The sequence below is a fragment of the Rhopalosiphum padi genome, chromosome 3 (genome assembly GCF_020882245.1).
Source record: "Rhopalosiphum padi isolate XX-2018 chromosome 3, ASM2088224v1, whole genome shotgun sequence".
Lineage (NCBI taxonomy): Eukaryota > Metazoa > Arthropoda > Insecta > Hemiptera > Aphididae > Rhopalosiphum > Rhopalosiphum padi.
In genome coordinates, this window is record NC_083599.1 from 62,070,367 (window position 1) to 62,142,455 (window position 72,089).

Here is a 72,089-nt window from a genome sequence, read left to right on the forward strand (position 1 = left end):
ATTAAATTTTTTATTTGCAGATGTACTTTTACGAAAATAAGTTACTATCGTTTTAACTTTATCCAGCAGTTCTGATTGTGAACGTAGTGCTGCTTGTACAATCAAATTCAATGTATGAGCAAAACAGCCAAAATGTTTGAGCTCCAACTTAGTTAATGCCAACTGTATGTTGATTCAATGTTAGGATGCACCCAAAGGCCACAATAGATAGCTACAATATCTTACTGAAACTATATTGTATGTATTTACAATTTTCACATAACTAAAATATTAATCTAAGTAAATAATAAATATATATTCTCTTCTCTTTTTTTATATAATATAATATAATATTATAATGTAATATTATGTATAAAACTGTATCTAAATAATACAATTTAATATGGTAATATAAAACAATAATATTAAATTGTTTTTGAAATAGCCAAAGTATAATTTTAATTATAAAAATATATATTTTATAAATAGTTAATAGCTGCTAATATGTGATAATAACGAATCAGTAATGGTATGTATAGAAAAATACAAAATAGCAATAGCTGCTATTTAAATAAATAGCATTTAACCATCAATAATTCGAATGATTCGAATCACTCAAGTGACCGAATCATCCTATCTCTAATTGGGGGCTTTGTTGTTGTTCCTGATTGGTTGCGGGTTTTCAGTATGATGAGTTAATAAATAAAGAATATTTCTCACTATTCTAGTGACAACTGCTAGTTGTGAAAGAAGTTTTAGTAAACTTAAACTAATAAAAAATTACTTAAGATCAACTATTGGACAAGAGAGACTAACGAGCATAGCAATTTTATCCATAGAATATGAATTTGCTGGACAAATTTCATATGACGAAATCATCGATTAATTCTCTAGCCTTAAAGCAAGAAAAGAAAATGTTTAAAGTTCGAAATTGACATTGTAATAATAACTGACAATTAAATAATGTTGTATTACCTAATTATATATATAAAGAATAAAATAAATGTTAAAAAATATCATTCCGTATTTTCGTCAATTTTTTAATCGCTAAAAAGGCGCATTTTCCTAGTTTGCCAGGGGCGCTAACGAGTCTTTCTACGCTATCGCTACTGGGATTTGCTTTTCGTTTGTGTCAAAGTAATAAAAACAACCCTGAATCTTTAAAGGATCCAGACATACATGATTTTCTTCACATGTTTTTAATTAAGTTTTTAGCACTTATTCATATTATGTTAACAACGTTTTATTTCATAAAAGAGAATTCACAGTCATCAAAATTGTATTGACTATATTCTGATTACATAGAGTTGTTGGAATTGCTTTGGCGCAAGTAAATAATTACCATCCATATACCGCATTGAAGCACCTGCTAAATGGTATAAAATTTTCTCAGTAGCAGTTGAGATGCTTCAGGTACATCGACATCAAAAAATAATTTCCGATACCTAGTGAGGGTGGCCAGTTGTACTCAATTCATCTGCAAACAAGATATACAGTTTATTGTTATAAAAAATAGCATTAGGTATCTGTATATATAATGTATATGTAATATATGTATATGTAATAAGTGGAATTCTAACGAGTACTAACATCTTGTAGAAGCTTTTTAAGTTCGTTGGCAACATTTCTAGTTTGATAATCATTGAATTTCTTATTTGCAGGTGTGCTTTTGCGAAAATATATCACAATTGTTTTAACTTTATCCAGCAGTTCTGATAGTGAAGCAGATCTGAATAATTACATTTAAGGTATATACAAAACAGCCAAAATATTTTAACTGCGATATAGTTAGAAGTCGAATGAATATTACTTGCGTTATCTAAAATGGCAATTATAATTTTATTCTCTAAATTCCAATCTATTAATAAGTGTAGTACTTACATTTCGTCAGTTACAAATATGTTTATTATATCCCATTTATTATTAAACAATTCATTCATTATCCAAATGAATTGTTTGTTCTCTACTTTGAACAACTGTGTCAACTTATACCATACCTAGTATGGTATATTTAAAGACACCAGTTGTTGTTTCATCATTAAAATTGCCTTATGTGAAATTGTTTTTCATCAAGTGCCAGACAGTAAGGATTTTTAGAATATTTACTTCTGTAATTGAGTATATCAAATGCATCATTCATTAAGAAACAAAATTCTGCTGTCATATCAATATTTTTAAAATCATCCTATATATTTGCAAAAGTTCAGACCATTTCTAACACTATTACTAAACAATTGTGTTACTAACTTAATATTCATTTTCTTATTGTAATAATAAATGTGTTTATTTATCAATTTGTTGTTGCTTTTAAGCCTTCATTCTTTTCTTTGAAGTACAACATTTTAATATGGTCCCAACTTATTCTCTTTCCTTCTTGATTAAATAAACACCCCATATCTTCCAAAGTGTTTCTAATCAACTTTATCATATGATTAATTGCCATATGGCAAGCATCATAAACAATATATGAGCCCATTATTATAAAGATTTTCAAAGCTAAAACTTAATTCATCATTTATATCAGATGAAGTACTAAAATTTAAACACATTTTACCATTACTGTATGATCCGTCAAAACAAATTGAATGGACTTAGGCACCCGTATCATAAATGAGAATTAAACACTGTTTTAATAAATTATTTCTTTCCGTTCTATTTAGCCCTGATACAAGAAAATAGCATATTGGCATTTTCCAGTGTCCATGAACTCCTACAGCCATAAAAACGAGTGCAATTTTTGAATGAACCGAGTTGTCGTTCTTTGTGCCAATATTAATACCCATATCAACAGAGCCATGCATTTTTATTCCATCCCATTCAATTTTTTCTCTTATGCCCATCCAGGGCCGTCCCGAACAAAGCACTTTGTTTAAAAATCCAGACAAGGTTTTTCGTGATGGTAGTGCAAATAAAGTTGATAAAAATCTATAGCCTTTTGGTGAAGTTTTATACAACGACAATGCTAAAACTTTTTCGTTTATGTCATATCTTCTACCTTTAGGTTTTCTTTTTTGGCATCTAACTTGCAATTCTAAAAATTTGATTGATGATGAAACATTTAAATATTTAGAAAAATGTTGAAAATTCCTTGTGTTAATTAAAATGAAATTATTAATAATAACAATAAAAAAAATAATAGGTAGATATTATAAACTACATCGCATATAGATAAAACAATATTATTGATTCATAAATAAAATTTGTTTCGTCAATTTATGATGGTTACTAATTTGGTTTAAAATATCAGTGGAATACATTTTACCATATGAATGTAATCTTATACTTAAATACTTTTTTACAAGTAATGCAATTAAAACCATTTTATGGGGTCTGTCTAATGTAAAAACATTATTACATTCCAAATATTTAAATATATTTTTATCAAGAGCAAATTTTTTATTAACAAAAGAATTTATTTTCAAGTTAAGGTTTGGTATATTTAGGGTTTGTAAATTATTAGTTAAAATTAAAAGAAATATTTCAGTTTGATACACAACTTTAAATGAACTTTCTGAGAGAGATATTAGACCACCATTATTTTTAAGATCTATAAATGATTATAGTTATGGTCACATGTAGGTTTTATAAGTGATTATACACAACTATTACAATCTAACTTCAAAATAATTTTTTTAATTGCATAGCCAGTAATATAATATATAATATTTTTTTTTGCAGTCTTCATAACTAGAATTTTTATTATTCAATAAATCACATGTATTTAAAATGTCCATTCTATCAACTTCGTTATCATCATCAGTTAAAGGTAGTATGGTATGTTTATTTTTATTCCATTTAAATGGGAAAATTGTGGACATTATGTCTTCGTCAAAAGTATTGCAGTTATTGTTAGTAGAACATGTAATAGCATTTTTTAATAATATTTGCTTTATTGCAGTTTTAAATTGTATCACATTGGGATTATTATTTGCACCATACCTTTGACGTATACGTTCATATAACAATTCAATATGATCTTGTGAAAAATAATAGGTTAAAATGTACTTAAAGTTTAAATTTTCTGTAAATATTTTTGTAGCTATTTCAAACATTGACTTAACACTAATTGCAAACCCTAAAAAAATGTTTTTTTGTTTGTAGTGAAAAGCAGTTTGTTTTTAAGCTTAAGATTTTATAAATAGTTAATAAAAGGAATCATTTTAGATTTTAAAAATGTTAAATTTTATTTAAAAATTGGACTTATAAACCTTTTGAAAATGGACTTCTGGAATCCATAAAATCAAAATATTGATCTATTGTTTGCCAAAAAACAATAGTTTCATCGCTATCCTTGAACTGTGTATAATTATTATCTTTTAAGTATTGAATTGCCTTAGCTGTTGATGAACTTAGAAGTTGGACTGCAAATTTCACTTTCATTTTATTACCTACTTTGCCAATTCAAATGTACACCAGTTATTTTATTAGAAAATTTTAAAGATAAATTTGACTGAATCTCGTGTAAATATTCAAAATAACACCATTTAATATGACCAGTATTCGTTTCTAAAACTAAAGAATTTTCTAATGTATTGCGTGCCAATTTAATCATATGGCATGCATCAGGTATAAAAAAAATTTGGAACCCATCAATAGTATGACTAAACCAATATTTGATATTATTAAATCCCTCACCAAAATCACATCCCAAAATGTTCAATGTTGAAAAATTTGTAAATGCCCCATCACAGGTGATATCTCTTACATTTAAACCTGATTAATGAGACAGTGTAAGTGCTGTCTTAATTAATTCTGCCTGTCGCACAGCACTATTTTTATTTTGTAAAAAATATCCGATTGGTAGTTTCCATTTACAATTTAAACTTACAAGCATAAAAACTTATGCTTCAGTGGCTGCTGTTTCACTACTTTCAACTGTAAGATTACCACCATAATCACAGTACCCTGTAAATTTATGTGCTTGTTTGTCCCAGATTACTTGTTTTTTTATGCACATTGCATCTAAAACAAGATTACATTCTTTGTTTTCTATATCTAGAATTTTTAAGAAAAGAAAAACTTCAGAGAAAAAACCAGGTTCTCCGTTTATATATGAAGTCCAAGATCTTATTACTGTTGGATGAGGAAGCTTAAATATTGTGTTAAAATAAATTGTGTTCAAAATAATATACATATTATTTAATATAATGAATTTCCAAAATGCATACTAACCGGCAGTACTTGTAAGCTTTTGGAGAGTAATAATTCAAGGTAAGTGCAAACTTTTTAAGCTCATCGCTGTATCTTTGACCTTTAGCATTTTTATTTTTGTTTTTTAAAGGGTCAGTGTACGCTTTATCTACACGGACACCCGGGTGCGAAATTTTAAAACATGTCATGGCGCATTTACCATCAGACAATCAAATATCAGATAGGGCATAGAACACTTCTTCCGAACATTGTTGCCAACATCAAAAAATAATACTTTAAAAAACAATAATGTTGTCATTAATTTATTATGGTGTGCACCAAACAGCTAAATATAACGTGAATAAAATGAATTTTATTATAGTTAATAACAAATTAATAATATCATTATATCAATCACTTAATATATATTATATAGGTACAAATTAAATTTGATGTCTCTAAATATGTACCTACACGGAACGTTTCCACGAATATCTTTAGCGTGGATTTATTTAATTAAATTCTATATAAATACGGGGTGCTATTTATAAACTATTATTTAATTATTCAATATCACGATTACACGATTGTGTAATAGGTACTAATTGGTATATTTTAAGTGCTATTCTACTGTTATTCATTATTATTTATTTGATTTTGGTCTTTACTCTTTAGTATTAGACATTGGTAGTTTAGTGTCAGTCCCATGCAAAATATATTTTATCATGGTCAGTCCGTAGTACTCTGTCAGTCATGGCTAAATAATATAGCAATTAAAGCATTTAAAATTAAGTAAAAACTATTATAATTTATAATAATATTCAAATAACATTTATTTAAGGGATTGAATTAACAAAATACTTTTACACATATTATTATAAAAATGTTAAAATAATATAAAGGTATATAAATAGTAAAATTAAAGCTAGTTATTAAATATTAATTACAGTCACAGTAATTTAATGCTATAGATTAAATTAGCACAAGTCAAAAAAATTACTTGCAAATTTTCGAGATTTTGAAATGGTTCGTAAAAAAGTTTAGGTTTAAACATTTAAAAATAAAATAATAAAATACAATAATTGTTAGATAAAAAAATATAATGGTATATAAATATTAAATTTAAGCTAGTGACCTAGTGTGTCAATACATGTAATTTAGCATATAAGTAAAAAGCTTAGTATAATATAATATGTCAAAAAATCAGTATAATAATATAATATGTAAAAAAATCAGTATAATAATATAATATGTAAAAAAAATCAGTATAATAATATAATATGTAAAAAATTTAGTTTAATAATATAAGTAATGTGTCAATACATTTTGTCAAAAATAAATAATATAATAGGTACTAATTATTTAGCACTATGTGTCGCTTCTAATCTTTTGTTCTAATCAACGCAATAAGATAAATTGTGTGGCATTTTTTGTGGTTTCAATTGAGTACTTTCAGGGTTAAATGGTTTTGGGGTATATGGCAGAACACTAGAATTAGGTTGGCTCCCATAGCTGTGTTCTGGAATGCGTTTCCACTTAGGAACCCTTCCTGCAGCTAAATTTTTTCTTCCTTTAATTTCAGTTGTACGTCTGGATCTAGCTGTAGGTTGTGTTCCAATGCGCTTGTTTCCAACCAATTTAAGTTTCTTGGAAGTTGGATCAAGACCAGAATATTTACCAAATGTCATCATAGCTGAAAGTAGACTAGCATGTGTCTTTACATTTTTCTTAAATGAATTACTCATTGCTTTAATTCGAGGTATAAAGTAAGTTTCATCTGATTTTAATACATCTCTCATTTTTTGTACCATCTCATCAAACATTTGTAGACCATTACTAGCAGTTTCACTTTCATTGTTTTCCATGTTGTCGTTTTCTTCCATTGTAACCTCATTGGCTATTGTATCTTGAACACAATTTATACTAATACAGTAAAACCTCGTTAAGACGCTCCCGTTTAATACGCCATCCCGCTTAACACGCGGATTTTTCCCGGTCCCAGGTAATTGTACACTTTTAACATTGAAAAAAACACGCTTAATATTTTGTTTTATTTCGTTTTCAGTATTTACTGATATAGATTGAGGTTGCTTTAGAATTGAACCATACCACCCATTTTCAATTTCTGAGCTTCCAGTGGCAATTATATGTAATGTTTTTCTGGTGTCTTCATTAGTAAGTAAACAAAGCGTAAGATCAACATTTAAGCTTGATGCAACAAATATCTGGTATTTGCAAGGTTTACCAGTACAACCTTCTGGACATGAACAAATTCCTAAATCCAGGTCTATATGGTAGAGTGTATTTTTATGATTATTTTTAACTACATATATTGATTCCATATCTTTAAATTCTAAATGTTCTTTTTGTGATTCAGTTAATAAAAAATTTTTTTTTAAATATTGTGCAGGGCGATTAGCTGCAATATCTAATAACTTAATTTCATAAAATGCATCAAGATCATTAACGACAAAAAAAAATAACTGTACAGGAGAATATGCCTTTGTTCTGTCAAGTATTGTATCTTTTACAATCTTAACTCCTGCTTCACAGATGTTATTTGTGTTTTGTCCACGTGTAATCAATGACTGTCTTAAGCAAAGTGCCCATTCATTACATCGCTGAAATAAACCTACTACATAACTCTCAAACCTAGAATATTGTTTTGTCAAGTCATCGTTCATAATTTCTTGGTAAAAAATTTCTAATTCTACAAAAGTTTTTGAATACAACATTTTTTTAATTTTTTTATAAAGAATTTGACGATGCTGTAATATTATACCATGATGAGAGTCCCATAAGTACCGCCAAGCTGCCTGTAATTAGAGACACATTTAGATTAATATTTTAGAATTAAAGTTCTTAGATCTTCAACTTTGAGAATGGTTGAAGCGAATGGTATGCATAAGAAAAAACTAAAAATAATAATTGTTATGTTATATTATATTTTATATCCCTACCTGTAATACATGAAATATGCACAATAGTAGAGTTGATCGAGGAAAAGCTTCACGTAGTGCATTTCTCTCTGTAGCTGAATCGTCGGACATAAAAATTTTTGGTCCATTTATTCCACGTCCACCTAATGCATGTTGTGGGAGCAACTTTTTCCATAATTCCAATCCTAATGAAATAATCCTTGATGATTCACTGGTCAATATTAATGTACAAATTAAAAGTCCACCAGCACAACTATTTGTATAAATTAGGAAAATTTTGCACCCATATCGATCAACATTTCCAGAAGCATCAATAAATAATATTTCTCCACTTTCATGTACACCGGAACTTATTCGTTTCATGAGTGGACTTGCAATAACAATAGCAAAGTTTCCATCCTCAAGGGTCTCCATCAGAGCACAAGTAGAACTACATTCATCATTATATTGATTTACTGTATTTCTCAGCCAGTCTATCATTGGTTCACCATGTGGTGTCTAGACACTACGTAATTTTAATATCGCCCATTACCGCCAACTTAAAACTCGACATTGCCTGAAAACCGCCATAATTATTAATTATGGCCCATAAGTGAATACGTTACTACGTAATTTTGATATATATTTGTAATACCTAAGTACTTTATTACTTTGCTAATTTGCTTTTGTGATTTGCTATTATAAGTACAAACTATAACTTACCTTTTACCTAACCACGTTATTTTTGTAAAGCACCTAAATTGTAAGTTGTAACACATTAAAAAATAAGGGAAGTATACAAATAATTCAAATACAAATAAATAACAAGAAACATTTCCAAACTGAAATTTTGTCTGCATACATTATAATAATGTAATTATGCTTGTTCAATATTTAATAACGCAATTACTTCATCTACTACAATGGTTTCTATATCTGTATTGTCTGTAAGTTTGTAATTAAATTTTTGTAACATCTAATCAGATGGTTCAAAATCTATACAATACATTTCCCGTTACTAAAATAAATAAAAGCATATTTATATGATTTAATAGTTTACAGAAAACATATTACGTAGGAATATAAAATACTCACATTTAAATAAGTCGAATTCTTAGTAAAGTTTCTAAGGTAGACATTTGCATTCGGTTTCTAGACTTTGTTTTTACAGAATTCATAATACTAAAAACTCGCATTTGCTAAAGTCAATGAAAGGCATCTTAAGACAAATTCAGATAATTCTTTGAATGCCTGTTTTCCACCACTTTCTTTAAAATGAAAAACTTTGACCCAAAATGTAGCCGTATCAATATTCTCGATCAAAATAGTACTATCTATTATATCATTATATTTAAAATTTGTCTACCTACGCCACTGAGTTTCCATAGCTTCAACATCAACATTATCCACTAAAGATTAATTAATTAGCATTAAAATACATATTAAATTATGTAAAAAATAGGTATTTATATTTACTTGATAATTCTAATGGTAAATTAGCAAATGTAGGTGGTATGATAGAAAATACTGATATAGCTTAAAATATCTAAGTTTTTGTGTGCGTTTTGCATTACCTATGGGGTAATCGCTTCAAAAGTTCTTGGCAAAGGCCCAATAAAAAATTTGTAGAATTACTTTTAACCACATTTAACAATTTTTTATCTGCAAGTGTCGAAAAAACATATTCAATATCTACTGCATCTATTGGTAAAAGAGCCAGTGAATTTTTCAAAGTGTTAGATACTTAATCGATATATTCTAAAATAAAACATTTGGATATTCATCATCACGTAAGAAATTGGACTTGATTAAACGCTTTGATATAGACATCATAACTATCATACATCATACTATTTAAGTTAAATCAGCATTCTCAGATAAGAATTTCAAATTTACATCATTAACTTCTCTTAGTACAGGTTTCAAAAATGTTAAATATAATAATTTAAAGTCATCCTTAAACATATTTGATAATATTTTGGCACTATGGCATTTTCTTTTAGTGATGCTATATTGAAACAAGTTTTAGTTCTAACCATTGATCTAAAATTACTTTGATACAGTTGTAAAAGGCTAACCTTGTAGCACATAGTTTTATAAGTTTAGTGTGTTTACTACCATCACACCAAATTTTTAGTACGATAGGGGCATAGGGTCGCTGGAATAATGGCTCTGCTCGTACAGGGGCGTCATTTGGAGGGGGCAGGTGTATGCATTTACCCGACCCTAGATTTTAATGTAGCCAAATAGGGACGGCTTTTCTTTAATCTTAATTCTACTGACTATTCTAGAATATACTATATAATATAGAAGTCTGTAGTATATCTTAATATAATTAATACGTATGTACGTATGTACTAAAGACCTGCAAGGACCGGGCCTTAAAAATAAAATCGGCTAAATCGGGTTTTTTTTTGTGAATTTTTTGGGCCATGTCGGTCCGGACTTAAATTAAGGTTGGACCACACAGGTCTTGATAAAACTGAATAACTTTTAACTCAACATTGTTATGATGTAAAGCTGGGAAGTTTGAGCAATTAAAATGGAGAAGTGACAGCTTAGATTAGTATGCAAAAAGGAACTCTGCAATACTGAATAATAATAAAAAAAAATTAACAAAACAATAGGATTAAGAGAGTGAAAAGTTATAAAAAATACGAAATAATGAATAGCATTACCACAATAATGCATCACTACACTGTAATTAACAATCTATAAGTTTCTATATTCTCGTTAAATTAAATTAATATGGTAAAACTTGAGATAATAATGAACTTTTCATTGAAAAATAATCTATAAAAGCTATAACTAGTTCAATACATATTTGGTTTAGCTCACCTATTCCTGGTTCATATTCTATGTTATTATGTTAATATCTGCTTATGACTATTTTGGTTCGTTGTCGTCAACCTAATTTCAAATATGTTTAATAATACTATAATATACTATACTGCGTTAATATATATTAATCAACGATACATTTTTATTCAATTAAATCATAGTTCTAACCTCTTCAGAATCACGGAACATACAATTATATAACAATTAAATATAATAGTACCTAAGAGAAATAAATTCAAAATTACATACACGATAGTTTACATATGGATGAATTTTTTTTTTTTTTTATTGATCTAAAAAAACATCGACAACAAAGGCCATTAGTTATAAACTTATAAACAAGTTATGATTTTAAACAGATTTAAGATGTATAATTAATTAGGTTACATATACAGTCTCCTCTTTCCGGTTGAGCTTTAGGTTTGTCCAGCGGAAGATATCGTTTAATTTGGTATTTTGTATGTTCCAAATTCGATTGATTTTAAATTATACAATAATTGTGTAGGTGATACGAGTAAAGACGATGAAACTCAAAATTTTTTCCTATGAAATGTTTTTAAATTGTCGATAATTTTAAAATGTAAACCGACAACTTTCTTCGAGTTCATATAATAATCATGTTTCAGTTGTTTCGCAGAAAACAGATTAATAATCACTAGTCTAGACAGATTAGTACAATCTTGGCTAGACGGATAACACCGATAATTAATTATACATTAGTTTCAAATTAAAACACAATTAACGATTTGTAAATCATCTAAATTCTTTAAAATCAAAACATAGTAAGTAGAAAATAAAAAATATAAATTGTTTAAAATTAATTTACCAATAGTTTAAATTTTGTAACTAATTTAATTAGGTATTTAAAATACACTAGTTAATATGATTGTAAGCAATTAATTTCATATTTTTTTTTTAATAATTATACTGGTTATAATTAATTTTATATATCTTAAACCAGTATTTTCATAACCACGGTGCTTGTAGCTTGCTATTGCTAAATCTCTACTAAATATATTAAAAGTAGCTAATTGTAGGTACTCAATATTTCAAATGTATACGTATGTCGTATACTATGATTATATTTTCTTTATTGTCTTAACAAAAAAAGCAATTTCCCAATGCATGAGTATCATCAATGGATTGAAATTGTGAACCAATTATTAATGAGTGTATGGTAACAAGTTTTAAATTTTTAAAAAAAAAAAGTCACTATTTTTCTTACTAATAAGTAATAAGTAATAACATATTAAGATGAAATATGTAGACATAAAAGGTATACAGTTATAACTTCTAACGCTTTTAAGTATTTAAAATATAATGTTTAAATTATTTATAATTTATAACTTATACATTTTTTCTAAGAAAAATATATCGTTATCATTATAACTCTTTTACAAGATCGGGTCCATGAAAAGCTTTTAGTATTTGTTTAATTTTAGCAGTAATATCACTAGGTACAAGGTCTTTTGCCAATAGGTTTGCTGTATGTGCATTACATGTCAAATGCCACAGTGTTGATAATCGTCCCATCTTAACCATATTTGCGGCATTATCCGTTATCACAGCATATATGTCAGTATTATGTTTTTCTTTAGCCAAATCAATACATGATTCAACTATTTTACATAGTTCAGTACTAGTCTCTCTAACACCAGTCATATCAAAAGATTCTAAAAACATTGCTTCACCAGATGATGAATGAAGCATCCAGGCAACATTTTTGGTATTTGCACTTTCATTTTTCCAACCATCTATTAAAAGTGCTGAATTTTTTTTGAAACTATTAGATTGACAAAATTTCATAAAAACATCATCCAAAAGTCTTCCAGATAAAACTTTTCGTGTTGGAACTTTATAGGCTGGTCTAAGATTTTGGCAAAAATTTTTAAAATGTAACGATTCAATAACCGAAAATAGAATGTTACAGCCGAAGAATAGTTTTGCTAGAGCTAAATTACATTTATCTATTTCAGATGGTGTAATTTTATCATAAAAAGATCTAACAGGGCCCTGTAGCATTGTTTTATCCTTTTTCATTTTTCTTTGAAGTTGAATTCAATGGATTTTTTTGAGGTTGTTGGTGTTGAATCACTTGAATCTGTTGATACTTTAATAGTGTTATCAATATCGTAATCATCAGAATATTTAGAATTATCATTAATATTTGCCTTATTTGGTGTACTACATGTAGCTGGAACAAATGTAAGTGTATCATTTTGTGCTGACAGGATAGAACCTATTTGGGATATGGTCAATGGTGTTTCTTTCAGTTTATTTTCATTTGGTGTATCTATTTGTTCACTATCACTTGAATCAGAAGTATTAATAAAAATTCTTTTCCTCTTACTTGCATTGTTACTAACCATCAAATTACTAATGGACTGTGGTGAACTTGACTTTGGTGGTATAGGTATAGATGTAAACAAACAAATGTTTCTGTGGGTTTTTAACGTATCAACACTTGTGTTCCTTAATGTCTTATGGCAAACCATACATAAAGCATTGTATTTATTATCTAAAACAACAATAAAGATACAATACAATTATTATTTTCATTGAATGATAAGTTTTAATATTAACTATTAAAGTATTAAGTATTGTAGAGTAATAACTTAGTTACCTATGAATTATGATTAATTAATATAATTATAATATTAAAATTGATATTAATTATGATATTTGACATAAGTTATTATTTATTTCAATTATTTTCTTACCTATTATTGGATCTTTGATACGATTAAAGCTCATATTCCAAACAGAATGTTTTGGTCGACCTCCAACTGACATGTTTTAAAATGTTAAATAATAAATATTATGCAATATTTAAATTTTAAATTTTAAATATTAAATATCTTAAATAGATATTTTTCATTTGATAAATGTAACAATAACTACTAAAGTAGTTAAGTATGCTACTATATCTTAGAAATCAAAAATTATAATTTAAAATGAATGTGATAAGTGTATGTATTATGTAATATGTATAACTGTATAAGTGATAACTGATAATAATTAATAAGCAATCAAATAACTGATTTATTGATATTAACAGTGTGACCAGATATCACAATAAAATTATATTTTTTAGTTATAATAATTGGATTTTAATGATTTTATATTTTATACATCGAATTATGTATAAAATATAGATGTATAATACGTAATGTATTATACGTATAATACATAGTATAATACACAAATTATACATTTATGTATAATACGTGCCAACCCTGGTATAAATAGTTTTCAAAATCTCAATCATATTAAAATTTCGAACAAATAATAAATCAACATGTTTCTGCAGAAACTTGACAATAATTTAAAAAGAAAAGCCGTCGATGATATGTTTACCAGGCCATCTAAAATTTTTCATTCTGAATTAAAAAATGCTCAGATGTAATTTACGTATTAATAAAAAATACTTAAGTAGACACACATACAAAAATATACCAGGCCGCAATTTATGTATGTGCGAAATATACCCGGGCCACCATTTACATAGAAAATTTAAAATTGAACTCAATTTACAGCGGCCACAGCCCACGAAACTATAAACCGAATAAATCCTTTGGATGCAAAGCCTTGATAAAATGTATTAAATTAGTTTTATATTTTTTAATCGTCAATCATGATTCCAAAGTGTTCCAATATGTACTTATAGTTATTTGTTTTATCTTAGGCGTGTTACTTTTTATATTATTATCTAGACTAGTACCAGCTTGCCAGACTGCGCTTCGTAAATAGTGAGTTAATGTTTACACATTATTATTTTATCATAGTTTTACATTTTGAATAATAATTTTTTTTTTTTTACTTTTTTGGACCAGAAGGGACGTAGTAGATTATTATATTTTTACCAGTCTTAATAACTGTGCAGTTGTTTATTATATTGTGAACTATTGGTAGACTAATAAGTAATAAGTAATAGGTCTAATATTTTTCACTACCTATATATTATTGTTATTAAATTGTTGGTCATACAGCTATTATGAATTGTTGAATTATATTTATTGGTTTAATTATTTTATTGGTAAAATAATTATTATTTCTGACGAGTCAAGAGAACTAATTATTATGTTCATTATATAAATCGATTGTGCCAAACAGGCTTTTTTTATTATAATTATAATTAAGCACAAATAAATATTTTGTAGAATACGCATTACGTAGGTAGTTTGACAGTATTTGTCCGACAATCATGATTTCTGCAATTCAAACTACTGCATACCCAATTATTTTTATGCGAATTAATCGTCTAGGTGTTAAGCGAATAAAGTGGTTGTTTTAAGAAGATGATAAAGTGATTTTACTGGTCTCATAGTATGTATACTTAAAACTAAGTTAAGAAAATAAGAACTTATGTTCAATTTGTTGAATATATTAAGATCTTTTAAAAAAAAAAAATTATCATTATTACTTCCCTAGTTATACCATTATAGTTCACTAGGTGGCAGTATAGGTAGTAATTAAGCGCCCCCCCCCCCCCATTCAATAGCTATCAAAACTGGCCACGATATAAAATTTAACACTGCTCATCTTTTTAAATTTGAAAATGAATTCAGTACCACACTGACAATCCATATGTACAATAGAGCTCTCCTAACCTTCACTTACAATAACGAAACAAACTATTTCAGGGCCTAAAACGGTAAGCAATAAAACTTTCAAAAAATAAACAGTATATTAAATCATGTTTTAAGTGTTTCATTGCATATATATTTACCAAATCACTAACAGATTATACATTTTAATATTTATTTATTTAATTAAATTTTATTTAAATAATTACCTATTTTATTTCGTATAGTTAAAAACATTGAATGTTTGTTTTTAGAATTAAAAAAACAATTTTGCATTTTTAATGTGTTATTTTATTATTGATTGAAGTGTTTTGATTACATTTTTTATATTTCTAGGCGTTATAAACAAATTGTTTCAAATCAAAAATTGAAAGTTGGTAACGATATGAGGTAAGTTATAACTATTTATACGCTATAATTATAAATATTTTTAAAATTATTATAACTAAAAACAATTGTATACACTACAATTAAAAAGTTATAGATATGTTATTCAATTATTATTATTTAGTTACACATTTAGCTGGTATTTTAAAATTAAAAATATTTGTTTCAATTACATTGCAATATTTCATTAAAATTAACTGTAAAAAATGTTTTTTAAGTTGGGGAAAAATTAATCATTTATTATTATAAATTAAAATATTATTTTTTTATGTATTGCTAATTAGAATACTTACCTTCAGTTATTAGAATTGTCTACTGTATGGACCATAAATATATTATTTTTTTTATCACATTAGTATTATTATGATTATATTCTTAGGTAGTAGTAGTATAATTTCTGATCTTTTATTGGAAAATGGTCACTTTTTAGTTTTTACAGACCGTATTATAATAGAATATATAGACCATACTATATTGTTAAAACTACTTAACGTGGACACTTTGTACGGTCGGGTAAAAATGTTCATTTCAAAACGTAGATACTTTATGTACTATTATGTACATAAAGTATATATTAGGTATTTTAAATATAAGTTATATACCTGAGTAATAAGCATATATAACGTAAATTATTCAAATGTAAAAATTTAATAAAAAGTCAATATTACAAAATTCAATATTTATATACTATATTAACAACTATAACAAGTCAAAATATTCAGTTTTTTTAAAATTATTAAGTACTACTATATTATCAAAAGTTATATTAAAAATTAAATTAAAAATGTATTCAATACAAATATAAATAGATAATAATATTGAAACTATATGTCATATATAATATAGCCAATATAGTGAATTTTAAAATTCCAAATTTGTGATTTCTTAAATAATGCTAGTGCCTAGTTATATAAATTTAATAATTTATTGTCACCAATATTGGATTTTTGTCTTTTATGGAGGGGACTTGTTTATATTTTAATAAAATCTTAATTTTTACCCGACCGTACAAAATATTCGCGTTTCGCACTTTTAATGCTCAACCGTACAAGTAATCTAGAACCCTTTTATTTAGTAAGAATTAAATGTTTTATTTTCATTAAAAAAAAAAATATGTACCGTGTTTTCCAAAATGGAAATACATAGGAATACATCATAAAATAACATAATCATTATTATTTTCAAAATGGCATGAATATACAGTACCTACTACATCATTATTTTTATCGATCCAGACACGCTTTTCAATTTAATTCCCAAGTTTTTGCCGAATAAATCATTAACATCTATAACTTTTTACATTTCGACTGTCGAAATTCGACATAATTTGCTAAAACTCCTCATACTCTCGTCTCTCATTATTCATTTAAACACAACAATTTATCTATTTAACTATTGGTCCTATTGTGCCTACCTAATGAGCTCTCGCAGTGAGAATATAAACTTATTAAAGAGAATGGAGTGTAGAATAAATGGTCACACGAATCAATAAAGAAAAATATAAGAGTTATAACCTTCCTCTTCTCAAATAAAATATTTAGTACTATAGTTGCTCCTTTGTCCTATATTACTGTGCCATATCATCACTTGTATCAAGATGCATTTGTTTGTCTAACTTCTATACATATTTTTTCCAGTGACTATAAATTCACTCATTATATAGTATATTAAGTATAATTCTCAATGCATTACATTGTACGTGAATAATTAGGTATAATATTATAAAATTATTATTTTTTCATTTAATTTCATTACATGTTTAAGTTTGTAATATAATTTTCTTTATATTCTAGGTGCAGTATGCAGTTTTTTATTATTTTAATAGCCTTAAGTTTGATTAAAAACTGTGAGCCAGATGAAATTGTTGGTTGGAACGTTCCACGTCGCTTTTGCTCATCTGATATACCAAATATCATGGGACTAGTTTGCCGACCCCGCAACCTTTCTTCAAGATTGGTTAAAAACATAATCGGTAAGCTATTTATATAATTTTATGCATTTGTTACCTTAGGTTTTTATTTTCATATTTACCAAAAATGTCGAATATTATGAAAATGTGATAAAATTTTACTTGAGTATAGAAAGATCGAATAAATAATAAATAAGATAAATGGTTAACTTCTACTAAATTAGGTAATCTTCTATACATATTTTTTGTATCTATAAATGTCGGAAAATAGGAATAATAATTTGAAAATTATAAAATACCTAGAAACTACTTATAATATAAACAAATATTTGTTGAAAAATGCTAGTCGCTTAATATTATTTTAATTATCTATATTAAAATTCTAAATTATTGTGTCTAGGTACTAAATACTAATTAAAATTTATCAAATACTTATATAAAATAATTTTAAAATCTTTTAAAAGTGAATATAATATAATAAAAATAAAATGTTTTTCTATTTAAGAGTCATTTAAGACATTTTAAACGTGTGTGGTTAAATAAAAATAATGTGTAAGAGATTACACCATTATTTTTTAGTCATGGAAAAATTAGTTCGTATAGAAGTTTTCTATTTTCTTCAAATAATTTAAATTGTTAATATGACACAATCAATTTTCTAGTACTTTAATTTAGGTACTTTTTTTGTTTCAGGTAGACGGCATCTAAGCATTCGACGAGGCATTGTAGATGATTGTTGCAAGAATGCGTGTACACCTTTATATATGCAGGAATATTGTCATAGTGACCTAGAGAAGTATATATTCTAAATTAAATTTCATTTTTATGCATTAATATTATAATTCTAAGTAGTAAGTTCTATAACTGCACCTACTCATTTATACTAATTAACTGTTTCGTGTTTTCCTAAATTAATTTATAACTACCTAATTGAACTAGGTACTAACTTATATACTTATACGCAGTTTTACCAATATCAGTTTGCCAAATATTCAAATTATTTTGGCAACATTTATTGATTATTGATTTAATTTGATCTACTATATTACCAAAATAAAAAAATAGCTACTAATAGTAAAATAAATACATTACAAAATATTAGCATATCCTAAGAAATAAAGTTCATCCTACTGTTTCCGCTTAGAATAGTTTTTCGTTTGTAATGATTAAACATTATTCTTTTATTTAAACATCATTTATTTACCAACTCATGCACACAGACGCTAGTCAAGGGTCTAAATCAAGAGTTGGTAATTTTTTTTATACTATTGGAGGATCTGTATAGATATTTTTATATTATATTATAAAAATATAAACATCTATACTTCTGGTTAGATTAATTAATTTTTAATCAATAGGTAATTACTCTACGATTAATGCTAATTACTGACATATGTTCACATTATGTACCTATATATTCGCTATACTTAAACAGCTAGGCGTTGATTTGTATTAATGTGTCTACATTCTTTAGCCGTATATTAAGTTAGTGAACCTAACATTTTATTTAAAAAATTGGTGGTCTGCACAACTAAATAATATAATGAAATTCCCACAAAATCTAAAATACGAAAGCGTGCGGCTTTTTTAAAAAATATATAGTGTATAACATGAAGAGTAAATAAATCTAAATATAGTGTATATAAAATCAAAGATATCTTATATGTAGTTATGGATGTCTAATGTACGTGTTGCTTGTAATTAATTTTTTTTTGAAGGGGGAGTATCTGTGTTTATTTATTAGCTAAAAGCTATTTAATCAGTTATCTGTGAGGAACTTACTTATATTATTATTTACAGAACTAGCACTGATGTTGTATTGATTTATACAAGCCGTCACGGATATAAAATGTTTACAACAACAACAACAACAACGCCAAAACCAACACCGCCAACAACAACAGCTGAACCTTTAGAAGTATGCTACCCAAAAATATCCATCACTTGGATATGAAAAGAATATAAAATACATAAATTTATATTTTAACTAGGTACATATGAATTATATATTACTATTCTGTATCTTTTTTTTTGTAAGAATTTATATTTCCAAAATAATTAACAGTTAGTTTGTATTTATAATTGAATATACTCGTAATATTTAAAACTTACCTTTATTATATTAATTTCGACTATCATAATACCTACAATAACTAATTTATTACCTGTTCAGTAGATAACTCCTTCTTATTATCGTATCCAGTGCTTGGGTATCAGTAGAGATAAAATAATAACATGCTAATAATTATAGTAATTATAGTAATAATAAATATAAAAATATAAGAATGTATGTAAATAGCAAAGTACGTAAGAAGTCACCAGTTTTGAAATAACGATATAAAAATAAATAAAAAATAATTTTAAGAAATAACAATATTAATAACATCGATAAGATCAATTATACAAAACTAAATAATAACTGATATCTTTTTTATTCTTTATTGCAATCCATAGGCGGAGATGCTGTGAAATATTGAGGGGGGCTCAAATATTTGATGCCAAACAGACCCCCACACCCCCAACAAACTAATTTTTACATTAAATCACTCATAAAAATTGTTCTCGTTATCATAATAACTTAAATAATTACAAACATAAAAAAAAGGATAATTAATAAAATACTATTACCATTTTTAACTTAATTTATTATTATTCTATTACATTTTTTGTTAAAAGTATTTAAAATAGCTAAGGCCCCGTAAGTCCCACCCCCCGATCTCCGCCTATGTAGCAATCAATTATTGTTTAATTGATAACATAATTGATGCACGGGCGCACGGCTCTATGAAATACACCACTAGCCGTTTAAAAAATATGTGTAACACGTACGATACCATCCTGTCATCCTGACCCGGTTTAACATTGACAATTCATTCTATGATAGATATTCATTCATAGGGAGAAGGTTTTCCTCGTGCATCTTTAAAGCTGAGTTTTTACACCCTTTTTGCTTACCTACTTTTTCCTATACTTAGAATATCTACATAGGCGCAATTAGAGTAAAAAATTGGGGGGGCTTCACTTCAGCCCATCACATAAATTTTTCAATCTGCCTCTCAGAAGCTTTTTTTCCACCCTTTACCCTCTATAGAAAATAATGTGCTTATTGGAAGGCAAGTAAAATTTAAAAAATAAAACAATAATTCACTTTTAAGTATAGGTAACAGATTTAATATAGTTTTTTTACATTTTATATTCTTATTTTTCTATTTTTATTAGCAAATGTATTTAAAATAATTTCGGTGTCAACAATAATATCTCTTTCAATATTAAGTATTGCCAATTTCGAAAACCGTTCCTGTGACATAGTAAACCTGAGATAATTATTAATTCTTCTCATTGCAGAAAATGACCGTTCGCAAGTAGCCGAACTGACCGGAAGAGTGATAGCCAATTGAATCATTTTAAAAAGATTTGGAAACGTATCTTTAGATATTTTTTCTTTGATGGTTAAATAGCTAGGAACTCCTTTTATCATATTTTTCAATACAGTCATCTCACATTTCAAATCATGAGGGATGACTTCAAACAAATTCTGTAAAGTAAAATACAAATATACAATTTTTAAATGAAATAGGTACTTGAAAAACATAAATCATATTTATAAAAAAAAAACCTTATAATGATTTATAAGTAATGATGATCCCTCAAAGTCTAATTTTAACAAGTTATCTACACAAGTCGCAATTTGAATGCTCTCTTCAGAAAATCTTTCTTTCATTTGACATATTATTGTATCTATTACTGGATAAAAAGCATGTATCTTCCAATATTCTTTTGGTTCTAATGTAGTGGTACTTGTATTATCACTTTGGTGATTATTTTCAGCTGAAGTTGATGACATAACCACATAATTTTTTAGATTAGTGGATTCCCTTCTCTGCCTTTTAGAGCCATCTAAGTTAAATATAAAAAAAAAAATATTATCATATTGAATTTTAAATATTTAATTAACTAACAGTATAATATAATGTACTATCAGTGGATAAAAATTTACACTAAGTACCTTGAAAGGGAACATTAATTTCAATTCCATTTTCTTTTGAAAATACAACCATTTTTTCCCACAGTTCACTGTAGTGAATAGAAGAACGATAACTTTTTAATGTATCAATTACTCCTTTTATCAAATTTGCAGAATTTCCAAGTGTTGCTGATTTTGACTGAAGTTGAATACTTAATATATTAACAACTTTTAGAATATCATGAAGAATGAATAAATAAGCTACAAATTTAAAATTTGATATTGTAGAAACAATACCTAAAAGAAAAAGCACAATAAAATCAGTTGCATTATATGAAACCAATGGTTATTTAATATTTTTCATAACATACCAATTGCTTGGGCAACACATTTACTTTGTTGATCATCAATTTCATCATTTAAAACTTTAGCTATGGCATTAAAATTTTTTATCACTGCATCACAGCTTTTAAAGCGGCAAATCCAACGAGTGTCACTTAACTGAGAAAGTGTTGTCTTTTTCATATTCAATTTAAATTGTAAATCAGTAAGTTTCCCGTTTCTTGTTGGATGAGAGAAATGAACATAGAGTGCCTCCAAAGCGTTAAATAAGTTTCTAGCATCCTCAAAAAAAATATATATAAATACAAATCAGAATAATAGGTATAATAAATATTAATTATGAATTTTACCTTTAAGTGCTTGCACATATCAATAACTACTAAATTAATCTTATGTGCCATACAATGTACATATACTGCACATTTAGCTGGAGGGTGAACTATTTTCAATTTTGCTTGAACACCTCCTATGTGACCTGACATGACATTTGCTCCATCATATGCCTGTCCTATGATGGGAATTTTATCTAATTTAGATGCATTTAAAAATTCAACCAATTTTAAAACCAAAGCATCTGCAGTTTGCTTTTCTGATACGTCAACAAATCCTAAAAATCGTTCATAGATGTCCATTCCGTGGGGATATCTTACACAAATACTTAATTGCTCTTGTTTGTGAGACCTAGTAAGTGTAGAAAACTTATTAAATATATAAAAACATATAATTAAAATATCAATTTTTACTTCCAAGATTGTATTTATTATTTACCTAGCCTCATCACACGAGATACTGAACATTCCACAATCTATAATTTTTTGTATAATGGTAGATTTAACATTTGCAGCACACGTCTCTATCAGTTCATTTTGTATACTCCAACTTGTATGGTTCAATAAGGTATTTTTATATACATTGCAAAAGTCTGGATAATGTTTTAATAAAAATTCACACATTTCTTTAAAATTACCTAGAACAAAAAAAAAACAAACAAATTTTAACAATGAAATTCAATTAAATAATTTTAAGGTACATTTTAAATAATATAATAAGTACCCTTATTAACTGATGTCTCATCTTCATGGTGTCCTCTAAACGCTATTCCTTGTCTGCCAAGATATAAAACAATATCAATTAAACATTTAATGTACATTCTATTTGTTTGTATTTCTTTTTGAAGAGCAGTAGACATCTTTGCAATAACATCACCATTTTTCACCGAGTTTTTATAAGCTGACCATCTTAAATTAGCAGTCATATGGTGGTCAGAAATTTCATGCAATTTTAATTTTGTTTTTCCTGTTTTTGCATGTCTAGTTCCACTCAACTATAATAGTAGAAATAGGTACATATTATTATATAATACATTTTAAAGATAATATTAAACAATTATGATCTATTAATGTAAATAAGTGTATTTAAAGTGGTTAAGCTTGCCTTTTCCCAATTATTAAAACCTGTTGTTACGAAAACATTTTTTACATGACCAGAACTTGTTGAAAACATTCTGCAAGGAAAGCAAAAAATAGCATCTTTCTCTATGCTATATTCAAGCCAGTTAAACTCCTTGAAATATTTGGAACAAAAAGATCTATTTTGTGATCCAAATGCTGTTTTAGGATAAACCTATATGCAATAAATTTATTATTTTACTTTTGTTATTAAATATTGAAGAAGGAAAAATATTATTTTAAATTCTGATTGGAGCTAAAAAGCTAGTACTCTTAAAATTATAAAATTATTATAACTTACCTTTAAAATAGGTTGCACAGGGCCAGAATCTAAATTACCTAGATCGACAATATCCAACTTATTTCCTTCTTTAGGACTTAATAATGTCGATTGACTTGTCTTATATTCAACTAAACAATTATTCACATCAGGAGACATAGAAACATCATTATCAGAAGTTGAAATAGTTGTTTCTGAATGACTAGAGTTATTTTCTCCTTCATTGTTAATTATACAATCTGTTTTTTTTTTTAAATTAAAATATATCGAAAACATTTTTAGTTTACTAACTTTTTTAAAATTATTTTAAAAAAGAAGAAAAAGAAAATTAAGTAATTATGATAAGTAATAACTTTTTATTCACAAAATAGCAAATGCCGAAATATAATCACAAAGCATGATGCACGAATGAACGGAATGAACGAATAATGAGAGTACGTTTGTAATGTTTGTATTAGGAATGCAATCGTAATTGAATGGTCAATGCAGTATTGCAGTCTAAGAAATAAATATAACAATAACAAATATGGTGGTGTATTGACGTATTGTAATACTTGTCTGCTAAGGACGGTTTGGTCGTTTGGTATGCTCGAATGTTAAATAGCGTCAATACAGTTTTTGTACTTTCTGTAAATGAGCTATTTATAAACCTACATAATAATATGACGTGACTGTATAACAGCTATACCTTATATTAATAAATTTCATTTGTCAATTGTGGCCACTCGCAAAACGACCGAGAATAGAAGCTATAAATAAAGTCGGGGATAATACTTTGTTTATTGATAATGATATACTGCGGTGCGCTATAATAAGTACGGTCTAGACTATAGAAATAATAGACTTATTATTTAAGACCATGATTACAATATTGTTACTAAAAAAAAAAATAACAAAAATTTATTTTATTCATTTTTTCAGTACTAATCACATAATGTTTTTATTTATCAATATAATAATTTAAAGTTCTGTATGGTTTTGGGGGGCTTTGAATGTTTTTTAGAGGGCTTAGCCCCTCCAGCCCCCCCTAATTGCGCCTATGACCACATGCAGTAAAAAATGTTAGAATCGTTTATTTCAAAACAAGCAAGTAAATAATCAGTAAATCTTACACCTTTAATAATTATAATTAATACTTAGAAAAATGTTTCCTTTAAATATTTAACAATTTGTTTAGATACATCCATCAAAGTCTAGTATAAAATGGGACCATTACAGTCAAGTGTTTAAATGTGATACAAAAACAATGTTGAAAATATGCCCTAAGATAACAAGGCACCACATAGAGTTAAACAATATGACAAAAATGAAAGTGAAATTTGTAACACAGGTATTTTATTAATTTGTTTTGTATAAACTTGTGACTATAACTTCTTAATCTTTATTATAAATAAACATTTTTATATGCACCTATAATGTTATTATGTTATGCTATATAAATATAGGTATTTAGTAATTCCATGGTTTTAGGCCTCCAATTTTATAAAGAAAAAAATATTAATGAACTTATGGATTCATTGGAAAACACAGAATTTTACACTTAGGATGAATAATATTTATGATGTGTTGAATAGAAAATTCCCAGCAGAAGGAATTAGGAAAAGCAGCAATGATTAAGTTTTTTTTATGTTACATGTTTGTGGCATATGTGTTAGTTAGACATTTATTTTAATGATCATATAATTTACATGTATCTATATTTGTGTCAATTTCTTAATTTCTGCTTGTAAGAATCTATATTTATATGTGTTGCAAATTTGTGTGGTTAAATACAGATTGTGTTAGGTAGATATTTTTTACATTCAATCAGACACAGATAATAGTTAAAAAATATTATATTCTTATTTATTTTTGAAGGTTTTAAAACAAAATCTACTATGGTTAGATGAATGGGAAAAAAATCTAGAAGATGGTCTTATACAAGAAAAAGAATTCCTCACTAAAGCTACTTCAGAATCTTTAAGGCTAACACTAAAGTCAACAATTGATTTAGTATTATTTTTACTAGAAGATTGTGGCTTTAGCTTTTTTGACTTCAAAATTAAATCAAGATAGTTTAGAAGTGAGTAACTATAATTTTATATTATACCTTAAATTTTTAAATGCAATAACAATTTATTTATACACTTGCGTGTATTAATGTTATTTTTGAACTAGTTGATTATTTAAATATGTTAATTAAACATTTCTATTAAATATATATAATTAATTTATACTAAATTTCAGAAATTTTTTGGTATAATACGACAAACATCAGGGCCAAATGATCACCCGACTACACCAACTTTCCTTCAACTTTACAGATTATTGTCTATTTGCTCATTAGTGAAACCACCAAGAAGTGGTAACTGTACAGTTATTGATGGTATCTAATTTAATTTGTAATTTGTAATATTGTTTGTAATAATATTTGTTTGATAATTTTAAACATATTACCTACTAAAAAATGTAGATATGGATTATACATTTATACATCATCAATAACTTTAACTGAGTTAAATAATGATGAATCATATGCCAGAGAAGAAAAAATTGAGAAACTAAAAAATTATATAGACAAAGTAGTTGAAGAAGGAAAATGGGACATGGATGATGTATTTAGAGAAACCAATTTTAATGATGATACAACATTTAATTGTGTTGTTTATTATTTGGCAGGGTAAATATTAAATTTAGTTTTGAATATTACTCTTGATTTGGTTTATAGATAGCTAAATGTTATAGATTCAATGTATCACTTTTTATTTTTCAAGGTATTTGGCAAGAAAGCTTAGTAAGAAAACAAAATGTCAACTTTGCTCATCAGGAATTAAAAATAATGATTCCATTGATAATAACTTAGCTGCAGCTAAGTTAACAAATCTTAAGTCTCGTGGTTATTTGACACAAGCAGATAGTGGCTTTTATATTTTGTTAAGACAAATTGAAAATTCATTTGCTCTTAATGCTCAAAGCCCAAATGCTTTTGATGATACTATTGACCATTTTTTTAACAACAATTATATAATTCCATTTCCTTGTGATGAACATAAGCATGAAATAGTTCAGTTTATTTTTGAGTCATATCTAACTATGATAATGAGACAATTCACTTGGATTAGCAACAAACAAAACAAAATCTACAAACAAAGTAAAGAAAAAATTGTCAAAATTAGTCCCCCATTAATTTACAATAATTATTTTCAAACACTATAAGTTGTTTATAGTAATTAATATTTTAATATTTATTTTGTTATTATGCATTTATGAAGAGTATAAACCAATAAAACTGATTAAAAATCACAATTAAATAATTCAATTTTATTTAATTAAATATGGAATAATGTAATGTAATAACTAATAATAATCACTACAATATTATGCTATACAATAATAAATAGGGCCTCCGAGTATATAATGTTTTAAAAACCTTAAAAATATGCAGGCACTATAAAACATGCATTTATGACTTTATCTTGTAGAAATATATCCTTAAAACTAAAAAATATGCTAAAAAATCTTTTATTTAATTATTTTTATATCTTTACATAAAATATTATGATAAATTTTCAATGGTGATGTGAAATATTATAATTTTAATCTGAAAAAGCAATAAACAAAAATATTTTTTTTTTTATAAATTTGATATGTCGCTAAATGAAAATAAATACATACCAGAAGCAAATTGTATTTATATACTGTAAATATAATTATAAATACGTTATTTAATTAATATAATCAAAATATTAAATACCTATTATGCATTTAAAAACCAACTACATACAAGAAAAAATCTTAAAATACAGAAATATGCCGCAATATATGACTTACGTGTCGAAAGATGTTAAAATATACAAAAAATAAAAAACTGCAAAATAAAACTTTGTATTTCAGATCTATTGACTATATTTAAAAATTGTACCTTAGATACCCAGATACTTTTTGAACAACAACTGTTTGAAAAAAACATAATAATAATCACGTGATAGCGCTATCTTAGATCATATTTCCGTCGATTAGCGCTAGGTGTCATGCCGCAAACGAAGAAGGACTACGACCACGATTAAAGATATACATTAAAGGTATATCTTTTATCGTGACTACGACTCAAAAAAGGCATTGATAAGATGCATCGTTGCGTATCCAATATATTAATCTGTGGTTTAAATGTTTTTAATGATGTATTTGTATTTGTATATAACTATTAAAAATAATTATAATTTGAAGTTTGTTACAATAAATTTAAAAAAGTAAAACCCAATTTTACGTACGATCATACCCCATAGAATAGGTAGTTAAATTCATGTTCTTTGATATTCCAACATAGTGCGTAATCATCATAAACTTAAAAACATAAAACATATGCAAGCGTACTCACGCCGAACTGCTAATCAAATTCAGCAGCTTTTTATCAATTGTCTATAGATTGTTTATCAACTATTATCACAGCAATTAAATCTTAGTCGAAAACTTCAAAATATCATCAACTTATAATTTATTCACATTGGATCGATTCAATAAACCATTTAACTTCTATTCATCATGCAAAGAAATTGAAATGGACTATAAATATGAAGTACAAAAAATGAATTTAGTCTTCCCATAGTAAACTTATTTCCTCTTTTTTTGTACAATTAACAGTACTTATGCATAGGTAATTTTATTTTAAGGTCCTAAAAGAATATCTGATGTTGACTTGGATAAACATCATTCAAACAAATGAAAGTCAATATTCAATATTAGAATTGTACAAGAAAGAGCTTATTAGTATGCCTTCTTATCAAATTCGTGAAATGGACAGATAATTTCATTAAGCATAGTAACCAAAATTTTTGTCAATACACTGGTTTGGAACACATAGGTAAACCTAATCACTTTTTTGAAAAACTTATTTCCTAAAATAATTAATATAGGTAATTAACATCCTGCAAAAAACACCTATTGCAACTCTGTGCCAATAGCCCTTGCTATTATATACTCGTTGCTCATTGGCTCAATTCGGCGAAGCTCGGCAAAAAAAAAATAATAATAATTAAAAAAAAATAATAAATAATAATAAGAATTAAAATAATAGATTTCAACATGGTTACAAAAAGAAAACTATTGATGTTTCACATCAGCCAAAAGTCCTGCAACGGCTCAGTTTTTTGTAAATAATGTAGTTTGTTCAAAAAATAAACCTAATATTTTTTTTGGAAATACTCATTTACTTAAATAATTAAGCCAATTTCTTTTATTTCATCATAAGTCTGAGATCACTATAAGTTTTTTTTTTAAATGTTTTTTTATTACACAAACACTATTCCTGTGGACAACTGATTCTTTCATCTGGTTAATCGAGTCTTGGATGTTTAAATTTTTATAACACTATTTTTACTTTCTTTATTTGTTCAATTCAGGATACTAATGCACATTATTATTTACAGATTTACATGGACCATCTGATGTTGTCTTTGATGTTCACCATTCAATCAAATGAAAGTCAATATTACAATCATACAGCAACAACACTTTTCTTATTTTTTCTTATCAAATTGAGAATTTGACACAGATAATCTCAGTAAGCATAGTTTAATTATACAATTCTCATTATTCAAATTAAAATAAAATATTGTAATCAAAGTCTTAATGAATAATGTGGTTTGTTCACATAGGTAAACCTAACATTTTTTTGGAAATACTCATTTACTTAAATAATTAATAAATCCTGCAATAAACACCTAATGAAACTTAGTGCCTATAGTCTGTTGTTATTCTCCGGTGTTATAGGTTTAACATTATTAATATTATCGTTCATTTTAATGTTCTTTCTTTTTATTTAATTTGCAAAGTCACTAATAGACTTAGGGATCTTGAGAATTTGTATTTGTTGCTTCAACAATAATTATAGTAGTAAATATAAATTATAGTATTTAAATTTAATTATAAGGTATATTAAAGTATTACCACCACAAATGGTGAATCTTTTTTTTAACTCAACGTGTAGTAAAATAATTCATTATGATAAATTTTTTAATTTTCAGTAAAAATAGTTTAAGAAAATCTCTCCCAAATTGGTTGAGTTATAAATTAAAGGTGAAATTTTAAGTAAATTTTTTCTTTTTCGGGAAACCATTTGTTCATTCAATTAATATATCATTGCAATGAAGGATTTATTTGTATTTTTAACATTGGAATGTTCTTTCATTTCATATCAAACACTACATGAGTGTTTTATTTTTTATTTTTTTTATTTTTCCAAAGCCAATTTATTTAATTTAATCATAAGTCTGAGATCACTATAAATTTTATTTAATATGTTTTTTTATTACACAAACACTATTCCTGTGGACAACTAAATCTTTCATCTGGTTAATCGAGTCTTGGATGTTTAACTTTTTATAACACTATTATTACTTTCTTTATTTGTTCAATTCAGGATACTAATGCACATTATTATTTACAGATTTACATGGACCATCTGATGTTGTCTTTGATGTTCACCATTCAATCAAATCAAAGTCAATATTACAATTATACAGCAACAACACTTTTATTATTTTTTCTTATCAAAATTGAGAATTTGACACAGATAATCTCAGTAAGCATAGTTTAATTATACAATTCTCATTATTCAAATTAAAATAAAATATTGTAATCAAAGTCTTAATGAATAATGTGGTTTGTTCACATAGGTAAACCTAACATTTTTTTGGAAATACTCATTTACTTAAATAATTAATAAATCCTGCAATAAACACCTAATGAAACTTAGTGCCTATAGTCTGTGGTTATTCTCCAGTGTTATAGGTTTAACATTATTAATATTATCGTTCATTTAAATGTTCTTTCTTTTTATTTAATTTGCAATGTCACTAATAGACTTAGGGATCTTGAGAATTTGTATTTGTTGCTTCAACAATAATTATAGTAGTAAATATAAATTATAGTATTTAAATTTAATTATAAGGTATATTAAAGTATTACCACCACAAATGGTGAATCTTTTTTTTAACTCAACGTGTAGTAAAATAATTCATTATGATAAATTTTTTAATTTTCAGTAAAAATAGTTTAAGAAAATCTCTCCCAAATTGGTTGAGTTATAAATTAAAGGTGAAATTTTAAGTAAATTTTTTCTTTTTCGGGAAACCATTTGTTCATTCAATTAATATATCATTGCAATGAAGGATTTATTTGTATTTTTAACATTGGAATGTTCTTTCATTTCATATCAAACACTACATGAGTGTTTTATTTTTTATTTTTTTTATTTTTCCAAAGCCAATTTATTTAATTTAATCATAAGTCTGAGATCACTATAAATTTTATTTAAAATGTTTTTTTATTACACAAACACTATTCCTGTGGACAACTGAATCTTTCATCTGGTTAATCAAGTCTTGGATGTTTAAATTTTTATAACACTATTTTTACTTTCTTTATTTGTTCAATTCAGGATACTAATGCACATTATTATTTACAGATTTACATGGACCATCTGATGTTGTCTTTGATGTTCACCATTCAATCAAATGAAAGTCAATATTACAATCATACAGCCACAACACTTTTCTTATTTTTTCTTATCAAATTGAGAATTTGACACAGATAATCTCAGTAAGCATAGTTTAATTGTACAATTCTCATTATTCAAATTAATACAAAATATTGTAATCAAAGTCTTAATGAATAATGTGGTTTGTTCACATAGGTAAACCTAACATTTTTTTAGAAATACTCATTTACTTAAATAATTAATAAACCCTGCAATAAACACCTAATGAAACTTAGTGCCTATAGTCTGTGGTTATTCTCCAGTGTTATAGGTTTAACATTATTAATATTATCGTTCATTTAAATGTTCTTTCTTTTTATTTAATTTGCAAAGTCACTAATAGAGATAGGGATCTTGAGAATTTCTATTTGTTGCTTCAACAATAATTATAGTAGTAGTTAATGTAAATTTTAGTATTTAAATTTAATTATAAGGTATATTAAAATATTACCACCACAAATGGTGAATCTTTTTTTTAACTCAACGTGTAGTAAAATAATTAATTATGATAAATTTTTTAATTTTCGGTAAAAATAGTTTAAGAAAATCTCTCCTAAATTGGTTGAGTTACAAATTAAAGGTGAAATTTTAAGTAAATTTTTTCTTTTTCGGGAAACCATTTGTTCATTCAATTAATATATCATTGCAATGAAGGATTTATTTGTATTTTTAACATTGGAATGTTCTTTCATTTCATATCAAACACTACATGAGTGTTTTATTTTTTATTTTTTTTATTTTTCCAAAGCCAATTTATTTAATTTAATCATAAGTCTGAGATCACTATAAATTTTATTTAATATGTTTTTTTATTACACAAACACTATTCCTGTGGACAACTGAATCTTTCATCTGGTTAATCGAGTCTTGGATGTTTAACTTTTTATAACACTATTATTACTTTCTTTATTTGTTCAATTCAGGATACTAATGCACATTATTATTTACAGATTTACATGGACCATCTGATGTTGTCTTTGATGTTCACCATTCAATCAAATCAAAGTCAATATTACAATTATACAGCAACAACACTTTTATTATTTTTTCTTATCAAAATTGAGAATTTGACACAGATAATCTCAGTAAGCATAGTTTAATTATACAATTCTCATTATTCAAATTAAAATAAAATATTGTAATCAAAGTCTTAATGAATAATGTGGTTTGTTCACATAGGTAAACCTAACATTTTTTTGGAAATACTCATTTACTTAAATAATTAATAAATCCTGCAATAAACACCTAATGAAACTTAGTGCCTATAGTCTGTGGTTATTCTCCAGTGTTATAGGTTTAACATTATTAATATTATCGTTCATTTAAATGTTCTTTCTTTTTATTTAATTTGCAATGTCACTAATAGACTTAGGGATCTTGAGAATTTGTATTTGTTGCTTCAACAATAATTATAGTAGTAAATATAAATTATAGTATTTAAATTTAATTATAAGGTATATTAAAGTATTACCACCACAAATGGTGAATCTTTTTTTTAACTCAACGTGTAGTAAAATAATTCATTATGATAAATTTTTTAATTTTCAGTAAAAATAGTTTAAGAAAATCTCTCCCAAATTGGTTGAGTTATAAATTAAAGGTGAAATTTTAAGTAAATTTTTTCTTTTTCGGGAAACCATTTGTTCATTCAATTAATATATCATTGCAATGAAGGATTTATTTGTATTTTTAACATTGGAATGTTCTTTCATTTCATATCAAACACTACATGAGTGTTTTATTTTTTATTTTTTTTATTTTTCCAAAGCCAATTTATTTAATTTAATCATAAGTCTGAGATCACTATAAATTTTATTTAAAATGTTTTTTTATTACACAAACACTATTCCTGTGGACAACTGAATCTTTCATCTGGTTAATCAAGTCTTGGATGTTTAAATTTTTATAACACTATTTTTACTTTCTTTATTTGTTCAATTCAGGATACTAATGCACATTATTATTTACAGATTTACATGGACCATCTGATGTTGTCTTTGATGTTCACCATTCAATCAAATGAAAGTCAATATTACAATCATACAGCCACAACACTTTTCTTATTTTTTCTTATCAAATTGAGAATTTGACACAGATAATCTCAGTAAGCATAGTTTAATTGTACAATTCTCATTATTCAAATTAATACAAAATATTGTAATCAAAGTCTTAATGAATAATGTGGTTTGTTCACATAGGTAAACCTAACATTTTTTTAGAAATACTCATTTACTTAAATAATTAATAAACCCTGCAATAAACACCTAATGAAACTTAGTGCCTATAGTCTGTGGTTATTCTCCAGTGTTATAGGTTTAACATTATTAATATTATCGTTCATTTAAATGTTCTTTCTTTTTATTTAATTTGCAAAGTCACTAATAGAGATAGGGATCTTGAGAATTTCTATTTGTTGCTTCAACAATAATTATAGTAGTAGTTAATGTAAATTTTAGTATTTAAATTTAATTATAAGGTATATTAAAATATTACCACCACAAATGGTGAATCTTTTTTTTAACTCAACGTGTAGTAAAATAATTAATTATGATAAATTTTTTAATTTTCGGTAAAAATAGTTTAAGAAAATCTCTCCTAAATTGGTTGAGTTACAAATTAAAGGTGAAATTTTAAGTTAATTTTTGCTTTTTCGGGAAACCATTTGTTCATTCAATTAATATATCATTGCAATGAATGATTTATTTGTATTTTTAACATTGGAATGTTCTTTCATTTCATATCAAACACTACATAAGTGCTTTATTTTTTATTTTTTTTTGTATTTCCAAAGCCAATTTATTTATTTCATCATAAGTCTGAGATCACTATAAATTTTATTTAATATGTTTTTTTATTACACAAACACTATTCCTGTGGACAACTGAATCTTTCATCTGGTTAATCGAGTCTTGGATGTTTAACTTTTTATAACACTATTATTACTTTCTTTATTTGTTCAATTCAGGATACTAATGCACATTATTATTTACAGATTTACATGGACCATCTGATGTTGTCTTTGATGTTCACCATTCAATCAAATGAAAGTCAATATTACAATCATACAGCAACAACACTTTTCTTATTTTTTCTTATCAAATTGAGAATTTGACACAGATAATCTCAGTAAGCATAGTTTAATTATACAATTCTCATTATTCAAATTAAAATAAAACATTGTAATCAAAGTCTTAATGAATAATGTGGTTTGTTCACAAAGGTAAACCTAACATTTTTTTGGAAATACTCATTTACTTAAATAATTAATAAATCCTGCAATAAACACCTAATGAAACTTAGTGCCTATAGTCTGTTGTTATTCTCCGGTGTTATAGGTTTAACATTATTAATATTATCGTTCATTTTAATGTTCTTTCTTTTTATTTAATTTGTAAAGTCACTAATAGAGATAGGGATCTTGAGAATTTCTATTTGTTGCTTCAACAATAATTATAGTAGTAGTTAATGTAAATTTTAGTATTTAAATTTAATTATAAGGTATATTAAAATATTACCACCACAAATGGTGAATCTTTTTTTTAATTCAACGTGTAGTAAAATAATTCATTATGATAAATTTTTTAATTTTCAGTAAAAAAAGTTTAAGAAAATCTCTCCCAAATTGGTTGAGTTATAAATTAAAGGTGAAATTTTAAGTAAATTTTTTCTTTTTCGGGAAACCATTTGTTCATTCAATTAATATATCATTGCAATGAAGGATTTATTTGTATTTTTAACATTGGAATGTTCTTTCATTTCATATCAAACACTACATGAGTGTTTTATTTTTTATTTTTTTTATTTTTCCAAAGCCAAATTATTTAATTTAATCATAAGTCTGAGATCACTATAAATTTTATTTAAAATGTTTTTTTATTACACAAACACTATTCCTGTGGACAACTGAATCTTTCATCTGGTTAATCGAGTCTTGGATGTTTAAATTTTTATAACACTATTATTACTTTCTTTATTTGTTCAATTCAGGATACTAATGCACATTATTATTTACAGATTTACATGGACCATCTGATGTTGTCTTTGATGTTCACCATTCAATCAAATGAAAGTCAATATTACAATCATACAGCAACAACACTTTTCTTATTTTTTCTTATCAAATTGAGAATTTGACACAGATAATCTCAGTAAGCATAGTTTAATTATACAATTCTCATTATTCAAATTAAAATAAAATATTGTAATCAAAGTCTTAATGAATAATGTGGTTTGTTCACATAGGTAAACCTAACATTTTTTTGGAAATACTCATTTACTTAAATAATTAATAAATCCTGCAATAAACACCTAATGAAACTTAGTGCCTATAGTCTGTTGTTATTCTCCGGTGTTATAGGTTTAACATTATTAATATTATCGTTCATTTTAATGTTCTTTCTTTTTATTTAATTTGCAAAGTCACTAATAGACTTAGGGATCTTGAGAATTTGTATTTGTTGCTTCAACAATAATTATAGTAGTAAATATAAATTATAGTATTTAAATTTAATTATAAGGTATATTAAAGTATTACCACCACAAATGGTGAATCTTTTTTTTAACTCAACGTGTAGTAAAATAATTCATTATGATAAATTTTTTAATTTTCAGTAAAAATAGTTTAAGAAAATCTCTCCCAAATTGGTTGAGTTATAAATTAAAGGTGAAATTTTAAGTAAATTTTTTCTTTTTCGGGAAACCATTTGTTCATTCAATTAATATATCATTGCAATGAAGGATTTATTTGTATTTTTAACATTGGAATGTTCTTTCATTTCATATCAAACACTACATGAGTGTTTTATTTTTTATTTTTTTTATTTTTCCAAAGCCAATTTATTTAATTTAATCATAAGTCTGAGATCACTATAAATTTTATTTAAAATGTTTTTTTATTACACAAACACTATTCCTGTGGACAACTGAATCTTTCATCTGGTTAATCGAGTCTTGGATGTTTAACTTTTTATAACACTATTATTACTTTCTTTATTTGTTCAATTCAGGATACTAATGCACATTATTATTTACAGATTAACATGGACCATCTGATGTTGTCTTTGATGTTCACCATTTAATCAAATGAAAGTCAATAATACAATCATACAGCAACAACACTTTTATTATTTTTTCTTATCAAATTGAGAATTTGACACAGATAATCTCAGTAAGCATAGTTTAATTGTACAATTCTCATTATTCAAATTAATACAAAATATTGTAATCAAAGTCTTAATGAATAATGTGGTTTGTTCACATAGGTAAACCTAACATTTTTTTAGAAATACTCATTTACTTAAATAATTAATAAACCCTGCAATAAACACCTAATGAAACTTAGTGCCTATAGTCTGTGGTTATTCTCCAGTGTTATAGGTTTAACATTATTAATATTATCGTTCATTTAAATGTTCTTTCTTTTTATTTAATTTGCAAAGTCACTAATAGAGATAGGGATCTTGAGAATTTCTATTTGTTGCTTCAACAATAATTATAGTAGTAGTTAATGTAAATTTTAGTATTTAAATTTAATTATAAGGTATATTAAAATATTACCACCACAAATTGTGAATCTTTTTTTTAACTCAACGTGTAGTAAAATAATTAATTATGATAAATTTTTTAATTTTCGGTAAAAATAGTTTAAGAAAATCTCTCCTAAATTGGTTGAGTTACAAATTAAAGGTGAAATTTTAAGTTAATTTTTGCTTTTTCGGGAAACCATTTGTTCATTCAATTAATATATCATTGCAATGAATGATTTATTTGTATTTTTAACATTGGAATGTTCTTTCATTTCATATCAAACACTACATAAGTGCTTTATTTTTTATTTTTTTTTGTATTTCCAAAGCCAATTTATTTATTTCATCATAAGTCTGAGATCACTATAAATTTTATTTAATATGTTTTTTTATTACACAAACACTATTCCTGTGGACAACTGAATCTTTCATCTGGTTAATCGAGTCTTGGATGTTTAACTTTTTATAACACTATTATTACTTTCTTTATTTGTTCAATTCAGGATACTAATGCACATTATTATTTACAGATTTACATGGACCATCTGATGTTGTCTTTGATGTTCACCATTCAATCAAATGAAAGTCAATATTACAATCATACAGCAACAACACTTTTCTTATTTTTTCTTATCAAATTGAGAATTTGACACAGATAATCTCAGTAAGCATAGTTTAATTATACAATTCTCATTATTCAAATTAAAATAAAATATTGTAATCAAAGTCTTAATGAATAATGTGGTTTGTTCACATAGGTAAACCTAACATTTTTTTGGAAATACTCATTTACTTAAATAATTAATAAATCCTGCAATAAACACCTAATGAAACTTAGTGCCTATAGTCTGTTGTTATTCTCCGGTGTTATAGGTTTAACATTATTAATATTATCGTTCATTTTAATGTTCTTTCTTTTTATTTAATTTGCAAAGTCACTAATAGACTTAGGGATCTTGAGAATTTGTATTTGTTGCTTCAACAATAATTATAGTAGTAAATATAAATTATAGTATTTAAATTTAATTATAAGGTATATTAAAGTATTACCACCACAAATGGTGAATCTTTTTTTTAACTCAACGTGTAGTAAAATAATTCATTATGATAAATTTTTTAATTTTCAGTAAAAATAGTTTAAGAAAATCTCTCCCAAATTGGTTGAGTTATAAATTAAAGGTGAAATTTCAAGTAAATTTTTTCTTTTTCGGGAAACCATTTGTTCATTCAATTAATATATCATTGCAATGAAGGATTTATTTGTATTTTTAACATTGGAATGTTCTTTCATTTCATATCAAACACTACATGAGTGTTTTATTTTTTATTTTTTTTATTTTTCCAAAGCCAATTTATTTAATTTAATCATAAGTCTGAGATCACTATAAATTTTATTTAAAATGTTTTTTTATTACACAAACACTATTCCTGTGGACAACTGAATCTTTCATCTGGTTAATCGAGTCTTGGATGTTTAACTTTTTATAACACTATTATTACTTTCTTTATTTGTTCAATTCAGGATACTAATGCACATTATTATTTACAGATTAACATGGACCATCTGATGTTGTCTTTGATGTTCACCATTTAATCAAATGAAAGTCAATAATACAATCATACAGCAACAACACTTTTATTATTTTTTCTTATCAAATTGAGAATTTGACACAGATAATCTCAGTAAGCATAGTTTAATTGTACAATTCTCATTATTCAAATTAATACAAAATATTGTAATCAAAGTCTTAATGAATAATGTGGTTTGTTCACATAGGTAAACCTAACATTTTTTTAGAAATACTCATTTACTTAAATAATTAATAAACCCTGCAATAAACACCTAATGAAACTTAGTGCCTATAGTCTGTGGTTATTCTCCAGTGTTATAGGTTTAACATTATTAATATTATCGTTCATTTAAATGTTCTTTCTTTTTATTTAATTTGCAAAGTCACTAATAGAGATAGGGATCTTGAGAATTTCTATTTGTTGCTTCAACAATAATTATAGTAGTAGTTAATGTAAATTTTAGTATTTAAATTTAATAATAAGGTATATTAAAATATTACCACCACAAATTGTGAATCTTTTTTTTAACTCAACGTGTAGTAAAATAATTAATTATGATAAATTTTTTAATTTTCGGTAAAAATAGTTTAAGAAAATCTCTCCTAAATTGGTTGAGTTACAAATTAAAGGTGAAATTTTAAGTTAATTTTTGCTTTTTCGGGAAACCATTTGTTCATTCAATTAATATATCATTGCAATGAAGGATTTATTTGTATTTTTAACATTGGAATGTTCTTTCATTTCATATCAAACACTACATGAGTGTTTTATTTTTTATTTTTTTTATTTTTCCAAAGCCAATTTATTTAATTTAATCATAAGTCTGAGATCACTATAAATTTTATTTAAAATGTTTTTTTATTACACAAACACTATTCCTGTGGACAACTGAATCTTTCATCTGGTTAATCGAGTCTTGGATGTTTAACTTTTTATAACACTATTATTACTTTCTTTATTTGTTCAATTCAGGATACTAATGCACATTATTATTTACAGATTAACATGGACCATCTGATGTTGTCTTTGATGTTCACCATTTAATCAAATGAAAGTCAATAATACAATCATACAGCAACAACACTTTTATTATTTTTTCTTATCAAATTGAGAATTTGACACAGATAATCTCAGTAAGCATAGTTTAATTGTACAATTCTCATTATTCAAATTAATACAAAATATTGTAATCAAAGTCTTAATGAATAATGTGGTTTGTTCACATAGGTAAACCTAACATTTTTTTAGAAATACTCATTTACTTAAATAATTAATAAACCCTGCAATAAACACCTAATGAAACTTAGTGCCTATAGTCTGTGGTTATTCTCCAGTGTTATAGGTTTAACATTATTAATATTATCGTTCATTTAAATGTTCTTTCTTTTTATTTAATTTGCAAAGTCACTAATAGAGATAGGGATCTTGAGAATTTCTATTTGTTGCTTCAACAATAATTATAGTAGTAGTTAATGTAAATTTTAGTATTTAAATTTAATTATAAGGTATATTAAAATATTACCACCACAAATTGTGAATCTTTTTTTTAACTCAACGTGTAGTAAAATAATTAATTATGATAAATTTTTTAATTTTCGGTAAAAATAGTTTAAGAAAATCTCTCCTAAATTGGTTGAGTTACAAATTAAAGGTGAAATTTTAAGTTAATTTTTGCTTTTTCGGGAAACCATTTGTTCATTCAATTAATATATCATTGCAATGAATGATTTATTTGTATTTTTAACATTGGAATGTTCTTTCATTTCATATCAAACACTACATAAGTGCTTTATTTTTTATTTTTTTTTGTATTTCCAAAGCCAATTTATTTATTTCATCATAAGTCTGAGATCACTATAAATTTTATTTAATATGTTTTTTTATTACACAAACACTATTCCTGTGGACAACTGAATCTTTCATCTGGTTAATCGAGTCTTGGATGTTTAACTTTTTATAACACTATTATTACTTTCTTTATTTGTTCAATTCAGGATACTAATGCACATTATTATTTACAGATTTACATGGACCATCTGATGTTGTCTTTGATGTTCACCATTCAATCAAATGAAAGTCAATATTACAATCATACAGCAACAACACTTTTCTTATTTTTTCTTATCAAATTGAGAATTTGACACAGATAATCTCAGTAAGCATAGTTTAATTATACAATTCTCATTATTCAAATTAAAATAAAATATTGTAATCAAAGTCTTAATGAATAACGTGGTTTGTTCACATAGGTAAACCTAACATTTTTTTGGAAATACTCATTTACTTAAATAATTAATAAATCCTGCAATAAACACCTAATGAAACTTAGTGCCTATAGTCTGTTGTTATTCTCCGGTGTTATAGGTTTAACATTATTAATATTATCGTTCATTTTAATGTTCTATCTTTTTATTTAATTTGCAAAGTCACTAATAGAGAGAGGGATCTTGAGAATTTCTATTTGTTGCTTCAACAATAATTATAGTAGTAGTTAATGTAAATTTTAGTATTTAAATTTAATTATAAGGTATATTAAAATATTACCACCACAAATGGTGAATCTTTTTTTTAATTCAACGTGTAGTAAAATAATTCATTATGATAAATTTTTTAATTTTCAGTAAAAAAAGTTTAAGAAAATCTCTCCCAAATTGGTTGAGTTATAAATTAAAGGTGAAATTTCAAGTAAATTTTTTCTTTTTCGGGAAACCATTTGTTCATTCAATTAATATATCATTGCAATGAAGGATTTATTTGTATTTTTAACATTGGAATGTTCTTTCATTTCATATCAAACACTACATGAGTGTTTTATTTTTTATTTTTTTTTATTTTTCCAAAGCCAATTTATTTAATTTAATCATAAGTCTGAGATCACTATAAATTTTATTTAAAATGTTTTTTTATTACACAAACACTATTCCTGTGGACAACTGAATCTTTCATCTGGTTAATCGAGTCTTGGATGTTTAAATTTTTATAACACTATTATTACTTTCTTTATTTGTTCAATTCAGGATACTAATGCACATTATTATTTACAGATTTACATGGACCATCTGATGTTGTCTTTGATGTTCACCATTCAATCAAATGAAAGTCAATATTACAATCATACAGCAACAACACTTTTCTTATTTTTTCTTATCAAATTGAGAATTTGACACAGATAATCTCAGTAAGCATAGTTTAATTATACAATTCTCATTATTCAAATTAAAATAAAATATTGTAATCAAAGTCTTAATGAATAATGTGGTTTGTTCACATAGGTAAACCTAACATTTTTTTGGAAATACTCATTTACTTAAATAATTAATAAATCCTGCAATAAACACCTAATGAAACTTAGTGCCTATAGTCTGTTGTTATTCTCCGGTGTTATAGGTTTAACATTATTAATATTATCGTTCATTTTAATGTTCTTTCTTTTTATTTAATTTGCAAAGTCACTAATAGACTTAGGGATCTTGAGAATTTGTATTTGTTGCTTCAACAATAATTATAGTAGTAAATATAAATTATAGTATTTAAATTTAATTATAAGGTATATTAAAGTATTACCACCACAAATGGTGAATCTTTTTTTTAACTCAACGTGTAGTAAAATAATTCATTATGATAAATTTTTTAATTTTCAGTAAAAATAGTTTAAGAAAATCTCTCCCAAATTGGTTGAGTTATAAATTAAAGGTGAAATTTCAAGTAAATTTTTTCTTTTTCGGGAAACCATTTGTTCATTCAATTAATATATCATTGCAATGAAGGATTTATTTGTATTTTTAACATTGGAATGTTCTTTCATTTCATATCAAACACTACATGAGTGTTTTATTTTTTATTTTTTTTATTTTTCCAAAGCCAATTTATTTAATTTAATCATAAGTCTGAGATCACTATAAATTTTATTTAAAATGTTTTTTTATTACACAAACACTATTCCTGTGGACAACTGAATCTTTCATCTGGTTAATCGAGTCTTGGATGTTTAACTTTTTATAACACTATTATTACTTTCTTTATTTGTTCAATTCAGGATACTAATGCACATTATTATTTACAGATTAACATGGACCATCTGATGTTGTCTTTGATGTTCACCATTTAATCAAATGAAAGTCAATAATACAATCATACAGCAACAACACTTTTATTATTTTTTCTTATCAAATTGAGAATTTGACACAGATAATCTCAGTAAGCATAGTTTAATTGTACAATTCTCATTATTCAAATTAATACAAAATATTGTAATCAAAGTCTTAATGAATAATGTGGTTTGTTCACATAGGTAAACCTAACATTTTTTTAGAAATACTCATTTACTTAAATAATTAATAAACCCTGCAATAAACACCTAATGAAACTTAGTGCCTATAGTCTGTGGTTATTCTCCAGTGTTATAGGTTTAACATTATTAATATTATCGTTCATTTAAATGTTCTTTCTTTTTATTTAATTTGCAAAGTCACTAATAGAGATAGGGATCTTGAGAATTTCTATTTGTTGCTTCAACAATAATTATAGTAGTAGTTAATGTAAATTTTAGTATTTAAATTTAATAATAAGGTATATTAAAATATTACCACCACAAATTGTGAATCTTTTTTTTAACTCAACGTGTAGTAAAATAATTAATTATGATAAATTTTTTAATTTTCGGTAAAAATAGTTTAAGAAAATCTCTCCTAAATTGGTTGAGTTACAAATTAAAGGTGAAATTTTAAGTTAATTTTTGCTTTTTCGGGAAACCATTTGTTCATTCAATTAATATATCATTGCAATGAATGATTTATTTGTATTTTTAACATTGGAATGTTCTTTCATTTCATATCAAACACTACATAAGTGCTTTATTTTTTATTTTTGTTTGTATTTCCAAAGCCAATTTATTTATTTCATCATAAGTCTGAGATCACTATAAATTTTATTTAATATGTTTTTTTATTACACAAACACTATTCCTGTGGACAACTGAATCTTTCATCTGGTTAATCGAGTCTTGGATGTTTAACTTTTTATAACACTATTATTACTTTCTTTATTTGTTCAATTCAGGATACTAATGCACATTATTATTTACAGATTTACATGGACCATCTGATGTTGTCTTTGATGTTCACCATTCAATCAAATGAAAGTCAATATTACAATCATACAGCAACAACACTTTTCTTATTTTTTCTTATCAAATTGAGAATTTGACACAGATAATCTCAGTAAGCATAGTTTAATTATACAATTCTCATTATTCAAATTAAAATAAAATATTGTAATCAAAGTCTTAATGAATAATGTGGTTTGTTCACATAGGTAAACCTAACATTTTTTTGGAAATACTCATTTACTTAAATAATTAATAAATCCTGCAATAAACACCTAATGAAACTTAGTGCCTATAGTCTGTTGTTATTCTCCGGTGTTATAGGTTTAACATTATTAATATTATCGTTCATTTTAATGTTCTTTCTTTTTATTTAATTTGCAAAGTCACTAATAGACTTAGGGATCTTGAGAATTTGTATTTGTTGCTTCAACAATAATTATAGTAGTAAATATAAATTATAGTATTTAAATTTAATTATAAGGTATATTAAAGTATTACCACCACAAATGGTGAATCTTTTTTTTAACTCAACGTGTAGTAAAATAATTCATTATGATAAATTTTTTAATTTTCAGTAAAAATAGTTTAAGAAAATCTCTCCCAAATTGGTTGAGTTATAAATTAAAGGTGAAATTTTAAGTAAATTTTTTCTTTTTCGGGAAACCATTTGTTCATTCAATTAATATATCATTGCAATGAAGGATTTATTTATATTTTTAACATTGGAATGTTCTTTCATTTCATATCAAACACTACATGAGTGTTTTATTTTTTATTTTTTTTATTTTTCCAAAGCCAATTTATTTAATTTAATCATAAGTCTGAGATCACTATAAATTTTATTTAAAATGTTTTTTTATTACACAAACACTATTCCTGTGGACAACTGAATCTTTCATCTGGTTAATCGAGTCTTGGATGTTTAACTTTTTATAACACTATTATTACTTTCTTTATTTGTTCAATTCAGGATACTAATGCACATTATTATTTACAGATTAACATGGACCATCTGATGTTGTCTTTGATGTTCACCATTTAATCAAATGAAAGTCAATAATACAATCATACAGCAACAACACTTTTATTATTTTTTCTTATCAAATTGAGAATTTGACACAGATAATCTCAGTAAGCATAGTTTAATTGTACAATTCTCATTATTCAAATTAATACAAAATATTGTAATCAAAGTCTTAATGAATAATGTGGTTTGTTCACATAGGTAAACCTAACATTTTTTTAGAAATACTCATTTACTTAAATAATTAATAAACCCTGCAATAAACACCTAATGAAACTTAGTGCCTATAGTCTGTGGTTATTCTCCAGTGTTATAGGTTTAACATTATTAATATTATCGTTCATTTAAATGTTCTTTCTTTTTATTTAATTTGCAAAGTCACTAATAGAGATAGGGATCTTGAGAATTTCTATTTGTTGCTTCAACAATAATTATAGTAGTAGTTAATGTAAATTTTAGTATTTAAATTTAATAATAAGGTATATTAAAATATTACCACCACAAATTGTGAATCTTTTTTTTAACTCAACGTGTAGTAAAATAATTAATTATGATAAATTTTTTAATTTTCGGTAAAAATAGTTTAAGAAAATCTCTCCTAAATTGGTTGAGTTACAAATTAAAGGTGAAATTTTAAGTTAATTTTTGCTTTTTCGGGAAACCATTTGTTCATTCAATTAATATATCATTGCAATGAATGATTTATTTGTATTTTTAACATTGGAATGTTCTTTCATTTCATATCAAACACTACATAAGTGCTTTATTTTTTATTTTTGTTTGTATTTCCAAAGCCAATTTATTTATTTCATCATAAGTCTGAGATCACTATAAATTTTATTTAATATGTTTTTTTATTACACAAACACTATTCCTGTGGACAACTGAATCTTTCATCTGGTTAATCGAGTCTTGGATGTTTAACTTTTTATAACACTATTATTACTTTCTTTATTTGTTCAATTCAGGATACTAATGCACATTATTATTTACAGATTTACATGGACCATCTGATGTTGTCTTTGATGTTCACCATTCAATCAAATGAAAGTCAATATTACAATCATACAGCAACAACACTTTTCTTATTTTTTCTTATCAAATTGAGAATTTGACACAGATAATCTCAGTAAGCATAGTTTAATTATACAATTCTCATTATTCAAATTAAAATAAAATATTGTAATCAAAGTCTTAATGAATAATGTGGTTTGTTCACATAGGTAAACCTAACATTTTTTTGGAAATACTCATTTACTTAAATAATTAATAAATCCTGCAATAAACACCTAATGAAACTTAGTGCCTATAGTCTGTTGTTATTCTCCGGTGTTATAGGTTTAACATTATTAATATTATCGTTCATTTTAATGTTCTATCTTTTTATTTAATTTGCAAAGTCACTAATAGAGAGAGGGATCTTGAGAATTTCTATTTGTTGCTTCAACAATAATTATAGTAGTAGTTAATGTAAATTTTAGTATTTAAATTTAATTATAAGGTATATTAAAATATTACCACCACAAATGGTGAATCTTTTTTTTAATTCAACGTGTAGTAAAATAATTCATTATGATAAATTTTTTAATTTTCAGTAAAAAAAGTTTAAGAAAATCTCTCCCAAATTGGTTGAGTTATAAATTAAAGGTGAAATTTCAAGTAAATTTTTTCTTTTTCGGGAAACCATTTGTTCATTCAATTAATATATCATTGCAATGAAGGATTTATTTGTATTTTTAACATTGGAATGTTCTTTCATTTCATATCAAACACTACATGAGTGTTTTATTTTTTATTTTTTTTTATTTTTCCAAAGCCAATTTATTTAATTTAATCATAAGTCTGAGATCACTATAAATTTTATTTAAAATGTTTTTTTATTACACAAACACTATTCCTGTGGACAACTGAATCTTTCATCTGGTTAATCGAGTCTTGGATGTTTAAATTTTTATAACACTATTATTACTTTCTTTATTTGTTCAATTCAGGATACTAATGCACATTATTATTTACAGATTTACATGGACCATCTGATGTTGTCTTTGATGTTCACCATTCAATCAAATGAAAGTCAATATTACAATCATACAGCAACAACACTTTTCTTATTTTTTCTTATCAAATTGAGAATTTGACACAGATAATCTCAGTAAGCATAGTTTAATTATACAATTCTCATTATTCAAATTAAAATAAAATATTGTAATCAAAGTCTTAATGAATAATGTGGTTTGTTCACATAGGTAAACCTAACATTTTTTTGGAAATACTCATTTACTTAAATAATTAATAAATCCTGCAATAAACACCTAATGAAACTTAGTGCCTATAGTCTGTTGTTATTCTCCGGTGTTATAGGTTTAACATTATTAATATTATCGTTCATTTTAATGTTCTTTCTTTTTATTTAATTTGCAAAGTCACTAATAGAGATAGGGATCTTGAGAATTTCTATTTGTTGCTTCAACAATAATTATAGTAGTAGTTAATGTAAATTTTAGTATTTAAATTTAATAATAAGGTATATTAAAATATTACCACCACAAATTGTGAATCTTTTTTTTAACTCAACGTGTAGTAAAATAATTAATTATGATAAATTTTTTAATTTTCGGTAAAAATAGTTTAAGAAAATCTCTCCTGTTTTTTATAACACTATTATTACTTTCTTTATTTGTTCAATTCAGGATACTAATGCACATTATTATTTACAGATTAACATGGACCATCTGATGTTGTCTTTGATGTTCACCATTTAATCAAATGAAAGTCAATAATACAATCATACAGCAACAACACTTTTATTATTTTTTCTTATCAAATTGAGAATTTGACACAGATAATCTCAGTAAGCATAGTTTAATTGTACAATTCTCAATATTCAAATTAAAATAAAATATTGTAATCAAAGTCTTAATGAATAATGTGGTTTGTTCACATAGGTAAACCTAACATTTTTTTGGAAATACTCATTTACTTAAATAATTAATAAATCCTGCAATAAACACCTAATGAAACTTAGTGCCTATAGTCTGTTGTTATTCTCCGGTGTTATAGGTTTAACATTATTAATATTATCGTTCATTTTAATGTTCTTTCTTTTTATTTAATTTGCAAAGTCACTAATAGAGATAGGGATCTTGAGAATTTCTATTTGTTGCTTCAACAATAATTATAGTAGTAGTTAATGTAAATTTTAGTATTTAAATTTAATAATAAGGTATATTAAAATATTACCACCACAAATTGTGAATCTTTTTTTTAACTCAACGTGTAGTAAAATAATTAATTATGATAAATTTTTTAATTTTCGGTAAAAATAGTTTAAGAAAATCTCTCCTAAATTGGTTGAGTTACAAATTAAAGGTGAAATTTTAAGTTAATTTTTGCTTTTTCGGGAAACCATTTGTTCATTCAATTAATATATCATTGCAATGAAGGATTTATTTGTATTTTTAACATTGGAATGTTCTTTCATTTCATATCAAACACTACATGAGTGTTTTATTTTTTATTTTTTTTATTTTTCCAAAGCCAATTTATTTAATTTAATCATAAGTCTGAGATCACTATAAATTTTATTTAAAATGTTTTTTTATTACACAAACACTATTCCTGTGGACAACTGAATCTTTCATCTGGTTAATCGAGTCTTGGATGTTTAACTTTTTATAACACTATTATTACTTTCTTTATTTGTTCAATTCAGGATACTAATGCACATTATTATTTACAGATTAACATGGACCATCTGATGTTGTCTTTGATGTTCACCATTTAATCAAATGAAAGTCAATAATACAATCATACAGCAACAACACTTTTATTATTTTTTCTTATCAAATTGAGAATTTGACACAGATAATCTCAGTAAGCATAGTTTAATTGTACAATTCTCAATATTCAAATTAATACAAAATATTGTAATCAAAGTCTTAATGAATAATGTGGTTTGTTCACATAGGTAAACCTAACATTTTTTTAGAAATACTCATTTACTTAAATAATTAATAAACCCTGCAATAAACACCTAATGAAACTTAGTGCCTATAGTCTGTGGTTATTCTCCAGTGTTATAGGTTTAACATTATTAATATTATCGTTCATTTAAATGTTCTTTCTTTTTATTTAATTTGCAAAGTCACTAATAGAGATAGGGATCTTGAGAATTTCTATTTGTTGCTTCAACAATAATTATAGTAGTAGTTAATGTAAATTTTAGTATTTAAATTTAATTATAAGGTATATTAAAATATTACCACCACAAATTGTGAATCTTTTTTTTAACTCAACGTGTAGTAAAATAATTAATTATGATAAATTTTTTAATTTTCGGTAAAAATAGTTTAAGAAAATCTCTCCTAAATTGGTTGAGTTACAAATTAAAGGTGAAATTTTAAGTTAATTTTTGCTTTTTCGGGAAACCATTTGTTCATTCAATTAATATATCATTGCAATGAATGATTTATTTGTATTTTTAACATTGGAATGTTCTTTCATTTCATATCAAACACTACATAAGTGCTTTATTTTTTATTTTTTTTTGTATTTCCAAAGCCAATTTATTTATTTCATCATAAGTCTGAGATCACTATAAATTTTATTTAATATGTTTTTTTATTACACAAACACTATTCCTGTGGACAACTGAATCTTTCATCTGGTTAATCGAGTCTTGGATGTTTAACTTTTTATAACACTATTATTACTTTCTTTATTTGTTCAATTCAGGATACTAATGCACATTATTATTTACAGATTTACATGGACCATCTGATGTTGTCTTTGATGTTCACCATTCAATCAAATGAAAGTCAATATTACAATCATACAGCAACAACACTTTTCTTATTTTTTCTTATCAAATTGAGAATTTGACACAGATAATCTCAGTAAGCATAGTTTAATTATACAATTCTCATTATTCAAATTAAAATAAAATATTGTAATCAAAGTCTTAATGAATAACGTGGTTTGTTCACATAGGTAAACCTAACATTTTTTTGGAAATACTCATTTACTTAAATAATTAATAAATCCTGCAATAAACACCTAATGAAACTTAGTGCCTATAGTCTGTTGTTATTCTCCGGTGTTATAGGTTTAACATTATTAATATTATCGTTCATTTTAATGTTCTATCTTTTTATTTAATTTGCAAAGTCACTAATAGAGAGAGGGATCTTGAGAATTTCTATTTGTTGCTTCAACAATAATTATAGTAGTAGTTAATGTAAATTTTAGTATTTAAATTTAATTATAAGGTATATTAAAATATTACCACCACAAATGGTGAATCTTTTTTTTAATTCAACGTGTAGTAAAATAATTCATTATGATAAATTTTTTAATTTTCAGTAAAAAAAGTTTAAGAAAATCTCTCCCAAATTGGTTGAGTTATAAATTAAAGGTGAAATTTCAAGTAAATTTTTTCTTTTTCGGGAAACCATTTGTTCATTCAATTAATATATCATTGCAATGAAGGATTTATTTGTATTTTTAACATTGGAATGTTCTTTCATTTCATATCAAACACTACATGAGTGTTTTATTTTTTATTTTTTTTTATTTTTCCAAAGCCAATTTATTTAATTTAATCATAAGTCTGAGATCACTATAAATTTTATTTAAAATGTTTTTTTATTACACAAACACTATTCCTGTGGACAACTGAATCTTTCATCTGGTTAATCGAGTCTTGGATGTTTAAATTTTTATAACACTATTATTACTTTCTCTATTTGTTCAATTCAGGATACTAATGCACATTATTATTTACAGATTTACATGGACCATCTGATGTTGTCTTTGATGTTCACCATTCAATCAAATGAAAGTCAATATTACAATCATACAGCAACAACACTTTTCTTATTTTTTCTTATCAAATTGAGAATTTGACACAGATAATCTCAGTAAGCATAGTTTAATTATACAATTCTCATTATTCAAATTAAAATAAAACATTGTAATCAAAGTCTTAATGAATAATGTGGTTTGTTCACATAGGTAAACCTAACATTTTTTTGGAAATACTCATTTACTTAAATAATTAATAAATCCTGCAATAAACACCTAATGAAACTTAGTGCCTATAGTCTGTTGTTATTCTCCGGTGTTATAGGTTTAACATTATTAATATTATCGTTCATTTTAATGTTCTTTCTTTTTATTTAATTTGCAAAGTCACTAATAGACTTAGGGATCTTGAGAATTTGTATTTGTTGCTTCAACAATAATTATAGTAGTAAATATAAATTATAGTATTTAAATTTAATTATAAGGTATATTAAAGTATTACCACCACAAATGGTGAATCTTTTTTTTAACTCAACGTGTAGTAAAATAATTCATTATGATAAATTTTTTAATTTTCAGTAAAAATAGTTTAAGAAAATCTCTCCCAAATTGGTTGAGTTATAAATTAAAGGTGAAATTTTAAGTAAATTTTTTCTTTTTCGGGAAACCATTTGTTCATTCAATTAATATATCATTGCAATGAAGGATTTATTTGTATTTTTAACATTGGAATGTTCTTTCATTTCATATCAAACACTACATGAGTGTTTTATTTTTTATTTTTTTGTATTTTTCCAAAGCCAATTTATTTAATTTAATCATAAGTCTGAGATCACTATAAATTTTATTTAAAATGTTTTTTTATTACACAAACACTATTCCTGTGGACAACTGAATCTTTCATTTGGTTAATCGAGTCTTGGATGTTTAAATTTTTATAACACTATTTTTACTTTCTTTATTTGTTCAATTCAGGATACTAATGCACATTATTATTTACAGATTTACATGGACCATCTGATGTTGTCTTTGATGTTCACCATTCAATCAAATGAAAGTCAATATTACAATCATACAGCAACAACACTTTTCTTATTTTTTCTTATCAAATTGAGAATTTGACACAGATAATCTCAGTAAGCATAGTTTAATTATACAATTCTCATTATTCAAATTAAAATAAAATATTGTAATCAAAGTCTTAATGAATAATGTGGTTTGTTCACATAGGTAAACCTAACATTTTTTTGGAAATACTCATTTACTTAAATAATTAATAAATCCTGCAATAAACACCTAATGAAACTTAGTGCCTATAGTCTGTTGTTATTCTCCGGTGTTATAGGTTTAACATTATTAATATTATCGTTCATTTTAATGTTCTTTCTTTTTATTTAATTTGCAAAGTCACTAATAGACTTAGGGATCTTGAGAATTTGTATTTGTTGCTTCAACAATAATTATAGTAGTAAATATAAATTATAGTATTTAAATTTAATTATAAGGTATATTAAAGTATTACCACCACAAATGGTGAATCTTTTTTTTAACTCAACGTGTAGTAAAATAATTCATTATGATAAATTTTTTAATTTTCAGTAAAAATAGTTTAAGAAAATCTCTCCCAAATTGGTTGAGTTATAAATTAAAGGTGAAATTTTAAGTAAATTTTTTCTTTTTCGGGAAACCATTTGTTCATTCAATTAATATATCATTGCAATGAAGGATTTATTTGTATTTTTAACATTGGAATGTTCTTTCATTTCATATCAAACACTACATGAGTGTTTTATTTTTTATTTTTTTTATTTTTCCAAAGCCAATTTATTTAATTTAATCATAAGTCTGAGATCACTATAAATTTTATTTAAAATGTTTTTTTATTACACAAACACTATTCCTGTGGACAACTGAATCTTTCATCTGGTTAATCGAGTCTTGGATGTTTAACTTTTTATAACACTATTATTACTTTCTTTATTTGTTCAATTCAGGATACTAATGCACATTATTATTTACAGATTAACATGGACCATCTGATGTTGTCTTTGATGTTCACCATTTAATCAAATGAAAGTCAATAATACAATCATACAGCAACAACACTTTTATTATTTTTTCTTATCAAATTGAGAATTTGACACAGATAATCTCAGTAAGCATAGTTTAATTGTACAATTCTCATTATTCAAATTAATACAAAATATTGTAATCAAAGTCTTAATGAATAATGTGGTTTGTTCACATAGGTAAACCTAACATTTTTTTAGAAATACTCATTTACTTAAATAATTAATAAACCCTGCAATAAACACCTAATGAAACTTAGTGCCTATAGTCTGTGGTTATTCTCCAGTGTTATAGGTTTAACATTATTAATATTATCGTTCATTTAAATGTTCTTTCTTTTTATTTAATTTGCAAAGTCACTAATAGAGATAGGGATCTTGAGAATTTCTATTTGTTGCTTCAACAATAATTATAGTAGTAGTTAATGTAAATTTTAGTATTTAAATTTAATTATAAGGTATATTAAAATATTACCACCACAAATTGTGAATCTTTTTTTTAACTCAACGTGTAGTAAAATAATTAATTATGATAAATTTTTTAATTTTCGGTAAAAATAGTTTAAGAAAATCTCTCCTAAATTGGTTGAGTTACAAATTAAAGGTGAAATTTTAAGTTAATTTTTGCTTTTTCGGGAAACCATTTGTTCATTCAATTAATATATCATTGCAATGAATGATTTATTTGTATTTTTAACATTGGAATGTTCTTTCATTTCATATCAAACACTACATAAGTGCTTTATTTTTTATTTTTGTTTGTATTTCCAAAGCCAATTTATTTATTTCATCATAAGTCTGAGATCACTATAAATTTTATTTAATATGTTTTTTTATTACACAAACACTATTCCTGTGGACAACTGAATCTTTCATCTGGTTAATCGAGTCTTGGATGTTTAACTTTTTATAACACTATTATTACTTTCTTTATTTGTTCAATTCAGGATACTAATGCACATTATTATTTACAGATTTACATGGACCATCTGATGTTGTCTTTGATGTTCACCATTCAATCAAATGAAAGTCAATATTACAATCATACAGCAACAACACTTTTCTTATTTTTTCTTATCAAATTGAGAATTTGACACAGATAATCTCAGTAAGCATAGTTTAATTATACAATTCTCATTATTCAAATTAAAATAAAATATTGTAATCAAAGTCTTAATGAATAATGTGGTTTGTTCACATAGGTAAACCTAACATTTTTTTGGAAATACTCATTTACTTAAATAATTAATAAATCCTGCAATAAACACCTAATGAAACTTAGTGCCTATAGTCTGTTGTTATTCTCCGGTGTTATAGGTTTAACATTATTAATATTATCGTTCATTTTAATGTTCTTTCTTTTTATTTAATTTGCAAAGTCACTAATAGACTTAGGGATCTTGAGAATTTGTATTTGTTGCTTCAACAATAATTATAGTAGTAAATATAAATTATAGTATTTAAATTTAATTATAAGGTATATTAAAGTATTACCACCACAAATGGTGAATCTTTTTTTTAACTCAACGTGTAGTAAAATAATTCATTATGATAAATTTTTTAATTTTCAGTAAAAATAGTTTAAAAAAATCTCTCCCAAATTGGTTGAGTTATAAATTAAAGGTGAAATTTTAAGTAAATTTTTTCTTTTTCGGGAAACCATTTGTTCATTCAATTAATATATCATTGCAATGAAGGATTTATTTGTATTTTTAACATTGGAATGTTCTTTCATTTCATATCAAACACTACATGAGTGTTTTATTTTTTATTTTTTTTATTTTTCCAAAGCCAATTTATTTAATTTAATCATAAGTCTGAGATCACTATAAATTTTATTTAAAATGTTTTTTTATTACACAAACACTATTCCTGTGGACAACTGAATCTTTCATCTGGTTAATCGAGTCTTGGATGTTTAACTTTTTATAACACTATTATTACTTTCTTTATTTGTTCAATTCAGGATACTAATGCACATTATTATTTACAGATTAACATGGACCATCTGATGTTGTCTTTGATGTTCACCATTTAATCAAATGAAAGTCAATAATACAATCATACAGCAACAACACTTTTATTATTTTTTCTTATCAAATTGAGAATTTGACACAGATAATCTCAGTAAGCATAGTTTAATTATACAATTCTCATTATTCAAATTAAAATAAAATATTGTAATCAAAGTCTTAATGAATAATGTGGTTTGTTCACATAGGTAAACCTAACATTTTTTTGGAAATACTCATTTACTTAAATAATTAATAAATCCTGTAATAAACACCTAATGAAACTTAGTGCCTATAGTCTGTTGTTATTCTCCGGTGTTATAGGTTTAACATTATTAATATTATCGTTCATTTTAATGTTCTTTCTTTTTATTTAATTTGCAAAGTCACTAATAGACTTAGGGATCTTGAGAATTTGTATTTGTTGCTTCAACAATAATTATAGTAGTAAATATAAATTATAGTATTTAAATTTAATTATAAGGTATATTAAAGTATTACCACCACAAATGGTGAATCTTTTTTTTAACTCAACGTGTAGTAAAATAATTCATTATGATAAATTTTTTAATTTTCAGTAAAAATAGTTTAAGAAAATCTCTCCCAAATTGGTTGAGTTATAAATTAAAGGTGAAATTTTAAGTAAATTTTTTCTTTTTCGGGAAACCATTTGTTCATTCAATTAATATATCATTGCAATGAATGATTTATTTGTATTTTTAACATTGGAATGTTCTTTCATTTCATATCAAACACTACATAAGTGCTTTATTTTTTATTTTTTTTTGTATTTCCAAAGCCAATTTATTTAATTCATCATAAGTCTGAGATCACTATAAATTTTATTTAATATGTTTTTTTATTACACAAACACTATTCCTGTGGACAACTGAATCTTTCATCTGGTTAATCGAGTCTTGGATGTTTAACTTTTTATAACACTATTATTACTTTCTTTATTTGTTCAATTCAGGATACTAATGCACATTATTATTTACAGATTTACATGGACCATCTGATGTTGTCTTTGATGTTCACCATTCAATCAAATGAAAGTCAATATTACAATCATACAGCAACAACACTTTTATTATTTTTTCTTATCAAATTGAGAATTTGACACAGATAATCTCATTAAGCATAGTTTAATTGTACAATTCTCATTATTCAAATTAATACAAAATATTGTAATCAAAGTCTTAATGAATAATGTGGTTTGTTCACATAGTTAAACCTAACATTTTTTTATAAATACTCATTTACTTAAATAATTAATAAACCCTGCAATAAACACCTAATGAAACTTAGTGCCTATAGTCTGTGGTTATTCTCCAGTGTTATAGGTTTAACATTATTAATATTATCGTTCATTTAAATGTTCTTTCTTTTTATTTAATTTGCAAAGTCACTAATAGAGATAGGGATCTTGAGAATTTCGATTTGTTGCTTCAACAATAATTATAGTAGTAAATGTAAATTATAGTATTTAAATTTAATTATAAGGTGTATTAAAATATTACCACCACAAATGGTGAATCTTTTTTTTAACTCAACGTGTAGTAAAATAATTCATTATGATAAATTTTTTATTTTTCGGTAAAAATAGTTTAAGAAAATCTCTCCTAAATTGGTTGAGTTACAAATTAAAGGTGAAATTTTAAGTTAATTTTTGCTTTTTCGGGAAACCATTTGTTCATTCAATTAATATATCATTGCAATGAATGATTTATTTGTATTTTTAACATTGGAATGTTCTTTCATTTCATATCAAACACTACATGAATGCTTTATTTTTTATTTTTTTTGTATTTCCAAAGCCAATTTATTTTATTTCATCATAAGTCTGAGATCACTATAAATTTTATTTAATATGTTTTTTTATTACACAAACAGTATTCCTGTGGACAACTGAATCTTTCATCTGGTTTATCGAGTCTTGGATGTTTAACTTTTTATAACACTATTATTACTTTCTTTATTTGTTCAATTCAGGATACTAATGCACATTATTATTTACAGATTTACATGGACCAACTGATGTTGTCTTTGATGTTCACCATTCAATCAAATGAAAGTCAATATTACAATCATACAGCAACAACACTTTTATTATTTTTTCTTATCAAATTGAGAATTTGACACAGATAATCTCAGTAAGCATAGTTTAATTGTACAATTCTCATTATTCAAATTAATACAAAATATTGTAATCAAAGTCTTAATGAATAATGTGGTTTGTTCACATAGGTAAACCTAACATTTTTTTAGAAATACTCATTTACTTAAATAATTAATAAACCCTGCAATAAACACCTAATGAAACTTAGTGCCTATAGTCTGTGGTTATTCTCCAGTGTTATATGTTTAACATTATTAATATTATCGTTCATTTAAATGTTCTTTCTTTTTATTTAATTTGCAAAGTCACTAATAGAGATAGGGATCTTGAGAATTTCTATTTGTTGCTTCAACAATAATTATAGTAGTAAATGTAAATTATAGTATTTAAATTTAATTATAAGGTGTATTAAAATATTACCACCACAAATGGTGAATCTTTTTTTTAACTCAACGTGTAGTAAAATAATTCATTATGATAAATTTTTTAATTTTCGGTAAAAATAGTTTAAGAAAATCTCTCCTAAATTGGTTGAGTTACAAATTAAAGGTGAAATTTTAAGTTAATTTTTGCTTTTTCGGGAAACCATTTGTTCATTCAATTAATATATCATTGCAATGAAGGATTTATTTGTATTTTTAACATTGGAATGTTCTTTCATTTCATATCAAACACTACATGAGTGTTTTATTTTTTATTTTTTTTATTTTTCCAAAGCCAATTTATTTAATTTAATCATAAGTCTGAGATCACTATAAATTTTATTTAAAATGTTTTTTTATTACACAAACACTATTCCTGTGGACAACTGAATCTTTCATCTGGTTAATCGAGTCTTGGATGTTTAAATTTTTATAACACTATTTTTACTTTCTTTATTTGTTCAATTCAGGATACTAATGCACATTATTATTTACAGATTTACATGGACCATCTGATGTTGTCTTTGATGTTCACCATTCAATCAAATGAAAGTCAATATTACAATCATACAGCAACAACACTTTTCTTATTTTTTCTTATCAAATTGAGAATTTGACACAGATAATCTCAGTAAGCATAGTTTAATTATACAATTCTCATTATTCAAATTAAAATAAAATATTGTAATCAAAGTCTTAATGAATAATGTGGTTTGTTCACATAGGTAAACCTAACATTTTTTTGGAAATACTCATTTACTTAAATAATTAATAAATCCTGCAATAAACACCTAATGAAACTTAGTGCCTATAGTCTGTTGTTATTCTCCGGTGTTATAGGTTTAACATTATTATTATTATCGTTCATTTTAATGTTCTTTCTTTTTATTTAATTTGCAAAGTCACTAATAGACTTAGGGATCTTGAGAATTTGTATTTGTTGCTTCAACAATAATTATAGTAGTAAATATAAATTATAGTATTTAAATTTAATTATAAGGTATATTAAAGTATTACCACCACAAATGGTGAATCTTTTTTTTAACTCAACGTGTAGTAAAATAATTCATTATGATAAATTTTTTAATTTTCAGTAAAAATAGTTTAAGAAAATCTCTCCCAAATTGGTTGAGTTATAAATTAAAGGTGAAATTTTAAGTAAATTTTTTCTTTTTCGGGAAACCATTTGTTCATTCAATTAATATATCATTGCAATGAAGGATTTATTTGTATTTTTAACATTGGAATGTTCTTTCATTTCATATCAAACACTACATGAGTGTTTTATTTTTTATTTTTTTTATTTTTCCAAAGCCAATTTATTTAATTTAATCATAAGTCTGAGATCACTATAAATTTTATTTAAAATGTTTTTTTATTACACAAACACTATTCCTGTGGACAACTGAATCTTTCATCTGGTTAATCGAGTCTTGGATGTTTAACTTTTTATAACACTATTATTACTTTCTTTATTTGTTCAATTCAGGATACTAATGCACATTATTATTTACAGATTTACATGGACCATCTGATGTTGTCTTTGATGTTCACCATTCAATCAAATCAAAGTCAATATTACAATTATACAGCAACAACACTTTTATTATTTTTTCTTATCAAATTGAGAATTTGACACAGATAATCTCAGTAAGCATAGTTTAATTATACAATTCTCATTATTCAAATTAATTCAAAATATTGTAATCAAAGTCTTAATGAATAATGTGGTTTGTTCACATAGGTAAACCTAACATTTTTTTAGAAATACTCATTTACTTAAATAATTAATAAACCCTGCAATAAACACCTAATGAAACTTAGTGCCTATAGTCTGTTAATATTTTCCGGTGTTATAGGTTTAACATTATTAATATTATCGTTCATTTAAATGTTCTTTCTTTTTATTTAATTTGCAAAGTCACTAATAGACTTAGGGATCTTGAGAATTTGTATTTGTTGCTTCAACAATAATTATAGTAGTAAATATAAATTATAGTATTTAAATTTAATTATAAGGTATATTAAAGTATTACCACCACAAATGGTGAATCTTTTTTTTAACTCAACGTGTAGTAAAATAATTCATTATGATAAATTTTTTAATTTTCAATAAAAATAGTTTAAGAAAATCTCTCCCAAATTGGTTGAGTTATAAATTAAAGGTGAAATTTTAAGTAAATTTTTTCTTTTTCGGGAAACCATTTGTTCATTCAATTAATATATCATTGCAATGAAGGATTTATTTGTATTTTTAACATTGGAATGTTCTTTCATTTCATATCAAACACTACATGAGTGTTTTATTTTTTATTTTTTTTATTTTTCCAAAGCCAATTTATTTAATTTAATCATAAGTCTGAGATCACTATAAATTTTATTAAAAATGTTTTTTTATTACACAAACACTATTCCTGTGGACAACTGAATCTTTCATCTGGTTAATCGAGTCTTGGATGTTTAAATTTTTATAACACTATTTTTACTTTCTTTATTTGTTCAATTCAGGATACTAATGCACATTATTATTTACAGATTTACATGGACCATCTGATGTTGTCTTTGATGTTCACCATTCAATCAAATGAAAGTCAATATTACAATCATACAGCAACAACACTTTTCTTATTTTTTCTTATCAAATTGAGAATTTGACACAGATAATCTCAGTAAGCATAGTTTAATTATACAATTCTCATTATTCAAATTAAAATAAAATATTGTAATCAAAGTCTTAATGAATAATGTGGTTTGTTCACATAGGTAAACCTAACATTTTTTTGGAAATACTCATTTACTTAAATAATTAATAAATCCTGTAATAAACACCTAATGAAACTTAGTGCCTATAGTCTGTTGTTATTCTCCGGTGTTATAGGTTTAACATTATTAATATTATCGTTCATTTTAATGTTCTTTCTTTTTATTTAATTTGCAAAGTCACTAATAGACTTAGGGATCTTGAGAATTTGTATTTGTTGCTTCAACAATAATTATAGTAGTAAATATAAATTATAGTATTTAAATTTAATTATAAGGTATATTAAAGTATTACCACCACAAATGGTGAATCTTTTTTTTAACTCAACGTGTAGTAAAATAATTCATTATGATAAATTTTTTAATTTTCAGTAAAAATAGTTTAAGAAAATCTCTCCCAAATTGGTTGAGTTATAAATTAAAGGTGAAATTTTAAGTAAATTTTTTCTTTTTCGGGAAACCATTTGTTCATTCAATTAATATATCATTGCAATGAATGATTTATTTGTATTTTTAACATTGGAATGTTCTTTCATTTCATATCAAACACTACATAAGTGCTTTATTTTTTATTTTTTTTTGTATTTCCAAAGCCAATTTATTTAATTCATCATAAGTCTGAGATCACTATAAATTTTATTTAATATGTTTTTTTATTACACAAACACTATTCCTGTGGACAACTGAATCTTTCATCTGGTTAATCGAGTCTTGGATGTTTAACTTTTTATAACACTATTATTACTTTCTTTATTTGTTCAATTCAGGATACTAATGCACATTATTATTTACAGATTTACATGGACCATCTGATGTTGTCTTTGATGTTCACCATTCAATCAAATGAAAGTCAATATTACAATCATACAGCAACAACACTTTTATTATTTTTTCTTATCAAATTGAGAATTTGACACAGATAATCTCAGTAAGCATAGTTTAATTGTACAATTCTCATTATTCAAATTAATACAAAATATTGTAATCAAAGTCTTAATGAATAATGTGGTTTGTTCACATAGTTAAACCTAACATTTTTTTATAAATACTCATTTACTTAAATAATTAATAAACCCTGCAATAAACACCTAATGAAACTTAGTGCCTATAGTCTGTGGTTATTCTCCAGTGTTATAGGTTTAACATTATTAATATTATCGTTCATTTAAATGTTCTTTCTTTTTATTTAATTTGCAAAGTCACTAATAGAGATAGGGATCTTGAGAATTTCGATTTGTTGCTTCAACAATAATTATAGTAGTAAATGTAAATTATAGTATTTAAATTTAATTATAAGGTGTATAAAAATATTACCACCACAAATGGTGAATCTTTTTTTTAACTCAACGTGTAGTAAAATAATTCATTATGATAAATTTTTTATTTTTCGGTAAAAATAGTTTAAGAAAATCTCTCCTAAATTGGTTGAGTTACAAATTAAAGGTGAAATTTTAAGTTAATTTTTGCTTTTTCGGGAAACCATTTGTTCATTCAATTAATATATCATTGCAATGAATGATTTATTTGTATTTTTAACATTGGAATGTTCTTTCATTTCATATCAAACACTACATGAATGCTTTATTTTTTATTTTTTTTGTATTTCCAAAGCCAATTTATTTTATTTCATCATAAGTCTGAGATCACTATAAATTTTATTTAATATGTTTTTTTATTACACAAACAGTATTCCTGTGGACAACTGAATCTTTCATCTGGTTTATCGAGTCTTGGATGTTTAACTTTTTATAACACTATTATTACTTTCTTTATTTGTTCAATTCAGGATACTAATGCACATTATTATTTACAGATTTACATGGACCAACTGATGTTGTCTTTGATGTTCACCATTCAATCAAATGAAAGTCAATATTACAATCATACAGCAACAACACTTTTATTATTTTTTCTTATCAAATTGAGAATTTGACACAGATAATCTCAGTAAGCATAGTTTAATTGTACAATTCTCATTATTCAAATTAATACAAAATATTGTAATCAAAGTCTTAATGAATAATGTGGTTTGTTCACATAGGTAAACCTAACATTTTTTTAGAAATACTCATTTACTTAAATAATTAATAAACCCTGCAATAAACACCTAATGAAACTTAGTGCCTATAGTCCTTGGTTATTCTCCAGTGTTATAGGTTTAATATTATTAATATTATCGTTCATTTAAATGTTCTTTCTTTTTATTTAATTTGCAAAGTCACTAATAGACTTAGGGATCTTGAGAATTTGTATTTGTTGCTTCAACAATAATTATAGTAGTAAATATAAATTATAGTATTTAAATTTAATTATAAGGTATATTAAAGTATTACCACCACAAATGGTGAATCTTTTTTTTAACTCAACGTGTAGTAAAATAATTCATTATGATAAATTTTTTAATTTTCAGTAAAAATAGTTTAAGAAAATCTCTCCCAAATTGGTTGAGTTATAAATTAAAGGTGAAATTTTAAGTAAATTTTTTCTTTTTCGGGAAACCATTTGTTCATTCAATTAATATATCATTGCAATGAAGGATTTATTTGTATTTTTAACATTGGAATGTTCTTTCATTTCATATCAAACACTACATGAGTGTTTTATTTTTTATTTTTTTTATTTTTCCAAAGCCAATTTATTTAATTTAATCATAAGTCTGAGATCACTATAAATTTTATTTAAAATGTTTTTTTATTACACAAACACTATTCCTGTGGACAACTGAATCTTTCATCTGGTTAATCGAGTCTTGGATGTTTAACTTTTTATAACACTATTATTACTTTCTTTATTTGTTCAATTCAGGATACTAATGCACATTATTATTTACAGATTTACATGGACCATCTGATGTTGTCTTTGATGTTCACCATTCAATCAAATCAAAGTCAATATTACAATTATACAGCAACAACACTTTTATTATTTTTTCTTATCAAATTGAGAATTTGACACAGATAATCTCAGTAAGCATAGTTTAATTATACAATTCTCATTATTCAAATTAATTCAAAATATTGTAATCAAAGTCTTAATGAATAATGTGGTTTGTTCACATAGGTAAACCTAACATTTTTTTAGAAATACTCATTTACTTAAATAATTAATAAACCCTGCAATAAACACCTAATGAAACTTAGTGCCTATAGTCTGTTAATATTTTCCGGTGTTATAGGTTTAACATTATTAATATTATCGTTCATTTAAATGTTCTTTCTTTTTATTTAATTTGCAAAGTCACTAATAGACTTAGGGATCTTGAGAATTTGTATTTGTTGCTTCAACAATAATTATAGTAGTAAATATAAATTATAGTATTTAAATTTAATTATAAGGTATATTAAAGTATTACCACCACAAATGGTGAATCTTTTTTTTAACTCAACGTGTAGTAAAATAATTCATTATGATAAATTTTTTAATTTTCAATAAAAATAGTTTAAGAAAATCTCTCCCAAATTGGTTGAGTTATAAATTAAAGGTGAAATTTTAAGTAAATTTTTTCTTTTTCGGGAAACCATTTGTTCATTCAATTAATATATCATTGCAATGAAGGATTTATTTGTATTTTTAACATTGGAATGTTCTTTCATTTCATATCAAACACTACATGAGTGTTTTATTTTTTATTTTTTTTATTTTTCCAAAGCCAATTTATTTAATTTAATCATAAGTCTGAGATCACTATAAATTTTATTTAAAATGTTTTTTTATTACACAAACACTATTCCTGTGGACAACTGAATCTTTCATCTGGTTAATCGAGTCTTGGATGTTTAAATTTTTATAACACTATTTTTACTTTCTTTATTTGTTCAATTCAGGATACTAATGCACATTATTATTTACAGATTTACATGGACCAACTGATGTTGTCTTTGATGTTCACCATTCAATCAAATGAAAGTCAATATTACAATCATACAGCAACAACACTTTTATTATTTTTTCTTATCAAATTGAGAATTTGACACAGATAATCTCAGTAAGCATAGTTTAATTGTACAATTCTCATTATTCAAATTAATACAAAATATTGTAATCAAAGTCTTAATGAATAATGTGGTTTGTTCACATAGGTAAACCTAACATTTTTTTAGAAATACTCATTTACTTAAATAATTAATAAACCCTGCAATAAACACCTAATGAAACTTAGTGCCTATAGTCCTTGGTTATTCTCCAGTGTTATAGGTTTAATATTATTAATATTATCGTTCATTTAAATGTTCTTTCTTTTTATTTAATTTGCAGTCACTAATAGACATAGGGATCTTGAGAATTTCTATTTGTTGCTTCAACAATAATTATAGTAGTAAATGTAAATTATAGTATTTAAATTTAATTATAAGGTATATTAAAATATTACCACCACAAATGGTGAATCTTTTTTTTAACTCAACGTGTAGTAAAATAATTCATTATGATAAATTTTTTAATTTTCGGTAAAAATAGTTTAAGAAAATCTCTCCTAAATTGGTTGAGTTACAAATTAAAGGTGAAATTTTAAGTTAATTTTTGCTTTTTCGGGAAACCATTTGTTCATTCAATTAATATATCATTGCAATGAATGATTTATTTGTATTTTTAACATTGGAATGTTCTTTCATTTCATATCAAACACTACATGAGTGCTTTATTTTTTTTTTTTTTTGTATTTCCAAAGCCAATTTATTTATTTCATCATAAGTCTGAGATCACTATAAATTTTATTTAATATGTTTTTTTATTACACATACACTATTCCTGTGGACAACTGAATCTTTCAACTGGTTAATCAAGTCTTGGATGTTTAACTTTTTATAACACTATTATTACTTTCTTTATTTGTTCAATTCAGGATACTAATGCACATTATTATTTACAGATTTACATGGACCATCTGATGTTGTCTTTGATGTTCACCATTCAATCAAATGAAAGTCAATATTACAATCATACAGCAACAACACTTTTCTTATTTTTTCTTATCAAATTGAGAATTTGACACAGATAATCTCAGTAAGCATAGTTTAATTATACAATTCTCATTATTCAAATTAAAATAAAATATTGTAATCAAAGTCTTAATGAATAATGTGGTTTGTTCACATAGGTAAACCTAACATTTTTTTGGAAATACTCATTTACTTAAATAATTAATAAATCCTGTAATAAACACCTAATGAAACTTAGTGCCTATAGTCTGTTGTTATTCTCCGGTGTTATAGGTTTAACATTATTAATATTATCGTTCATTTTAATGTTCTTTCTTTTTATTTAATTTGCAAAGTCACTAATAGACTTAGGGATCTTGAGAATTTGTATTTGTTGCTTCAACAATAATTATAGTAGTAAATATAAATTATAGTATTTAAATTTAATTATAAGGTATATTAAAGTATTACCACCACAAATGGTGAATCTTTTTTTTAACTCAACGTGTAGTAAAATAATTCATTATGATAAATTTTTTAATTTTCAGTAAAAATAGTTTAAGAAAATCTCTCCCAAATTGGTTGAGTTATAAATTAAAGGTGAAATTTTAAGTAAATTTTTTCTTTTTCGGGAAACCATTTGTTCATTCAATTAATATATCATTGCAATGAATGATTTATTTGTATTTTTAACATTGGAATGTTCTTTCATTTCATATCAAACACTACATAAGTGCTTTATTTTTTATTTTTTTTTGTATTTCCAAAGCCAATTTATTTAATTCATCATAAGTCTGAGATCACTATAAATTTTATTTAATATGTTTTTTTATTACACAAACACTATTCCTGTGGACAACTGAATCTTTCATCTGGTTAATCGAGTCTTGGATGTTTAACTTTTTATAACACTATTATTACTTTCTTTATTTGTTCAATTCAGGATACTAATGCACATTATTATTTACAGATTTACATGGACCATCTGATGTTGTCTTTGATGTTCACCATTCAATCAAATGAAAGTCAATATTACAATCATACAGTAACAACACTTTTATTATTTTTTCTTATCAAATTGAGAATTTGACACAGATAATCTCAGTAAGCATAGTTTAATTGTACAATTCTCATTATTCAAATTAATACAAAATATTGTAATCAAAGTCTTAATGAATAATGTGGTTTGTTCACATAGTTAAACCTAACATTTTTTTATAAATACTCATTTACTTAAATAATTAATAAACCCTGCAATAAACACCTAATGAAACTTAGTGCCTATAGTCTGTGGTTATTCTCCAGTGTTATAGGTTTAACATTATTAATATTATCGTTCATTTAAATGTTCTTTCTTTTTATTTAATTTGCAAAGTCACTAATAGAGATAGGGATCTTGAGAATTTCGATTTGTTGCTTCAACAATAATTATAGTAGTAAATGTAAATTATAGTATTTAAATTTAATTATAAGGTGTATTAAAATATTACCACCACAAATGGTGAATCTTTTTTTTAACTCAACGTGTAGTAAAATAATTCATTATGATAAATTTTTTATTTTTCGGTAAAAATAGTTTAAGAAAATCTCTCCTAAATTGGTTGAGTTACAAATTAAAGGTGAAATTTTAAGTTAATTTTTGCTTTTTCGGGAAACCATTTGTTCATTCAATTAATATATCATTGCAATGAATGATTTATTTGTATTTTTAACATTGGAATGTTCTTTCATTTCATATCAAACACTACATGAATGCTTTATTTTTTATTTTTTTTGTATTTCCAAAGCCAATTTATTTTTTTTCATCATAAGTCTGAGATCACTATAAATTTTATTTAATATGTTTTTTTATTACACAAACACTATTCCTGTGGACAACTGAATCTTTCATCTGGTTTATCGAGTCTTGGATGTTTAACTTTTTATAACACTATTATTACTTTCTTTATTTGTTCAATTCAGGATACTAATGCACATTATTATTTACAGATTTACATGGACCAACTGATGTTGTCTTTGATGTTCACCATTCAATCAAATGAAAGTCAATATTACAATCATACAGCAACAACACTTTTATTATTTTTTCTTATCAAATTGAGAATTTGACACAGATAATCTCAGTAAGCATAGTTTAATTGTACAATTCTCATTATTCAAATTAATACAAAATATTGTAATCAAAGTCTTAATGAATAATGTGGTTTGTTCACATAGGTAAACCTAACATTTTTTTAGAAATACTCATTTACTTAAATAATTAATAAACCCTGCAATAAACACCTAATGAAACTTAGTGCCTATAGTCTGTGGTTATTCTCCAGTGTTATATGTTTAACATTATTAATATTATCGTTCATTTAAATGTTCTTTCTTTTTATTTAATTTGCAAAGTCACTAATAGAGATAGGGATCTTGAGAATTTCTATTTGTTGCTTCAACAATAATTATAGTAGTAAATGTAAATTATAGTATTTAAATTTAATTATAAGGTGTATTAAAATATTACCACCACAAATGGTGAATCTTTTTTTTAACTCAACGTGTAGTAAAATAATTCATTATGATAAATTTTTTAATTTTCGGTAAAAATAGTTTAAGAAAATCTCTCCTAAATTGGTTGAGTTACAAATTAAAGGTGAAATTTTAAGTTAATTTTTGCTTTTTCGGGAAACCATTTGTTCATTCAATTAATATATCATTGCAATGAATGATTTATTTGTATTTTTAACATTGGAATGTTCTTTCATTTCATATCAAACACTACATGAATGCTTTATTTTTTATTTTTTTTGTATTTCCAAAGCCAATTTATTTTATTTCATCATAGGTCTGAGATCACTATAAATTTTATTTAATATGTTTTTTTATTACACAAACAGTATTCCTGTGGACAACTGAATCTTTCATCTGGTTAATCGAGTCTTGGATGTTTAACTTTTTATAACACTATTATTACTTTCTTTATTTGTTCAATTCAGGATACTAATGCACATTATTATTTACAGATTTACATGGACCAACTGATGTTGTCTTTGATGTTCACCATTCAATCAAATGAAAGTCAATATTACAATCATACAGCAACAACACTTTTATTATTTTTTCTTATCAAATTGAGAATTTGACACAGATAATCTCAGTAAGCATAGTTTAATTGTACAATTCTCATTATTCAAATTAATACAAAATATTGTAATCAAAGTCTTAATGAATAATGTGGTTTGTTCACATAGGTAAACCTAACATTTTTTTAGAAATACTCATTTACTTAAATAATTAATAAACCCTGCAATAAACACCTAATGAAACTTAGTGCCTATAGTCTGTGGTTATTCTCCAGTGTTATAGGTTTAACATTATTAATATTATCGTTCATTTAAATGTTCTTTCTTTTTATTTAATTTGCAAAGTCACTAATAGAGATAGGGATCTTGAGAATTTCTATTTGTTGCTTCAACAATAATTATAGTAGTAAATGTAAATTATAGTATTTAAATTTAATTATAAGGTATATTAAAATATTACCACCACAAATGGTGAATCTTTTTTTTAACTCAACGTGTAGTAAAATAATTCATTATGATAAATTTTTTAATTTTCGGTAAAAATAGTTTAAGAAAATCTCTCCTAAATTGGTTGAGTTACAAATTAAAGGTGAAATTTTAAGTTAATTTTTGCTTTTTCGGGAAACCATTTGTTCATTCAATTAATATATCATTGCAATGAATGATTTATTTGTATTTTTAACATTGGAATGTTCTTTCATTTCATATCAAACACTACATGAATGCTTTATTTTTTATTTTTTTTGTATTTCCAAAGCCAATTTATTTTATTTCATCATAGGTCTGAGATCACTATAAATTTTATTTAATATGTTTTTTTATTACACAAACAGTATTCCTGTGGACAACTGAATCTTTCATCTGGTTAATCGAGTCTTGGATGTTTAACTTTTTATAACACTATTATTACTTTCTTTATTTGTTCAATTCAGGATACTAATGCACATTATTATTTACAGATTTACATGGACCAACTGATGTTGTCTTTGATGTTCACCATTCAATCAAATGAAAGTCAATATTACAATCATACAGCAACAACACTTTTATTATTTTTTCTTATCAAATTGAGAATTTGACACAGATAATCTCAGTAAGCATAGTTTAATTGTACAATTCTCATTATTCAAATTAATACAAAATATTGTAATCAAAGTCTTAATGAATAATGTGGTTTGTTCACATAGGTAAACCTAACATTTTTTTAGAAATACTCATTTACTTAAATAATTAATAAACCCTGCAATAAACACCTAATGAAACTTAGTGCCTATAGTCTGTGGTTATTCTCCAGTGTTATAGGTTTAACATTATTAATATTATCGTTCATTTAAATGTTCTTTCTTTTTATTTAATTTGCAAAGTCACTAATAGAGATAGGGATCTTGAGAATTTCTATTTGTTGCTTCAACAATAATTATAGTAGTAAATGTAAATTATAGTATTTAAATTTAATTATAAGGTATATTAAAATATTACCACCACAAATGGTGAATCTTTTTTTTAACTCAACGTGTAGTAAAATAATTCATTATGATAAATTTTTTAATTTTCGGTAAAAATAGTTTAAGAAAATCTCTCCTAAATTGGTTGAGTTACAAATTAAAGGTGAAATTTTAAGTTAATTTTTGCTTTTTCGGGAAACCATTTGTTCATTCAATTAATATATCATTGCAATGAATGATTTATTTGTATTTTTAACATTGGAATGTTCTTTCATTTCATATCAAACACTACATGAATGCTTTATTTTTTATTTTTTTTGTATTTCCAAAGCCAATTTATTTTATTTCATCATAGGTCTGAGATCACTATAAATTTTATTTAATATGTTTTTTTATTACACAAACAGTATTCCTGTGGACAACTGAATCTTTCATCTGGTTAATCGAGTCTTGGATGTTTAACTTTTTATAACACTATTATTACTTTCTTTATTTGTTCAATTCAGGATACTAATGCACATTATTATTTACAGATTTACATGGACCAACTGATGTTGTCTTTGATGTTCACCATTCAATCAAATGAAAGTCAATATTACAATCATACAGCAACAACACTTTTATTATTTTTTCTTATCAAATTGAGAATTTGACACAGATAATCTCAGTAAGCATAGTTTAATTGTACAATTCTCATTATTCAAATTAATACAAAATATTGTAATCAAAGTCTTAATGAATAATGTGGTTTGTTCACATAGGTAAACCTAACATTTTTTTAGAAATACTCATTTACTTAAATAATTAATAAACCCTGCAATAAACACCTAATGAAACTTAGTGCCTATAGTCCTTGGTTATTCTCCAGTGTTATAGGTTTAATATTATTAATATTATCGTTCATTTAAATGTTCTTTCTTTTTATTTAATTTGCAGTCACTAATAGACATAGGGATCTTGAGAATTTCTATTTGTTGCTTCAACAATAATTATAGTAGTAAATGTAAATTATAGTATTTAAATTTAATTATAAGGTATATTAAAATATTACCACCACAAATGGTGAATCTTTTTTTTAACTCAACGTGTAGTAAAATAATTCATTATGATAAATTTTTTAATTTTCGGTAAAAATAGTTTAAGAAAATCTCTCCTAAATTGGTTGAGTTACAAATTAAAGGTGAAATTTTAAGTTAATTTTTGCTTTTTCGGGAAACCATTTGTTCATTCAATTAATATATCATTGCAATGAATGATTTATTTGTATTTTTAACATTGGAATGTTCTTTCATTTCATATCAAACACTACATGAGTGCTTTATTTTTTTTTTTTTTTGTATTTCCAAAGCCAATTTATTTATTTCATCATAAGTCTGAGATCACTATAAATTTTATTTAATATGTTTTTTTATTACACATACACTATTCCTGTGGACAACTGAATCTTTCAACTGGTTAATCAAGTCTTGGATGTTTAACTTTTTATAACACTATTATTACTTTCTTTATTTGTTCAATTCAGGATACTAATGCACATTATTATTTACAGATTTACATGGACCATCTGATGTTGAATTTGATGTTCACCATTCAATCAAATGAAAGTCAATATTACAATCATACAGCAACAACACTTTTCTTATTTTTTCTTATCAAATTGAGAATTTGACACAGATAATCTCAGTAAGCATAGTTTAATTATACAATTCTCATTATTCAAATTAAAATAAAATATTGTAATCAAAGTCTTAATGAATAATGTGGTTTGTTCACATAGGTAAACCTAACATTTTTTTGGAAATACTCATTTACTTAAATAATTAATAAATCCTGTAATAAACACCTAATGAAACTTAGTGCCTATAGTCTGTTGTTATTCTCCGGTGTTATAGGTTTAACATTATTAATATTATCGTTCATTTTAATGTTCTTTCTTTTTATTTAATTTGCAAAGTCACTAATAGACTTAGGGATCTTGAGAATTTGTATTTGTTGCTTCAACAATAATTATAGTAGTAAATATAAATTATAGTATTTAAATTTAATTATAAGGTATATTAAAGTATTACCACCACAAATGGTGAATTTTTTTTTTAACTCAACGTGTAGTAAAATAATTCATTATGATAAATTTTTTAATTTTCAGTAAAAATAGTTTAAGAAAATCTCTCCCAAATTGGTTGAGTTATAAATTAAAGGTGAAATTTTAAGTAAATTTTTTCTTTTTCGGGAAACCATTTGTTCATTCAATTAATATATCATTGCAATGAATGATTTATTTGTATTTTTAACATTGGAATGTTCTTTCATTTCATATCAAACACTACATAAGTGCTTTATTTTTTATTTTTTTTGTATTTCCAAAGCCAATTTATTTTATTTCATCATAGGTCTGAGATCACTATAAATTTTATTTAATATGTTTTTTTATTACACAAACAGTATTCCTGTGGACAACTGAATCTTTCATCTGGTTAATCGAGTCTTGGATGTTTAACTTTTTATAACACTATTATTACTTTCTTTATTTGTTCAATTCAGGATACTAATGCACATTATTATTTACAGATTTACATGGACCATCTGATGTTGTCTTTGATGTTCACCATTCAATCAAATGAAAGTCAATATTACAATCATACAGCAACAACACTTTTATTATTTTTTCTTATCAAATTGAGAATTTGACACAGATAATCTCAGTAAGCATAGTTTAATTGTACAATTCTCATTATTCAAATTAATACAAAATATTGTAATCAAAGTCTTAATGAATAATGTGGTTTGTTCACATAGGTAAACCTAACATTTTTTTAGAAATACTCATTTACTTAAATAATTAATAAACCCTGCAATAAACACCTAATGAAACTTAGTGCCTATAGTCCTTGGTTATTCTCCAGTGTTATAGGTTTAATATTATTAATATTATCGTTCATTTAAATGTT

At 25.0% G+C, this 72,089-nt stretch overlaps 4 protein-coding genes across 4 annotated transcripts; 1 reads left to right on the plus strand and 3 right to left on the minus strand.

Annotated features, from left to right (window-relative positions):
• Positions 1-12,251: 12,251 nt before the first annotated feature.
• On the minus strand, positions 12,252-13,661 carry LOC132925314 (uncharacterized). Its single transcript, XM_060989721.1, has 3 exons — positions 13,589-13,661; positions 12,980-13,386; positions 12,252-12,881 (listed from the first exon to the last, which is right to left on the minus strand). Exons 1-3 carry the CDS (start codon positions 13,659-13,661, stop codon positions 12,252-12,254), a joined length of 1,110 nt encoding a protein of 369 aa, XP_060845704.1.
• Positions 13,662-20,940: 7,279 nt separating this feature from the next.
• On the minus strand, positions 20,941-23,376 carry LOC132926763 (zinc finger MYM-type protein 1-like). Its single transcript, XM_060991153.1, has 7 exons — positions 23,110-23,376; positions 22,825-23,023; positions 22,407-22,737; positions 22,086-22,338; positions 21,757-22,011; positions 21,367-21,647; positions 20,941-21,285 (listed from the first exon to the last, which is right to left on the minus strand). Exons 1-7 carry the CDS (start codon positions 23,309-23,311, stop codon positions 20,941-20,943), a joined length of 1,866 nt encoding a protein of 621 aa, XP_060847136.1. The 5' UTR covers positions 23,312-23,376.
• Positions 23,377-23,442: 66 nt separating this feature from the next.
• LOC132925315 (uncharacterized) lies at positions 23,443-24,060 on the minus strand. Its single transcript, XM_060989722.1, has 2 exons — positions 23,806-24,060; positions 23,443-23,679 (listed from the first exon to the last, which is right to left on the minus strand). Exons 1-2 carry the CDS (start codon positions 24,058-24,060, stop codon positions 23,443-23,445), a joined length of 492 nt encoding a protein of 163 aa, XP_060845705.1.
• Positions 24,061-24,212: 152 nt separating this feature from the next.
• Positions 24,213-26,950, plus strand: LOC132925316 (uncharacterized). The gene is given in 7 exon segments (XM_060989724.1): positions 24,213-24,218; positions 24,962-25,114; positions 25,642-25,776; positions 26,011-26,149; positions 26,257-26,443; positions 26,538-26,895; positions 26,897-26,950. Coding segments are annotated over 7 exon segments (1,032 nt in total).
• Positions 26,951-72,089: the final 45,139 nt, after the last annotated feature.

Coding starts and splice junctions, on each gene's coding strand:
- LOC132926763 (XM_060991153.1), bottom strand. CDS start 23,311: ATGACTGCTAATTTAAGATGGTCAGCTTATAAAAACTCGGTGAAAAAT. Junction 23,024..23,109: donor TGAGACATCAGTTAATAAGG/GTACTTATTATA, acceptor TTTTTGTTCTAG/GTAATTTTAAAGAAATGTGT. Junction 22,012..22,085: donor ATGTGTTGCCCAAGCAATTG/GTATGTTATGAA, acceptor TTTTTCTTTTAG/GTATTGTTTCTACAATATCA.
- LOC132925315 (XM_060989722.1), bottom strand. CDS start 24,060: ATGTTTTCGATATATTTTAATTTAAAAAAAAAAACAGATTGTATAATT. Junction 23,680..23,805: donor CTGTGCAACCTATTTTAAAG/GTAAGTTATAAT, acceptor TATTGCATATAG/GTTTATCCTAAAACAGCATT.
- LOC132925314 (XM_060989721.1), bottom strand. CDS start 13,661: ATGTCAGTTGGAGGTCGACCAAAACATTCTGTTTGGAATATGAGCTTT. Junction 13,387..13,588: donor TATCAAAGATCCAATAATAG/GTAAGAAAATAA, acceptor TTGTTGTTTTAG/ATAATAAATACAATGCTTTA. Junction 12,882..12,979: donor ATATTGATAACACTATTAAA/GTATCAACAGAT, acceptor ACAATGCTACAG/GGCCCTGTTAGATCTTTTTA.